Source organism: Diabrotica undecimpunctata, chromosome 7 (assembly GCF_040954645.1).
Source record: "Diabrotica undecimpunctata isolate CICGRU chromosome 7, icDiaUnde3, whole genome shotgun sequence".
NCBI classification, from domain to species: Eukaryota; Metazoa; Arthropoda; class Insecta; order Coleoptera; family Chrysomelidae; genus Diabrotica; species Diabrotica undecimpunctata.
This window is the reverse complement of record NC_092809.1, coordinates 20,055,041-20,109,369: the sequence shown is the minus strand read 5'-3', so window position 1 is coordinate 20,109,369 and position 54,329 is coordinate 20,055,041. Positions and strand designations below refer to the sequence as shown.

Here is a 54,329-nt window from a genome sequence, read left to right as displayed (position 1 = left end):
ATGCATAATAGTTTTAATATCATTTAACTTGGGCACAGAAATAGGTTTTCCAGTCAGCCATGGAAGCTCCAAGTCAGTTGTTAATGACAGCTGTGGTTTACCTTTAACTTTTGGTTTTAATCAACTTCCATAAACCGTTCATCATCATTATGTGTGAATTTAAAAAATAAACTAAATGGGCGTTCCTTCTCGATTTTAATTTTTTGAACCAACAACCAGTTTACTTTTTGTTCTATAATATCGGTTTTTCTGTTGACAATAATTTTTTCTAGAGTAGTTGAACTTAAGAAGTCACTGGTAGTCATGGTGTTCACTGTTATTGCATTTTTTTCCTGCAGCTTCTCATAACATTTGCATAACCTTCTGGGACATACAATCTTTGCTGAAATTTTATGGCTTTTTCTATATCGCTAAAATTAGCGTCATTGGACAGAAAACTGTGGCCCGATTCCAAAAAAATTATACCAACCAAACCAAACAACAATAAAAAGTACCAAACCCCCACATTTCACTTAATTTCATTATTGAAAAAGGAACCACGTAACATATTTGAGGTTATAAAATCCATATAACAATGTAATACTTACCTGGTGTTTATTATGTCATTGGATGGTCCTGGCAATACTTCAGAGGCTTTTAAAAGATTTAATATTTGTTTTCCACGCGACATTCTTATAAACTTCCAGATTATTTCGAAATCACTAAAGCGTGATCTAAAAACGGTGTACGACAACATAGACCTTCCGTCAATAGATGGCGTTAGGGGTATTATTTAAGATTTATATTCTGGAGCTGGGTGCAGGGGTATTGTGTAAATCTATTTAACCAAGGCGATAATAAGTGATGTTTGAAGATCATAACTACCAACATTCCAGTATTTCTCAAAAATTTCTCTGCAGATGTCACTATTAATTTTTGTGTAACATTTTTCTTTAGAGGAAACTAATATTTGATGACACGCTAATAGTAACAGATAACCTAGCAAATTTACAGTTTTTGATGGAAAACATAAACACCCATACCAAAAAGTATGGTCTAAAACTGAACATCAAAAAGACTAAATTCATGATTGTAACAAAGAAGCTATACACCAATATGAATTTAACCATAAATAATCAGCCAGTTGAAAGAGTTACGTCCTACAAATATTTAGGGGTTTGCTTCACTGATACTAATGACCAGACAAGAGAAATCAAGAGGCGAATAGAGATAGCGAGACAATCGTTTGTCAAAATGAAAAAGTTCCTATGCAGCCGGGACATAAATATAAACTTAAGAACGAGAATGTTAAGGTGCTATGTTTTCTCCGTTCTGCTGTACGGCATGGAAGCCTGGACACTGAAAAAGATAAACATCAAAAACATTGAGGCATTCGAGATGTGGTGTTACAGGAGAATGTGGAAAATACCATGGACAGAAAGAGTAACAAATCAAGATGTTCTGCTGAAGATGGGGAAGGAATGCGAAGTCATAAAAACCATACAAACGAAAAAACTGGAATATCTGGGCCACATAATGAGAGGAGAAAAGTACTCTCTGCTTAGACTCATAATCCAAGGAAAAATCTCGGGAAAGAGAAATGAGGGACGTAGGAGGATTTCCTGGTTGCGAAATTTAAGGGAGTGGTATGGGTGCAGTTCAATACAGTTGTTCAGAGCTGCAGCCAACAAAGTAAAGATTGCTGTGATGGTAGCCAACCTCCGATAAGAGACGGTACTGCAAGAAGAAGAATATCTCAAAATTTGGCGGTTGGTTCCTTGTTATCTATCTACATCCCATTGTATATTTATATTGGTTCTATATTATTCAATCCTGTCAAATATATAACTACATCTGGTTTAGAAGACTTAACATTAAAGTGAACTATAATTGATAGAAAATCACATTCTAAATGTAAAAAAGGAATCAAAGGTTAATATGAAATAAGTTTAATTTAATTGTATAGGATAAAGATAAATATATTGTTCTTTTAAACAATAACCTAGTTTATTCAAAGAGTGATATTTTACAAATATTAACAGTAAAATCATGAAAGCATAATCATAATAAAAATAACATTGATCGAGTCCTTTAACCTTAAATTAAAATGAAGAAGAGCAACACAAACATCAGTGCTCCTTCTTTTCTTTCCGCTTTCGTTTTCTCTTTTTATCACTTTGAAAGTCTTCGTTTTTCCTAGCTAAACACGGTTTGCAGTACCAGTTCTCATTTTCATCGGGTGGTACCTGGATACCGACGCACACCCAATGATACCACGCATCGCAACCGTCACAACCGATCATGGGTCTACCATCGTCTTGGATACCGCAAGTGGGGCATATCCACACTTCGTTTCCGTGCTCGTCAATCTTTTTAAACGTTTGTTGTTCGATTTTCTTGGGTTTCGGGGTAGGTTTGGGCTTAGTAGGGGTTAATCGAGGTCGACCAGGCGTTTTAAGGATTGGGGCAACAACTGTTTCCTCGATGGCTACCGGCTTTTCAACGGGCGGTACTGGAGACAGCGTCGATTTAGGTTTGGGAGGGCCTGTCACCAGTGCCGAAATTTTAGCAAGTCCGACCGGGGATGGCTCCCGTTTTCTTTCCGGAATAATATCTTCAGTCTTCCTTACTATTGGCTTTATATTTAACTTTCCTGGTGTGTCAGGTCGCGGAGACGGAACTTTAAGTAAAATCTTTGGTATTGCAGGATTTTCTAATACTTCGATTTTCTCTTTTTCTGCTTTTTCGGCTTTTTCCTTTTTCTTGATCTTTTTCTCTCGTTTAACCTATAGATACATAAAATTATTATGGTTTAACATTTAAAAAAATCATAACAAACATTAGTTGTATAGTAAACGCAAGAAAATTGTTTCAGGGTCATTATATATATTTTTTAACTAAAGCATGTCAACACATTTATAACTATTTAGACGTGAGCGGTGAACAGCTTTTAAACGAGGGAATTATGTTCTCAAATTAGTTATTAAAAAGTATCTTGTGTTTTTTTTTGACTAATTTTCATGGACACGACATTTAGCGTTGAGCCTGTTGTAAAAATTTTACTCAATTGTATGAATTAAAACTCAACGTTAAGAAAACTAAATATAGGATAGAAAACGAAATTACACACAGAGACAGAATGGCGGTATCTCTCGGAGATGCAGTACTGGACAAAGTGGAGACACTCGTGTATTTAGGCAGTAATATAACAGAGAGATGGGCCCAGCCGTAGAAATTAAAAGCCGAATAGAACGGACCCGAACAACGTTTATAAAAATGAGAAACGTCCTTTGCAGCCACCATCTTAGTATTGACTTATTGACATATGATATAATACATTGTTATATCTTTCTAGCACTTTTATAATATACAATATGCCAAACTTAAACGAAGGAAGCCTTTGAAATGTGGGTATACATAATCACAAATGAGGAGGTTTTTAGATTGCTAAAAAATAAAACAAAACTGGAAGCAAGCTGGACTACTTCGGTCACATTATGAGCCACCCTAAAAACTATTAACTTGCATCGCATCTTCCAGTGAAAGATCAAAGGTAAACGTGGTTCGGCAGAAGAATAACATCATGATTTAGAAGCTTAAGACAATGTTACGACATAATTTTTTTATAACTGTGCCATGATAGATAACATGGTCGCCAAAATGATATACAACCATCGATAACGATCGAATGACTTTTTGTAGAATGTAGAATTATTCTTATATGGCTCCGATGATGTCCAATGTCACAAAACTTGTGCGATCATTATCGTCTTCAAAGTAAGAGACCAATCTATTGAAAACCCCCTTCTCGACTATGAGCGACCATCCGTTTGGGCTTAACTTCGTTACAACGTCCATCTTTGTTCACACTTTGTTCTCAGACGTCTCTCGTTCACATTTTCCCGTCTCTATTGGGAGTCTACCCTCTACCCGTTCGCAACCTAATCATTCTCATCCAAAACTGACACAATCTAAACAAACCTTACCAGAAATAATCAATTTTACCAACTGCAGATATCTCGGTACCCCGGAAAGACTACGAATAGAGTTGAAAGATGTTTTTTTTCTACGCTACCACACTCTAACCAAATTTAATTTACTCTAATATAACCAAAAAACCTCTAACCATACCAAATCTAACCGAATCTAAGCAAACTTTATAAAACCTCACACCTCACCAACTCACATAATCTCGTTCGCTTCGCTCTCTTGCACCTCGATGCATATCCTTTTCTGTAAAATAATTAATTACATGATTAATACCTATAACTCATCTGTAAAACTAAATTAGAAAATCGTTCTGGAACACTTTTTTAATACATTACATTAATTGGCCAATGCACACACTGACAAATGGGGAACATTACCCCGAATCCTCTCAAGTATTATTTTAATTATCATCAATATCCTTCAGCAAAGATATTGATTATAATAATTGTTACCTAACACTAAATGAAGAAAACAAGAACTCTTGGATTGGTTAATAATCAAAAGAAATAGTAGTCCCAGCAGAAGGTTTACTCAAAAAAAGAGTTATTTCAGTTATGCAAACAATATTCACCAAAATTTAAAAAGTATAGTGTAGATGAAACAGCAGAAGAACAAATTCTGGAATCTCGTTATGTTACAGATGAAACAATAGAACCAATCATTATTTCTATGGGAAATGAAGAAACTGATGATGATGACGCCTTCTTATCAGAAGAAGACAACTTATGTATTTAGGTATGCAATTATAAGTTTATATGACGCTAGTATCCGAAATATATTTATTATTAAATTATAATGAAATGTCCTAAACCAATATTTATTATAAACATTAATGTGGGTAGATAATATTGACATTTTAGTTTTTTATAATAAAGTAATTTTATGTTCTACGTCACTGAGGCGTTCAGTTATTGCTTAATCCTTCAGGGTTTGCTCATTTGCATTTTATGGTGTATTGTATTTGAGGTGTGTCGAGGTGATCATATTAAAGTAAAGTGAAAATTCAGATGGAGATTGTTAACCACCACAATAGAAAAGACTCGCGAAAATTCTACCAGAAGATAAACAGCTGCAGAAAAGCATTCAAACCAAGAATAACAGCATGTAAAGACAGAGATGGTTCCATAATTAGTGACAAAGAACAGATATTAAACAGGTGGGCGAATCATTTTGAAGAACTGCTTAGCGACAGTCGTGAAGAAGACCAAATAGAAATTACTTTGCCTAAAGTGGATGAAAACATATCCTGGAGCTGATATAAACTCTGATCATAATCCTCTTGTAGCCCAATTACAGATTATTAATCCAGAAACAGAATAACAAAAGATTAGATATGGATCAACTTAGAAATCCCGAGATAAAAGTTAAGCTTACAAATAGCATTAATAGTAATGTTGCTTTAACAACCAATACTGATGATATTGAAAGAGACTGGATCAACTTAAGGGACGCTATATGCAACGGTGCGAAAGAAGTCATTGGTGACTACGAGCGGAAGAAGAAGAACGAATGGATGACAGATGAAATATTACACCTTATGGACAGAAGGAGGGAAAATAAGAATAATCCCGAACAATATAAAGAACTGGATAGAACTGTTAGCAGAAAGATAAAAGAATCCAAAGAGAAATGGTTACAAGAAAAATGTCAAGAGATAGAAGAGCTAGAACTAAGACATGATAGTTTTAATATGCATAAAAAATTCAAGGAGTTTACTTATACTTACAAGAAAAAACAGTTTGGTGGGTTAATAGAGGAGAACAACAAACTTATTGTAGATAAAGAAGAACAGTTACAGACTTGGGCAAATTACATAAAAGATTTGTTTACGGATTATCGTCATATTCCTACGAACACTCTTGATCTGAATGGACCAAAAATATTGAAAAGTGAGATGATAAAAGCTATAGATCAAACGAAAGATAGGAAAGTAACAGGATGCGATGAAATACCAGTCGAATTTTTAAAAATTTTTAACGAGAACAACCTGAATGTAGTATTAGAACTGTTTAATAAGATATACGATACTGGTCAAATTCCATCGGACTGGTTGAAATCTACATTTGTGCCCCTTCCCAAGAAATCGAATTCTAAGACGTGTAGTGAATATCGCCTTATAAGTTTAATGAGTCACACCTTTAAAGTATTCTTGCGTATTATCCATTCCAGAATACGAGCAAAATTAGAACACAGCATAAGTAAAACACAGGTCGGTTTTAGATGCGGTTTTGGAACTCGAGAGCCGCTCTTTGCCATACAAGTCTTGATTCAAAAATGTCTGGATCAACAGAAAGATGTTTACGCCTGTTTTATCGACTATGAGAAAGCATTCGATACTATCAAACATGACAAACTCATAGAACTATTACATCTTACAGGACTTGACACTAAAGACATCCAGATTATAAATAATCTATATTGGAATCAAACAGCCCACATGAAGAATGGACATATGGTGAGTGAAAACGTAACCATTTCCAGAGGGGTTAGACAGGGCTGTATTCTTTCGCCACTGCTTTTCAACCTGTACACGGAACAAATATTTCTAGAGGCACTGGAAGAGTACAACGAGGGCATCAAGATTAATGGCGTACCAATAAGTAATTTTCGATATGCAGATGATACTGTTATACTGGCCGATAATATCGAAGATTTACAGATGATGCTAAATAGAGTAAATACAATTGGCAACCAATTTGGACTGAAGATCAATAGAAAGAAAACTAAATTTATGGTGATCAGTAAAAAGAACATTCAACATATCGACCTGAATATTGACGCCGAACGTATTGAAAGAGTACACCGATTTAAATATCTGGGATATACAGTAAATGATAAGTGGGACCCAGATGTAGAGATTAAGATCCGAATTGAAATAGCAAGATCCAAATTCATCAAAATGAGAAAGCTCTTAAGCAACCGCCACCTAAGCGTTAACCTCCGATGGCGCGCCACGAAATGCTACGTACTCTCTACGCTACTTTACGGAGTTAAAGGGTGGACGTTAACAGCAGCAACTATAAAGAAGTTAGCGGCTCTAGAAATGTGGCTGTATCGTCGCATACTGAGAATACCTTGGACAGACAGAGTGACCAACACAGAGGTATTAAGACGAATGGGTAAAGAGATGGAATTGTAAACGACTGTTAAAAGGAGGAAAGCGTCATACCTGGGCCATCTGTTCCGTAATGATAAGTACAGTCTGCTACAGCTTATCGTGGAAGGCAAGATTGAAGGTAGAAGAGGTTTGGGTAGAAAGAAGAAATCCTGGCTGAGAAATTTGAGAGAATGGTTTCAAATACCAGAACCGCGAACATAATACATGCGGCACAAAACAGAGAAACCTATCGTTTGGTGGTCGCCAACCTTCGGTAGAAGACGGCACATAAAGAAGAAGAAAGTGGATGAAAACGCTCAAGAGCCGCCCCCACCGAAGAAGAAATTAGAAAAGCCATTTCAAAACTAAAAAATAACAAAACCCCCGGTTTGGACAATCTTCCTGCAAAACTCGTTAAAAATGGTGGTGACACTCTTTTTAAACACATGCATAAATTAGTAATCAAATCTGGCAACGGAAGGAAACGCCCGCGGACTGGAAATTAAGTGTAATGCACCCTCTTCACAAAAAGGGAGATATGATGGGTGTGATAATTATAGAGGCATCACCCTACTTAACGTAACATATAAAGTATTGTCCAACGTATTGTACAGAAGACGCTTGTCCAGCTAATCCAAGTGCGGTTTCCGACCCAATAAATCAACAACGGATCAAATCTTCAGTCAGGCAGATTCTTGAGAAAACGCTTAAGTTCGGAGTCGACACCCACCACTTGGATTTCAAATCCGCATACGACTCAGTCAACAGACAAAAACGTCTACAGGCTATGGTGGAATTTCAAATGCCGCTTCATCTTGTACAACTCACGGAACTTACACTCACAGGCGTAGAGAGAGACGAGCCAGAGGAAGACCAAAACTTAGGTATCAAGATAACATAGAGTATGATCTAAAATCCATCGGTGTTAAAGCATGGAGAAGAGTTGCCAGAGACAGGGACGAATGGAAGATTGTTCTGAAGAAGGCTTTGGCTCATAACGAACTGTAATGCCACTGATAATGATGAAAATTCAGATAAAAAGGTATCAATTATTAAGAATTTTCTTTATTGACTAACCCTGTATTGCGACCTTTGCTATAAAATTTGTGCTATCAAGCATTTTCAATTGTACTATAGCATCCGAATTCAGTATTAAAATTCCTCATACGTATGGGGAAATCATAAAAACGGTTTCGATAAAGCTAGAAAAATAGATTTACTCATAAACTATGACAGCTAAAGCAATTTTAATAACGGATTCGTCTATGTGAAATGAGTCTAACTGGAATGTAATGTTTTACTTTCGATGTTGAACATTTTTCACTTTTGAGTCAAAATTTGTGTATGCCGTTGTGTATGTTGTATTGCCGACACATATCAATTTGGTTTTTATATTTTTAACGACCAACTTGAGATAAATAATTCCTCACTACTAAATATGTTCATTGCTCACAAATACATTAAATATTGATTTTAGTATTTTACATATCGATACCTTAATTCGCAAACCGGCCAACTCCACGTTTAAAAATAGTTTTTGGAAGCAGTTGCTTTACAATTATAATTCCGCATGATTTGCAAAAACAACAACTCCAGTACAATCATTAGTTTCTGTGCAAATCGGTATTCGAAAACCAGCCACCTCCGTTTTCTTCGGAACGTTATGATTTTGACAGCTAACTCACCTAAGTCGGCTATTTTATTCGGCGTTTCAACTACGTACGGGTATCGTTCACAATTTATAGAAGAAAAATTGTTAAAACACAACATAAGGAAAGAAAATATTGACAAACAGTTGGGTAATAATACAAGGTATGAATATTTATTTATTTAGTAATTAGATATAATTGCTCATCTACCGTTTTTAAAGATTTAATATTCGCTAGGAGTTGGCTGGTTTTCACACTGGTGATAAGAGTAATCCAATGTTATGTTTTGTTTTAAGCTGTCGTAACCGATTTAAAAATAATTTTTGTCTTAAAGATTTTTGTTACATCAATAAAAAAGTAAAAAAGTGCAACGATTAGGAGGGATCAGGTAAAATACATATAGTTAATCATTTTTACCTCAAGAATGATATCCATATACCAATAATAAATCATGCATTGCATTTTTTTAATCTTTATTTTTGGTATTTATTTTCTTAATTTGCTCCTTCTTGTATTTATTATTGAATTTATGGTGTGATGGCTTTTTTTTTTTATTTTTTACATGTTGAAAGCACGCACTCAAACAATATTGCAAATGAGTACTCAAAATGAACGGGAGCGAGAGTTAACTAACACTACCACAGAGTTTTTATTGTCGCAAGACTCCTATAATTTTGATAGCATGACCAAGCATGATAACTTAGCTTCTCAATCTGCTTCCTCTATTTTGTTGTAAATAGCGACATATATTGTATTAACAACGAACAGCAACGAACAGAAAAATTGATGGTAAGACACTATGGGACAGAGCTAGAAGTACAGATATACGACGTAGATGCAAGGTGGAGAACATCAAGAACTGGGTAAGAAATAGAAGAGTAAAATGGAACGATCATATAAGCTGAATGACAACAAATAGAGTAGTAAAGACGGCAAGAGACGGTTCCCCAATAGGAAGACGATCAGTAGGAAGACCACGAAAACGATGGAACGACAACTTACTGGAGGCACATTGAAAAACAGACAAGAGTCATGTCTATAAAAAGAAGAAGAACGAAGAGCCTCGTATAGAAAAGATGTTTAAAGCTGAATACTTCAACGACAGTATTACGTCTGATAGTCAAAGTTGTGTCCATAATAATATGCAGATAGTTGATAATATTATACTTGAAGAGGTTTACTCAATAAAAATTACAGTCAACCATTATTTGACACGAACACCGAAAATACGGTTAATCCTATTGAACCAATTACATGTAGCATTAACCAAAATGATACCTTATTACTATTGAATCGTGATTTAGTCATTGATATGCAAGAAGAAGAGCTAGCGGCTCCTGCATCTATACCTAAAATCCCAACTACCTATCCTGAATTAATGAAAAAACTAGTTGATTACAGTGAATCTGATTCTGAATGTGATGAACCTGTTATCAAAAGAAAGAAACGGTGCCAAGTAAAGAAAGAATAAAAAGAATAGGGAAACGGGTAAAGAATACTGCGGAAAACAAAAAATTGATGGAAAGTAGAGAACAGATATAAAGAAACCAAAAAAAAGTTATGAAGCCTCGATGTAATTGTAAAGAAAAAAAGGAATAGTGTTATCCAGTACGATATTATGTCTGAAAATGATCGAAAAACATTATTTGATCAGTTCTAAACTTTTACTTGGAACGAAAAACGACTTTACACCGATAATTTAGTAAAAGTTATTCATACAAATAGATAAAAAAATAGGAAAGATCCAGAAAAATCTAAGAGAGTTAGTACTTCTATTTACCATCTAAAAAAAGGTGAAGATATGATCCGAGTCTGTAAAACGTTATTCCTAAACACTTTTTCCATCGGTAAATCATGTGTTTGGGGTTGGAAGGTTAAAGGCTTTCACAGGAAAGAATACCAGTGAACAATTAAAAACAAATATTACAAGAAATCTATTTGATGAAAAAATTAAAACTTCGCAGGACTTTTTAGATAGTTTGCTCAAGATGCCATCCCATTATTGTAGAAAAAGGACAACACAGACATTATATATATATATATATATATATATATATATATATATATATATATATATATATATATATATATATATATATATATATATATATGGACGCTTTCTGGACGCTTCCTTAACTATTGGTCATATCATAGACATTCAATTAAAATCAATTTGTTTAAGCAAATGAAAGCTAGAATCATAGCAATCAGTGATCCTTCTTTCCATCAGAAGAACCTGAAAATCCTTTCTAACCTTTTCATCGACAATTCATACCCAAAACACCTAGTCACCAAGATCTTATTTAGTTTGACCCCGAACATAGCACGCCAAAATGATGAGGTGCAAATTATTGTCACAAGTGGAGAACAAAATGCCAATTGCTCATATACTTCATTAAAATACATAAAAGGCATAACACCCAGACTGACAAGACTTTTTAAACAGTTCACTAATTTAAAAATAGCCTTTAAAACTTCATTAACTGCAAGATCAATATATTCCAAAAGATAAAAGTGACATCAAAGATTGTTCCAACGTAGTGTACCAGATTCCTTGCAACAATTGTAATTTGGTATATGTGGGACAAACCACTCGTAGCCTAGGTAGTCGCTTAATCAGTCATCGAAGCGACAGCAGACTATATCCGGAAAGATCTGCCCTTGCAGAACATGTAAATAAAGAACATCACATATGAATCAGTCAAAGTTTTAGCTACTGAATCCAATTACAAAAAAAGAATCTTCTTAGAAATGGCATTCATTGCTCAAAATTCAAACGCAATGAACAAACGGAGTGACATTAATCAGTTAAGCTCCATTTACTCCTACCTATTATATTTGGATACACATTCACATTTCAATGATGTTTCAACATCTGAGTCATTGTAAAGTTTCCAGGTTTCTTCATTTAGTATATTCTCATCTTAAAAATTGTTCTTTCAACCTAAATCAATCCTTGTTAAATTTTGATGTGTAATATTAGTAGTACTACATAAGACAAAGAAAACAAGAAGAAGTTCTGTCATTTGCCATGTCCAGGAATGACAGCTACTCTTAACCTAACACTCCACTGTTGGCCGGCACATGTGGCCGTTTTAAATCGTTGTAATTGTCTTTTTCTTATGTGTTAAAAGTAATAATAATTGTCAAGTTTGGTCTTTTACACCATGCAATTTATAGATTATTTAATTATTGACTCAATTAATGAGTGGTGCGTGATATTGTCACATGTGAGTAGAACAATCTCAATAACGTAAGTTTTTATAACCTTTTACACTCTTAATAGGTTTCGAGGATGCTTTACTAAGATTAGCACTTTATTTCAGTTTTTCCTGATGATGAAAATAAACATTTTCGAAAGCTTGAAACTTAGTTAAAAGAGTACACTTATTTCACCGCTGCAAATCCCAATAAACCTCAAAGCTATATATATATATATATATATATATATATATATATATATATATATATATATATATATATATATATATATATATATATATTTATATAATATAATCGGACATTTCATCCAAGCAACAAAAAAAACAAAAAGACGTTATCTATTGCTACTGTTACAAACACTCTTACAATACGAAAAATATCTCTCTTTAAACCAAAGAAAGACATGCGAAATTTGTAATGGATACACGTTGGGTCATATTGGAAAAGAAATTTATGAAGAGCACATAAGTAAAAAAAAACAAAGCAAAAATGGAGAAGGAATCTGATAAAGAAAAGAAAGAATTTGTTTTTACTGCCGATCTTCATCTAATTATTATGACCAAACTCTGCGTTCACAACTGGTGCATTTATGACATAAAGCATAGTGATGGATATTGCTTTCTGTGGAATGAGGCTGAAGGAGGATTAAATTCTAATGAATTTGCTACGATTTTTCTTAACTTTCTTATCAAAAAAGTGATTCTAAAAATGGGAGAAGATAACAGGCACATAAACGTGTATACTGATGGGTGTTGTTATCAGAACCGAAACCTCACTTTAAGCAACGTTCTCGTTAACTTAGCTTTGCTACACAATTTGACTATTGAACCAAAATATTTGGAAGTGGCCCACACACAAATGGAAGTCGACAGTATGCACGCAATGATAGAGAAAAAACTTAAAAATCAAATATTTAATGTTCCAGCTGAGTACATTACCATTTGCAGATAAGCGAAGAAATCAAAATCTTACACAGTTGAATACTTAAACTATTCCTACTTTAAGAATTTTAAACAGCTAAATTTTTACAACTCCTTAAGACCAGGAAAACTGAAGGGAGATCCTAAGGTATTGCTATTTAGTAAATCGTAATCATTATTTTTGATTATATTCGATCGGTGTTTTTTATCTTTATTTTTCAGGTTATCGAAATTCGAGCTCTCATCTATACACCCTCTGGAGAAATATTTTATAAGCTTAGATTTTCTGAGCACTATAAATTACTCAGCCAACGGAAAAATTCCAGAATAAATACAATACTGTTTTAAGATTTGTCAAATTTGTACCGTGAACGCAGAAAAATTACAGGAAAGAAATACTTGGATTTACAGCAACTAAAGAACTTGATGCCGAGAGATTAGCATAAGTATTATGTTGACTTTCCTCATGAAGACTAGAAATAAATATAAACACGTTATAAACATCGAGCAAAAAGACAGAAGGGGGAATGTAAAGGTAGTGGGGGCAAAAATGTTGTTAGACGGGAAGTGCCATTTTGAGAGGCCATATTAAACAAGGAAAGAGAGTCTCTTTCCTAGTTCAAGAAATCAAATTTAGTTGGGTTATGTTATTGTTTGTCCCAACTGTCACATGAAAGCTTATTTATATTGAAGTTTTTTAACAATTGTCACATTTTAGAGTATTATCGTTATTTAATTAAAACTTTATTATGCTCTAGTGTTAAAAAAGTATTTTAAGTGTTTGGAACGTAGCCTTAATTTGGCGCCTTTGCTTTCCGGATATGTCCGCCATATTGAGAGGTCACTTTTATGAATTTTGGTCTCCTTTTCATAACGATTAGATTCCCTCTTTTGTCTTTTTGTTAGATGGTTATAAATCATAATTATAAGTATAATTCAGTTTGTTTTGTTTTAAATTGAACTTATTTTATAATCACCAATGGATTTTTATTTGATTTTTTTCCTGTAAAAGAAAATTGGATAACTGCTTAAAATACCCTAGTGTTGTAAATATCATTGTATAAACGATTATGTATTGGCAAAAATAATATGTAATAACATTATTTACCAGCTGGATTGTAATTTTTGTCGTCAGTAGCTTATAAAAAATATTATATTGTTTTATGTATCTCTTGAAAAATTTGTTCAAATGGAGTTGGCCGGTTTGCGAATTAAGGTATAGATATCTAATAAATAAATAAATAAAAGCCATTTTTGGAGATAGCCAAATAAGCTTTTGATAATTAAATAAAGCAAATCAAACAATTTTGTGCTAATTTAATTAAGACCCGTGTATTAATAGTTATTTAACCAACAAGTGTATTCATAAGGGCGATAAACTATGGAGATATTTTAACGCGTGTACGAAGCGAGCGCGTTAATTTTCGAGATTGTTAATCGCCATTTTAATTCACGAGTTCGTTACAAAACTTTTCCGTCGACCGTACTTTTGAGAAATAAAAATATCTTAGTTTAAATTTTTATTTACTTAACGATAAATAATGACATACAATGACAGATAGTACTAACAGAGGCTACTTCATTTTAAATTTTTTAGTGGGAATATAAATAGGTATATGTTTGGTTGCCTACACCACAGGTCACTGCCAATCACAGAGCGTTTAATTAATTTATGCAAGCAATGTATGTTGTGTTGCCTATAATGAAATCGTTCATTAATAGAAAATCATTCATTAATAGGGGTCATTAATCAATGATTTTGAGGGTGTTAAAATTGACCATAAATGGACGGTCGACGGAAAACTATGTAAAATATTTTAATTAATATATTGTTGTAAACCATAAAACACCAATAAATATATAAAAAAATTACCTTTTCCTTAACTTCCTTCTTCAGCTCTTTAATCTTTTTCTTCTCGCCCTTCTCCTTTATTTTATCTTTCTTGTTTTTCTTCTTTATCTTGTCTTTCTTTTCTTTCTTATGTTCCTTACTCTTTTTCGGTATGATATCAGAAGATGTCGGTACTAGTGGCGGAATTGCTGAAGTACTAGAACTGGTTTCAGGTACCTGAATTGGTTGTTGTTGCACTGGTGGAGGAGGAGGAGGAGCAGGAAGCTGGGGTATAATTTCGACAGGGGGTGGTCTTACTTCTGGCGGAGGTGGTCGAATTTCTAAGGGAGGTGGTTCTCTGACGGGCGGTTCTTTAACTTCCTTTACTTGTTTTGCTTCTTTAACTTTTGGCGGTGGAGAAGGAGTTATGTCCATCTGTGAAGGAAGATTAGGTATAGAAGGAGGGAAATATGGATTTTTACCAAAGTTAGGAAGGCCTCCGAGGTGCGAGAATGGAAACATGGGCGTTGTTAACTGTGGCGGTATCAGTCCAGGTCCCCCAAAGCTTGTTAGGAACGGGAATGGCATAGGAGGGAGACCCATATGTGATCTTATATGCGGTTCTGGCGTTTTAGGTCTATTTACAATTATATCCATTAATTCGGATTCAGTAAACACAGGGCGATGTTGAGTCTTTCTGGGTTTCTTAATTTTGGGTTTAGGATCTTTTCGTCTTCTTTTTTCTTTCGGCATAGGAGGACTAGGATGATATATGATTTCCGGTGTTCTGGGGGTTGTCGGCGGGGAACTGTCATCGAAATAAGTACTGGGACTATGCCTATTCATTGGAATAGGTTCGATTGTGATGTCGCTAGAGAGACTGATTTTATTAACTATGTCCGTGCCCTCATCTATAATCATATTAGGTGTATTAGCCCTAGATTCTTTCTTAGATTTATTTTCTTTGACATTCGATATCTTTCTTAAAATATTAATTTTCTTTTTATCCGGTTCATTAAATAGTTTTTCCACCTGCTGAAGCATTTGAGGTGTCATCGGTGGCACAGGAGAATGTGTTTTCAGTGGAATCGGCGTTATTGTTGTATTAAACTTCTCAGTCTTGGCTTTAGCCGCGGCTAATGCCTTGTCGGGAGTATCTCTCATCAATTTCTGAGGAGGAACATGACTTACTTTAATTTCATTAAGCCTAGGAGGTTGGAAGAATGGTAAAGGTAAAGAATGGGGTGGTAAGTGAGGATTATTTAAATTGTGCGAGTGAGACGCAGCAGCGGCGGCAGCTGCCGCCGCTGCTGCAGCTTTCTGTTTCATTTTAACTACGTCTTTCATAGAGGCATTCTTCTTTACCATCTTCTCCTCAAATATAGGTTTAAATAATTCCTGAAAAGTAGTTTTCCATTAATTTTATTAACAAAAACAGTACACAAATTAAAAAAGTTAGTAAATAAATGAGAATAGTCCAGAATATAAATACACAGATAGAAAAATAATGGTGTATTCGTTACTCTGCGAGATTATTTTCTTATTATAAAAAAAATTCTGGTACTAGTGGGCATTGTTTATATTAATATATTTATTGTTAATCTGACAGATATTACTGTCTTCTCAACTTATTAAATGTCTAAAATTGTCCCATATCTAATTAACCCTTAAACGGCTAGCGTTACCATATCGTAACGGTAGACAACCTCATTTTAGAAGTGGCAACACAGCTTTTGGTTCCATCGGAATGCGTTGGTTATTTGTCAACACGCTTTTAGTATGTGAATGAACACATTGTTGGGTACAACGTCAACGTAAAATCTTTTTGGCAGTTTTATTCAAATTTTAAAAATTGTGGTAACAGTTACGAGCTTCCAAAGATGGACATCCGTCTAGAGTAAGTATTACTAAAAATTCTTTTTTGAATTGTTATGAAAAATACTTACAAAAGAGTATTTATAGATAGTTATTCTTCAGTTCTAGACCAAATTTTGTTATGAAAGTATTTCAAGTTCTATAATGTAACCTCAGAAATATTGGCGTTACCGTATGGTAACGCTAGCTGGTTTAGGGAGACAAAAAATATTGTACGTGTATAAATGTCTTGCGTGTTGAGTATGTGGTATATATGCGATCAGAAAAGCTAGGACTCTTGTTTATGTATTAATAATTGTCTAGTATATTCATTTGTTACTTTTAGGCGTGGGTTTACGCTGGAAGAAGCATTGCAAATGGTTTATGAAGAAGACCTGGACGTTCATGAAATATTCATCGAGCCTCCTGATGCGAATGTCCTTACCGATGAGGATTCTGGTGATGAAGATGGTGGCGGATTTCTAGATAATTTAAGCGGTCGACAGTTGACACCAGGAGCTGAAATCGTCCCTCCTCGTGCTGTGAGAGCTTTTATCGATGTACCTGAATCGGAGCCAGTGTCAAATATCGTCCGCCCTGGGTCAGAAAAAATATCCTGGATTGAAGGTGACTTTGAACGTGTGAGCAGGTATTTTCCTAAACCAGATTATAGTAAATATAGTGATATGGACTATTTAGATATATTCGAGATGTTTGTTGATAGCGAAATAATTGAACTACTTGTGACCGAATCAAGAAAATACGCACTTTTCTGCAATAAACCGGATCCAAACATTTCTAACGAAGAAATGAAATGTGTAATTGGGATTATGATTGTTACAGGATATAATGAGTTACCTGGAAGGGACTTTTACTGGGATTCCAAACAAGATATGAAAAATATTTTAGTCACTGAATCTATGAGAAGAGATCGGTTTCGCCAAATTTTAAAATATTTGCACTGCGCCGACAACACACAGCCTGTACATGGTGACAAAATGTGGAAGCTACGCCCACTGATGGGCCTTTTGAAACGCCGCTTTATTGACAACTGGATACCTGAACAGAACTTGAATTACGATGAGGCTATGATCAAATACTTTGGGAAGCATTCATGTAAACAGTTCATTCGGGGTAAGCCCATCAGATTTGGGTATAAAATGTGGTGCCTAAACTCTGCTTCTAGTTATTTGGTGAACTTTGATATATATCAAGGAAAAAACCCAAAGTCAAACACTAGTTACGAAAGCAATTTTGGAAAATGTGCTGCTCCTCTACTTTGCATGATAGATGAATTTTCGGATGATATAAAAAAGCTCCCGTTCACATTTTACTTCGACAATCTCTTCACAAGCTTTAATTTGTTATATTCCTTGAAACAAAGAGGGTATGATGGTACGGGAACTATGAGGGAAAATAGAATTCCTACAAGTTGTGAGTTACCTAAAAAAAGTATTATTTCGAAATCGAAAAAAAGAGGAGACACGATATCTGTCATCGACAAAGAAGATGCAATAATATTAGTCAAGTGGATGGATAATAATGTAGTGACAGTAGCATCTACATGTCATGGCGTCAATCCAGTCACTCAAGTAAAACGCTACTCTCGAGCCGAAAAAAAAATTATTCAAGTACCACAACCTTATCTGATTTCTGAATATAATCGATTTATGGGAGGCACTGACTTCATGGACCAGCAGATATCCAGATACAGGATTTCAATTCGTAGAAAGAAGTGGTGGTGGTCAATTTTTACTTGGCTACTAGAAGCTGCTATAGTCAATGCTTGGTGTATATCCAAGAAGTGTAAACATCAAACACAGCTTACCCAACTAGAATTCAGACGAGAGATTGCTCAAGCCTATCTGATAAAATATGGCATGGCTTCAAAAGGTGCTGGAAGACCTGCGGCTGCTAAATCAAGTTTATCTTTTAATAGGGTTTCGGATAACTTGAGATATGACAGAACAGACCATTTTTTGATAAACATCCCCAATAATAAGAGGCGTCGATGTGCTGGAGAAGGTTGTAGCTCAAGTATTCGTACTATGTGTGTCAAATGTGATGTAGGATTATGTCTAGAGTGCAATATAATGTTTCACAGCCCAAAGTGATAATTTTCTTGTCCAAAAATTTTTTGTATACCCTAACCGGCTAGCGTTACCAAAACGTAACGACTATTTTTTTTTTAAATTACATATATTTTGAGAAAAATACTTGTACCAATATGTTTAATAAAGTGTTTTGACCAATATTTATGATTTTTCCTTTCCTTTTTTGCAAAAAATAAATTTCGCCGTTGAAGGGTTAATATTAACATTAATCTAAATAAATATTGGGGACTTCATACAAAGAGGTACCATACAAATAAGAGTTGAAGTGAGGAAATGATAAAAAGAATCTTTATCTTAATTTATAGGAAAAAGACATAAAAAAGTTTTCAAACCTGGAGTGAACGATTTAATAAATAAAAAATCAATATTACTATTTTAGGTTTTATAGCGTTTTAATGCATTCCGTAAGGTATTGTAACGGTGTGCATCGCAAGCTATCGCTACCGTCCCGCCAACGCTCCACACACGCACTCCCACCGCTGAGTTCCACGTCTATCGATCCACGCTAGAGGAAATGGAAGGCCAACAACGGTATAAAACAAGAACCACCGCACGAGAGAATCGACTGGGCATTTGTAACTGTATTACTTCCATTATTATTTTGTTTGACTGAAATTACGGCAATACGTGTAATGACTAGGCTTTTAACGGAATGACGTGTTACACCGATTACCTACGACATACATATATTATGTTAATGGAAACAATATTTGAAAATACAAGTTAAGCAGAGTTGAAATACTGATAAACAAAAATAAATATATTTTTTAAACTACTGGTAATAAATGAAGATTTATCGAAATCAAAGTCAAATGAACACAAACTATTAATTAAAAAGATAGATGATAAACTTACCTTATTGATCTTTTTCTCGCGTTTTTCTATTTTCTTCTTCATAGCACTTTCGTTAAACATGGGTCCATGCATCGTTGAGGCAGTTGCTGGGGCAGGCGCTGGAGCTGGAGGAGGTGGAGGCGGAGGCTCAACCGGCGGCGGTGGGAGAGGAGCTTTAGCTTCAGGAAGTTTTCCTTCTCTAGCCGGCGACAGAAAACCAGACGTCGTCATCATCACGCTGCTGATTTCTCGCGTAGGGCGACCTCCTTCATCTTCGCGCTTCGGACGCTTGAATTCTGGAGAAATGACGTCGGCCGGCTTCTTAAACTGAGCGCTATTTGAGCTTGTACCATCGTCGAGGATCTCTTCTTTAACCGAAGCCGCTTCTTCCGCTTTCGGTTCGCTTTCTTTATTAATATAAAAAAATATAGCTCCATTACAAATTTACATAATTAGAGAGTGACAGATCAGATTATCACTAAAATGACGGATGTATAGACAACTCCTAGAATGGCTGAAGGGATCATATTGATACATGATCAGTTGGTATCATATTTCTGTAATGAGACCCCTAAAGAATTTTTTGCACGTCATTGAACATTTCTATAATACACTTCTCCAAGAAATTAACGCATCATTTTGAAATATTAAAATATTTTATTAGCGTTAATAAAAATTTCCATTGTAATGCTATATTTTGCAAGCTTCTTGTATATGCTATTCGTACACTCTATATTTATTGACTGTGTTTTATCGCTATAGTTTTTATTGCAACAAAACAAAAAGAAACAAAAAATGTACTAATTCTATAAATATACTAATTTCCAAGTGTTCACGAATTTCATTCGGCTATTGTTTAATTGTTGATTATTGTTAATTGTATTTATTATGGAGCGTCAATCACGTAATTTAACCCGAGATGAATGTGCCCAAGCAGTGATACCGTCGGAAGAAGGTTAGAGTTACCGAAGAATTGGTCGTCGGTTTAATGTGTCCCACACATTCGTCTTACGGGTGTTAGAAAGATTTCTCGAAACAGGGGATCATACTCGCAGACCAGGGCAAGGACGAAACCGGGTAACTACCCCTATTCAAGATCGAATTTGAAGAATTTCTGCTCTTCGACAACGTTTTGTAACACATCGAAGTCTACAAATTCAGCTTCAAGACGTGCATGCTATACAAATTAATACTGAAACTGTTCGCCAGCGACTTGGGAATACAACTTAACACCTAGGATTGCCGCCCGAGGTCCTCTATTAACTGCAGACCATCGAAGGGGGAGACTACACTTTGCCAGAGAACACGTTAATTGGTTAGAGGCTGACTGGGAACGAGTGCTATTTACTGATGAATCCCGATTTTGTTTGTATAATAACGACAGACATGTTCGGGTGTTGCGACGACCCAACGAACGATATGGTCAGTGTAACTTCTCACACACCACATGTTTTGGTGGAGGATCCGTTATGGTGTGGGGTGGTATTTCTTTGACCGCACGTACGGACCTAGTAGTCATACAAAATGGAACTGTTACAGCTGAAAGGTACATATTGGAGATCCTGGAGCAACATGTAGTACCATTCGCTCCTTATATCGGTGAAAATTTCTTACTAATGCAAGATAATGCCAGATATCACGCTGCACAGATCGTCAGAAATTATCTAAAAGAGGTAGAAATTAACACTATGGAATGGATAGCACATAGTCCGGATTTAAATCCGATTGAAAATCTCTGGGATATCATTGGTAGGCGATTAAGAGCGACACCGATCCAACCAAACTACTTACAGGAAGTAGGAGAGAGACTGATCCAGATTTGGAGACAACTAGACCAAAATGAAATACGGCAATTAATTTTAAGTATGGGCCAACGATGTGAGGCTGTTATACGTAGTAGAGGTGAAAACACTCGTTATTAAAACTTTTTTCATATTTTGTTTTACTTTTCTTATCATTATTTTTTTAGAATTTTCTGTTTTATTTTTTATTTCTCCTGTACTTCAACATTTTCTGATGATTAGACAAATTGTTATAATTACTAATAAAATGTAGAATAAATCTGGTGAAGTTTTATTTTTTATTATTTGCCTGTTCACAAATAAACTTGATTTATTGAAGTGGTGCGTTAATTTCTTGGAGAAGTGTATATCTATCAATAGTTCTAATAGTGTTTTTTTAAAATTTTCTTAATAAAGAAGATATATAACCCTGGTGCTTTCGACATTTTTCAATAATCGTCCTTTATCTCGCTAATGTGGGGAGCTATTGATGATTTGATTATTTTTCTATACCCTGCAAAATATACCAATTTGGAACACCCTGTGTACAGACTTTTTATTATTTTGTAAAATGGCAACCGTGACAACACTATGCTTGTCGAGATTTGCGCACTGACAGGGATGGTATAAATGAAGTATAATATATTATAGACTCAGCGGAAGCTGTAAAATGTGTCACAAACAGGATTCTAAGTGACTATGACAAATATATACCTACAATATGGTACATATTTTATATTTAAACTCGCATTGATGGAGGCGTATGTAGGAACCGAAAACTAACGGATTTATTGACTTTCCTCTATTGGTCAGATTAAATTGACCACGCTCCAATGAAAGAAATATGGAATCGACAATTACATTCCTAGTTTTGGCGCGCTTCAAGCGGAGACACAGAATATGACAGTGAAGCACGCGGATCTAATAGGGATGATTACTATTCATTGAAATACATCCGAGTTTTGGCGCGTTCCAGCGGATACACAGAGAACGTGACAGTGATGCACGCGAATCTCATAGGGATGAGTTCTATTCATTGAATTTTGAGAATGGCTATGACGTGATCCTTTGTTATCAGTTTTATGTAGGAGTTTCAACTTGTTTGTGCAGTAATTTAGTGTTACCGTGGTTATCGCATAGATAAGAGGTTATCGTTGGATTAACAATGGCTCGCACATATTTGACGGAACAAGAACTGTATGATTTATTAAATCAGAGTGACGATGAAGATTTTACGCGTCTGGAAGATCAGTTTGACGGTTGGGACAATGACGATGGTGAAAGTGATTGTGAAATTGCAGAAAATAATTCGGTACTAGCCGAAGCTGAGGTATTTTGTGATGAAAATGGTTCAGATGCTAAGAATAATCAACCTAATCAGGAAGATAATCCACCACTTAGTAAAAAAAACTGATAAGCCGAAAAACAAGTTTATTTGGAGCAAAATTGACCTCAAACCTTCTCTAGAGAATTTTGATGTGACATATTCCGGTTGCCTACTTGAAAACCTGTCGGAAATTCCAACGATTTTTGAGGTTTTTAAAAATTTTGTTTCTAAAGAATTCGTCGAAGAAATAGCGGTACAGACAAGCATGTATTACCATTATATTGTAAGTGAAGATCCATCACAAAAAATTCACAAATATACATCACGAAATACGGATGAAATCTACCTGTTTTTGGGTCTTTGTCTACTCATGCCTCAAGTGAAAAACAAAGAATAAAGGATTATTGGTCCCAAAATTTCATAATTCAGACTTCTGCATTTGGTCAAATAAAGTCCCGTGCGAGACTTTGAGAAATTTTATGATTTCTGCATTTTTCGGAAAACTCAAACGTTATCAGAGAAGATAGGCTGTTTAAGATGAGGTTCCTTGCCGATCATTACCGACAAGTATTTAAAAAATATATGTATCCTTTTCAAAACCTCGTGATTGACGAAACCATTATGCTTTTTAAAGGAAGAATATCGTTTGGTCAGTATATTCCTTCCAAGAGGCATCGATTTGGGATCAAATTTTATATTATTGTAGATTGTGAAACGGGCTATATACTTGATCTACTGATATACACAGGTGCTACAACAGAAATAAAGAAGTTCGAGGAAAATCTAAGAACTTCAGGCAACATAGTAATGACTTTGATGGAGCCTTATTTCGACAAAGCACATCATCTATACACAGATAATTGGTACACTAGTCCCATTCTTTATCAGTCTTTTAGAAAGAAAAGTTTATTGCTGTGGAACAGTGAGACCAAATAGAATGTTCATGCCGAAGTTTGAAAAAGTTGAAAAAGGTTCGATTGATTATTTTTCAACCCAAACTTTACTGGCTTTGAAATATAAAGATAAAAGAGTAGTCCATATATTATCTACAATCCACAGCAATAAAATAAAAACTGTGACAAATAAAAGAGGCGAACAAGTTCAGAAACCAGAGACGATTTTTGAGTATAATTAAAATATGATAGGAGTAGACAAAACAGGTATGCTTCTGAGTACCACACAAAAGGGTAAGAAAAACAGTGAAGTGGTATAAGAAAGTGTTTTTTCATCTACTACATTTAGCGGTGCGGAATTCCCCATGTGATATATAAAATGAAAACCGGAAATAATATTCCATTATTGGACTTCCAGAGGACTTTAGTCAAATTGATAATAGAAAAATATAAAAAGGTGGCAGTTAGAAGTTGTACAAGCAGCAGACCGGAAATTGCTCACAATCCCTTACGTCTTATTGAAAGACATTTTCCTACAACTTATCCCAAAAGGCCTGAAAATAATAAATCTGTTGTCAATCGGTGTGTTGTTTGTGTAAAGCAGAATAAAAGAAGAGAAAGATCCTATAATTGTGAATCATGTAACGTAGCACTATGTGTTATGGGATGCTTCGAGTGGTACCATATGGTACTAAAATTTTTTTTGTGTAATTTTTTTTCTTATTAATAAAATGTATTTTGATTTTGATTTGCTTCTCAAAAATTATTTATTTCCATAAATATATATATAATATAACCTATCAGTACAAATTATTAATATTAATTGCCCATCCGGCCAAGAGAAAAATATTTTATTAAATTACTGAGTCAATGAAGTCTCTGAAGATGATAAAAATGAACGTCCGGTTCCATGAATGTGATCTAAGTAAAATCTTACCTAAGTTTTGCTTAGTCAAAAAAATTTCTAGACAGAAATATGTTCTGAATGATATTCTTGCAAAAGCTACTTTAACGACGTTATTTAAACGGTAAAAGGCGGCATTTTACAATCGACGGGATTACAATTGAATGAGATGAATTGAGCAGAAGATACAGCAACAATGCAGCACATGTCGGATAGCAGTAGGCCCCAACAAACCAAATCCAAACATAAATGACCATAGGTCTATTATAATAACAGATAATTTAGACTAGCGGGAGACTTACAAATCAGATAGGTAGACAAACTTGCCGGCTTCTCTTAACTTTCTCAATCGAGATATCGCACAAAAGTGAAAAACCATTTCTGAAATGTTTAAAATTTTAACAAAATATTCAATTTATATTTACCTTCTAGGAGAGGAAACATAGGCGGCATGTGTTCATGAATATGAACTGGTCTTGTAACAACTTCTTGACTTCCTGGTTTTAAAAAATTCAAATTGTCTTCTTTGTCTATTGGAAATTTTGGAACGGGATTAGCTGGAGGACAAAAGTTAACATACGTCACATATTCTTCTAGTTCCCCCAGATTTATGCCAAGTTCCTAAAAATAAAGTTATTAAATCATTTGAAGATTAAATTATTGGTGAGTAATGGGCATAAGCAAAATATATCTTATAACTGTTGTGGAAGTAGTAATTCTACTGTTGAAAGGGGCGATGACAATATTCATTCATTCATTTTGGCTTTACAACCCTGTGTGGGTCCTAGCCTCCCCAAGAATTTTTCTCCAGTCGTCCCTATCCATCGCCTTCCTCCGCCAAGCACGTATTTCCATATTTCTCATGTCTTCATCGATGTTATCTAGGAATCTTGTTCTGGGCCTTCCTCTTCTTCTTTGACCAATAGGTCTATCAAGGAGCGTTTTTCTAGCTGGGTCGGTTTGCTCCATCCGCATTACATGGCCTACCCACCTCAGACGTCCTATCTTTATGTGTTTTACGATATCTGGTTCCTGGTATATCCTATAGAGTTCGAAGTTGTATCGTCTTCTCCAGACACCATTTTCATTTACCGCTCCATAGATGCGCCTTAGTATTTTTCTTTCGAAACATCCTAACATGTTTTCATTGCTTTTTGTTAAAGTCCAGGTTTCTGAACCATATGTTAGGACTGGGCGTATTATTGTTTTGTAGAGTTTTACTTTTGTATTTCTTGATATAACTGTAGATTTAAAAAGGGGATTAAGCCCAAAATAGCATCTATTAGCCGTGCAAATTCTGCGGTTTATCTCTGCGGTAGTGTCATTTTCAGTATTGACGAGCGTTCCCAGGTATACAAATTCGTTAACTGCTTCGATGACGTCATTTTCTATAACAAGTGGCCGTAGTGTTTGTGGTTGCGTACCTATTTTCATGTATTTTGTTTTGTTGGTGTTTATTATTAAACCCATTTTTGTAGCCGCTTCCTTTAATACTACGTACGCCTCTCGTGCTGCGTTTTCCGTTCTCCCAACAATATTGATATCATCAGCATATGCTAAGATTTGCACAGATTTGTTATATATTGAACCGTTAGTTGTGATTTGTGACGTACGTATTACTTTTTCCAGAGCTAGATTGAATAGTATACAGGAGAGTGGGTCTCCCTGACGTAGCCCGTTATTTGTTTTAAAAGGTTCAGAGAGTTCCCCCTGGATTCGTACTTTGCATTCAACTTTTTCAAGGGTTAGTTTGGTTAAACTTACCAACTGATTTGGTACTCCTAGGTCTATCATTGCTCTAAACAATTCTCTTCTATTTACAGAGTCGTAGGCTGCCTTGTAGTCTATAAATATGTGGTGCGTGTCTACACCGTATTCCAATGACAATAACTATATGTAAAATAAACACATAATTGATGGACGAAAGAGTTGACAGCAACAGGATTACTACTTTGGTGAGTGTTACAGTGTTAGGTGACAGACGAGTGAGTTCCAATGTTGTATAAAATTATATCCACACAAAATATGTATTTTATGACAAAATTTAACAAAAAGTCAGAAAACTTGTTTCAAAAAAGTTGGAAATTATGTCCTCACACCAATCTCTAATTTTAGGCGATATCCAAAAACCTGGTATCACTATATCATCATCATAATTGGCTCATTTTATTTATTATTTTACAAAGATACTTACAATACCTTATACCCACAAATCAATCAACATGCACAAACAAAAACAATATGTTTTGCTAAAGACCAGCTGGAAATTCAAAATTTTAAAAGAGAGCTACAAAGAGCCTATTACAAACTATATTTAGTATGTAGGAATTTCAATATGACCATATTGACATGAAAAATGAAAAATTGTGCTGTTTAAACAAGAACAAAAATGGTAATTGTTGAACATCTACTATAGAGCGTTTCACGTTAAGAAAATAACATTGGGCTTATGGAGATCAGTGTTGCCAAAACTCTCAGGCATGCGGTTTACTAGATTATCGATATATTTTTCGAATTTCCATTTTCAATTAACATTTAACTGTAAAGTCAGAATAACAACTGAAGAACCACAAAGCCTTATTATCATTATGTAGTCTCAGAGAACGACATAAAATCGCTGACATACGTACACTGTATTATTTTAAGTTGTAATTAGTAATTAGATATATGCATTCCAAGCGGTCAGTTTATTTGCTTTTAAATCTTTAATAGCAGGCAAAGTGCATGATTTAACTAAGCAATATTTTCTACTGATTTCTATGAGTCATGGTATATGATATTCTTACCGAAAAACAAATAAACTGTCGTTACTACAATTAAAATAAGATAAAATAAAATTATCTTTTGTAAATACTATTTAATTAAAATTATTTTCCCTACTTTTCATCTCTTGTTTCGAATGGACACTTTTGGTCAATTACGTTAAAAAACAATTATTTAATTCATGTCTGTGAAAACGAAAATACAAATTATACAACCCTGAATCATGCTTGTGTTCATCGTGGCATCGCTGTGCTTCTATCGTCCATAAGAAATACATGGCCCTATATCCGCAATGTTATTTTCTTAACGTGGAACGCTGTATAGAACAAGTTATCATTCCAATTACTTTAGTCCACCTAAATAATAAAACATTGATAAAAAAAGAAGCCATAAACCAAATTATTATTTACAAATTAGAACTGACCGAGAGCTTCGTTTTAAAGAAATTGAGCACAGAAGTGAATCAATTACGGAAAATATCAGAAATGCACAAAAGGTATAGCAAGGAATTTGATGGCAGTTATACAAAGGCTGACTATACTAAAGAAGACAAATCCCTTAATTACTGCAAAATTTTATTGCAAAGTGGGGTATGGGCAAAAATGCCAGTGTAGTTCAGACAGAACTGACTGGTATCTCCATAGCCGCAAAAGAGATAACCCAAAAAGGTATAGCAGGGAAAACTATAATGATCTGCACAGATAGCAGACAAGCGCTACTAACATTGAATAGACCATGTGTCACATCAGGTTTAGTAATGGAGTGTCACGAGTCACTAACTCAAGCTTCGGATGGTAATAGAATCATCCTGAGGTGGGTTAAAGGACACAATAGGAATAAAGGCAACCGCATTGCTGACCAATTATCTAGGAAGGCGGCAGGCCTAAGACTCTTAGGACCTGGGGATCTTTTTGGTTGGTCAACTGCAACCATCGCGGAAATTGTCAAATGTCATTCCCATACGCAAACCATAAAAAGATGGGAAGAAGGAAAAGGATGTAAACTTGCCAGGGTAACACTAAGTAACCTTGAAGAGTCAAAATCAAAGAAGTACTTGGGAATGGACAGGAAAAATCTACGCTTGGCAGTTGGTTTTTTAACTGGTCATTGTCAACTAAGCAAACACCTCCACACACTGGGGCTAGCAGACACACCTCTATGTAGGAAGTGTGAACGAGAAGACGAAACTGTAGAGCATGTCCTATGTGAATGCCCAGAGTTATCGTTAATACAAGAGTATGTGTTCGGCGAGTCCTGGCCCACACCTGCCCACATAAGAGAGATGTCTCCTGGTGACTTGTTAACCTTCCTAGAAATGGCAGGATGGACAATGAGCTAAGGGTGACAGCTCCCTGGGAGGATGCACAATGGGTCAATTGTGGCCTAAGTGCTGTGAAACTTAACTCGCCCTCCCTACTCTACAGATACTGCAAAATTTATGAAATGTAAAACTTGACTAGTGAACATAAAATATATCAATCCTTCAGGTAAATTTTTGTAAAATCATTCCCATTCCTTACCTGAAAAGCGAGCCCCAAGTGATCCAAATTAGCTTCAGTATTACCAAATTCATTTGCATAGTCATTAGTAACTTTCGTAATTTGTTTAAGGTATTGTACCAAAAGATCAGTAAGAACTTCCAGAGGTGTGGAGTTTATGCTGTGCCAACCTATGGTTTGTAAAAGTTTGACCACTGCAATTTTGCAGTGGTCTCTACCATATTGGGCACTCATGATTAGTGTATATTTTAAATAGTAAATCTGTAAAAGTCCACTTGGATATCCACAGATTTCTTTTTGTGAAATTTATAAGTTGAAGGTAAGTCGTAGGATAATTCTGCTAAAACTTCTGCTTTGACTCCTAAAGATTCAGCTTGTTTTAAAATAAAGGACCTAAAAAATAGAATTACTTAATAATACATCAATTAAAGTACAAATATTTTTACCTAGTTGAAGTTTTATGCAATGAGTAAACTGCTTTTCTGGACAAATTTATGGCTATTTCTAAAAATCTCATATCAATCCCTGTATTATGTTTTGTTCCAAAAGGAGGATTCATTAACACAGTATCAAAAGATTTGTAGAATCTAAATAAAAAAATATGTACTTAAATCAAAAAACCAAATTATTTTTTTCATTAAATACTATACAACTAAATATTGGAGAATATAATGATTAATGTATATGCAAATGCAAAGTTGATTGGAATCACAGCAGTAACATCAAAACTGTATTGATACACTTATTATTAGACAATAAATAAGTTTTTTATGTGATCTTTCATAATATTGGAGGTAATCCATGGTCTTCTTCTTCATTCCAAGGTTTAGTCTTACTTTGCAATCAAACTTGCTCCATTACTTCATAGGATTCGTACACTCGCGATCATAAAATCCGGGTCATCTTGAAAATCACCGATATTTCATTTTTAACGAGCTTTATTGTAAATAATAATAACACAAATACAAACTAATGCATGTTTCTGAGAATTTTTATCGGCTTAGCGGTTTCCTTTGTAACAAAGAATTCCAATAGTGCCGATTTCGCGGAAAAGTGCACACTTCCCAAAATGGACGGTACCTGTAACTGCCGCTTGTTTTAAATGTCTCATTTTGTGCTTCGACTTTGTGTTCAAACGCAACGAACAAACGTTTATTATTGCCACCATTAGTGTTTATTTTTTGCCAAAAATGCCCTTGACTGTTGTTGAAACGGCACAAATTGTTGCGCTTGTGAAAGACGGTCACAATCAACGGCAAGTCGCAAAAACTGTTGGCGTAAGTCTTCCTACGGTTCAACGAGTGCTTCAACACTTTCAGGTGACGGGTTTGCTATCCAGACGACCTGCCTCTGGACAAAGAAGAACGACCACGGCACGAGATGACCGTGTTTCAGGTTTTGCGAAACCGGACCTCAACTGCGATTATGCATCGAAATCATCTACAGAAATTACGAAATCGCAATGTTAGCGTTGCAACAGTCAGGAGAAGACTTTGTTCTTCTGGACTACCTTCTCCGGTAATGGCTACAGGACCGCCACTTCGCCGGGCGCATCGAGTTGCACGACTAGCTTTTGCTCGATAATACGCGCATTGGGGAATTAACGATTGGAGCAAAGAGTTATGCTGAGATGAATCCCGTTTCTGCCTAACTGCCTAGCTACCCTTCATCGAAAATGGTTCCTTAACTACACGAGGGGACATTACGGAGATTCTGGAAGAACATGTTATGCACACCATGGCAGGGCTTGGAAAGACGTCATTTTTATGCAGGTTGCAATTACGAGGTTACCCTGGCCAGCTAGGTCTCCGGACCTGAATACCGTCGAACATCTCTGGGACGATTTGAAAAAATGTATTCAACCCCTAAAATCTCCTCCTAATAACCCACACGAGCTTAAGGATCTGTTAATGAGAGAGTGGAATAACATACCACAACATGTAATCCAGAGAAAAATTGAGAGTATGCCCCGTCGTCTGCAAGAGGTTATTAGAGCAAGTCGAGGTAGTACACGATATTAGTCATTGAAATTTCACTGATATTTTACCACTTTCTGTATTTTCCATTTTTTTCGCGAGTATGTCTGTTTTATCAACAATTTGGTTTGTTTTCTGCTTTTTCAACAAAAACAATAAAAAACCGTTTTTTTTTCTTTCAAAACAAACATTGATGACAAATAAAAAATATGTTAGCCTAAAAAAAGGCTATTACTACACGAGAGGCAAAAATATTCAAGAAACTTGAAATTTTCAAGGTGACCCGGATTTTATGATCACGAGTGTATTTTTAGCAAATGGAATTTCATCCATTATTTTTCTTTTATCTTGTTTCCATTTAATTTTGTATTTTTTTATTTGCTCATTCATCAGGCAGATATTTAGTTTTTGTCAGCTTTTCTCTGTCTCTCAAGGTTTGGAATGTCCTTCACTCTTACAAATCACTTTTCACAAACTTGGATTTTAGAGTTATCTTTTTGCATCATTACCTAGTTTTTAAATCCATATGACTGAGTAGATGTGGCCAAGGGCTCAATAAGTTTTATTGTTTTTCAATATTCTGGTGATTGTGGTGTTTTGATATTTCTACTTCGGAAATCAAAATTTAATAATAAATTTATTTTAAAATGAAATTGTGGTTAATTCCTAATAAAAATAGTAAATAATATTAAAATGCAACAAGACAATATCTTCAAAACAATATTTATTTATTTAGGCACTTCAGACTGGACCAAATCACACAAAAATTATTTATTTGTACAGCATTTCCAAAAGAAGAATTGTTCTTGAATTAAGTCTCTTCGTAACAGTGAGTGTATGTACTTTTATCATTTTGTTTTTAACACTAATACTTTAAGATTTGCAATATTATATCCAAAAATTTTATGAAATGTCTATTTCATGAGTCTAAAATGAATACTAACCAGATGTCACCTACTAAATAAACAAACTGATGTGATATTAACCTCCTTAGTATTGCTTTGGCTGTAGACTTCTAATATTGTAGGCAACTTTATGCTGTCAGTGTTTGAAAGAAGTCACTGTCACTGCCATATTAATTTCTGTTGTTTTTGTTAACATTATATGTACAATTTATGTTGATTAAAACCTTATATCCTAGGTTTTGCTTTATCATTTCAATTTAATCAACATAAATGGAGAAGTATCTAAGACCCGAGAGGTTCGACGGGGATCCATCTGTGAAATCAACAGCAAAGGAATGGGACCATTGGAAAAGAACTTTTATGAACTTTTTAGCTGCCCATATTGTCACTCCCGCTGTTTCTGCTGATAGTGCTGCTGTACCACCCCTAGATATTAATGATACTAAGCTACAACTGTTAATAAATCATATTTCGCCACGAGTATATACATATATAAGTGATTGTAACACTTACAACGAATCCATTCAAACTCTTGACAAAATATACATCAAACCAAACAATACTATTCATGCTCGTCACATACTAACCACTAGACGACAACAGGCAGATGAGTCTATCGATTCTTACATGCAATCTTTAAAACAGTTAGCAAAAGACTGCAATTTTACTGCTGTAGATGCTGATACTAATAAAAATGATACAATCCGTGGAGCTTTTATCGCTGGAATGACATCCACAAAGATACGATCGAGACTGTTAGAGAGTTTAACACTAACTTTAGAAGAAACTTACAATATAGCTATTTCAATGGAAATGGCAGAACTCAACTCTCAGGTTTATTCAAATCAACATTCGACACTTAGTGCGCTACCTGGTAACTATCAATTTGAGTCACAGACCTCTCCAACAAATTCTGAATGTGTCACTGTGACAGCTGCTACCAACTCTACTAACTCTTCTAGGTCAGGACACAAATGTTTTTTCTGTGGTGGGCCAATACATTCAAGGAAGAACTGTCCCGCTCGAGAATCCATTTGCAAATCCTGTAATAAAAAGGGACACTTTGCAAAGGTTTGCCGCTCCAAGAGCACTAGTGCATCTGCCAACGTATTTGAAGGCTATGAAAACTGCACAGCCTGCATTATTGCTGCTAATCCTGCTTCATTGAAAAAAGCTATAGTGCCTGCATCTATAAAAGGTCTTCGTGCTGATGCCCTTATAGATACTGGTAGCTCTGTCAGTTTTATTAATGAAGACTTTGCTAACCTGTGCAAACTCCCTAGGAAGCCTTGTATTCAGACTGTTTCTATGGCCTCATTATCACACACCTCTGAAGTTAAAGGTGTGACTACTCAAAATATTAAAATTGGTCACCACTCCTACGACAACATTAATTTACTTATAGTTAAAAATCTCTGTGCTGATATTATAATTGGTCATGATGTTCTATCTAACCACTCAAGTCTAGAGTTTGAATTTGGAGGACCTAAAGAAGTATTCAAGATATGTAGTGTAATTGAAGCCTCAGTACCTGCAGTTCCTTTATTTTGTAACCTGACTTCAAATTGTAAACCTATCGCAGTAAAATCGCGCAGGCATAGTGCTGAAGATCAGATTTTTATTAAAAATGAGGTAAAGAAGCTTTTAAATGATGGCATTATTGAAGAAAGTCAGTCCCCTTGGAGAGCGCAAGTGCTTATCACCAAAAACGAAACTCACAAGAAGCGGCTTGTCATTGATTATTCTCAAACAATTAATCGATTCACTCAACTTGATGCCTATCCACTGCCAAATATCGAGGAAATGGTTTCCAATGTATCACAATTCACTGTCTTTAGTGCAATAGATTTCCAAAGTGCATACCATCAGGTTCCAATACTTCCACATGAAAAGATGTACACAGCTTTTGAAGCCGCTGGGAAACTGTACCAATTTTGTCGCATTCCGTTTGGTGTTACCAATGGTGTAGCCAGTTTCCAAAGAACAATCGACTGGCTCATACGCACAGAAAACCTTGAAGGGACATATGCCTATCTTGATGATATAACTGTTTGTGGTAAGACGAAGGTAGAACATGACAAAAATCTTGAGAACTTTCTGAAGGCCACAGACAAATATGGCTTGACACTAAACAAAACCAAGAGCAAATTCAATCAAACAGTAATAAACTTACTTGGTTATACTATAGGACCAAACCATGTCATAAAGCCCGATGCTAGCAGACTACAACCCTTATTAAAGATGCCTCCACCGAATGACACTGCATCTCTCAGAAGGGTATTAGGTATGTTTGCCCATTATTCAAAATGGATTCCCAAATTTTCCGAAAGGGTCCACACATTAGCTCATGTCAACAATTTTCCATTGAACGAAGATGCTTTATCTTGTTTTGAAAATCTGAAATCTATAGTTGCAAAGTCATCTGTTCACGCTATCAACGAAAATATGCCATTTGTTGTTGAAACTGATGCTTCAGAACACTCAATTGCTGCTACCTTGAGTCAGGATTCCAGACCCGTTGCTTTCTTTTCAAGATCACTTAACTCTAGTGAGCTGAACCATTCTGCTGTGGAGAAAGAAGCATATGCTATTGTTGAATCTCTAAAGAAGTGGCGCCATTTTCTTATAGGAAAGCCTTTCACAATCATTACTGATCAAAAGTCTGTAACATTTATGTTCAACACGAAGCATTCCAGCAAGATTAAAAATGAGAAAATACAAAGATGGCGACTTGAATTGGCACCTTATAAATATGACATTGTGTATCGACCAGGAAAAGACAACCAAGCAGCGGATGCTTTATCGCGCATCTGCTCTTGTGCTACTACCACGGCGGCAGGTGCATCAAAACTCAAGTCACTTCACACTGCACTTTGTCATCCAGGGGTAACACGTATGTTTCATTGGATAAAATCAAAGAATTTGCCTTTCTCTCTCAATGAAGTCAAGACTATGACTCGTGACTGTGGGGTATGTGCTAAAATTAAGCCGAGATACTTTAAAAATGAGGGGCTTTTTCCAAAGCTTATAAAAGCCACATCTCCCTTCGAACGCCTTAGTATTGACTTTAAAGGACCAGTGCCTTCGAATACCAATAATCATTATATTCTTACGGTAATAGATGAGTATTCCAGATTCCCATTTGCTTTCCCATGCAGTGACATTAGTGCCAAAACAGTAATCAAGAATTTAAATAACTTATTCATGATGTTTGGAATGCCTGCATACATTCATTCGGATAGGGGGGCTCAATTTCTGTCAGCTGAAATCAAAGAGTTTCTCAACGCCAGAGGAATCGCAACAAGTAGAACTACTGCTTATAATCCTCAAGGAAATGGTCAAGTGGAGAAGTTGAATTCTACTGTCTGGAAAGCTATTCAACTGGCCTGTGAATCACATGAAGCACCTATTGAGAATTGGGAACAATATCTACCTGTCGTGCTGCATTCCATTCGTTCACTGTTGTGTACCGCAACTAACTGTACGCCGCATGAAAGGATGTTCGTGCACACACGTCGATCTCCAAATGGGAATACAATACCGTCATGGCTAGCAGAATCTGGGCATGTCTTGATGAAAAGGTTCGATCGGAAGAACAAGTACCAGCCTATCGTAGAGGAAGTGGAGGTAATAGAGGCAAATCCTGAATACTCTTTTGTTAAACTGAAAGACGGACGGGAGACCACAGTGTCTAATCGTCATCTGGCTCCGTGTGGACGAGGTGAAGGGGAAATACTAGATATACCAGGTCAAGAATCAGTGTTCGTAGAAGACCCATATGAGTTACATTCGAGTCTTAATGATTCCTCATCCAATACAACCACGCAAAACATGCAGCCTCTGGCAGATACATCTCCCCCTCCACCGGATTCATTACTTCTTGAAGAACCCCCAATGAGTTCTGAACAGAGCTTATCGCCTCCTTCAGCACTACCTAGAAGATCTGAAAGAATTCGTCATTTACCACGGTATTTGGAAGATTATAGTGTGGGAGAATGATGTGATATTAACCTCCTTAGTATTGCTTTGGCTGTAGACTTCTAATATTGTAGGCAACTTTATGCTGTCAGTGTTTGAAAGAAGTCACTGTCACTGCCATATTAATTTCTGTTGTTTTTGTTAACATTATATGTACAATTTATGTTGATTAAAACCTTATATCCTAGGTTTTGCTTTATCATTTCACAAACGTTTTCCAATTAGATCACAATGTACTGATATAATCACTTATATTCTGAAACTAGTTACCTTGAAGAAATTCCTTTTAGAACATCGCACTTTACAATGTCAATATTACTTAATTCGTGATCTTCAATATTTTCTTGACATATATTAATGGCATCCTCATCAATTTCAAAGCCTATAACTAAAGAAGCATTTAGCACTGCTGCACCAATGGTTAGGGCTCCACAACCACTTCCTAAGTCTGCCACTAATTTTCCATCAATATCTCCGTATTGTGACTAAAATAAGGTGCTTACATAAACAATTTATATATGTATGTGACTTCAAGATTTAAAAGATCAAATTAATATGACTACTGAAAATGTAGCTATAACTAACTGCACATTAAATTAATTTAATCAAACTTGTATACTATATTTAAATTTATTTATTTTTCAACTAGCATGAAGATAATATTACTTATAATTGAAGAACATGTAAATACCTGTACAGTATATAACATATGCGATCCCAAGTGCCAAGGTGTAATGTATTGTTCCAATAATATTTTAGGTTTATCAAACTCTGAAATACACTGCAACCTTTCTTCCAGTCGCTTTAATTTTAGACAGGGAAACATTAGGGCTTCGCTTCAAAGCGGGGCAACACTGGTAGTATTAAATTGCCAAATGAAGAATCTTGAGTAATAAAATATCCAGTTGACTGAGCATTCGCAGTTTGCAAAGCTGATCTTTGAAGTGAATTGATAGAATGTCCGTCTGATGATTGAGTTGTAGATCCTAAAACTGGCAGTGCTGTAGAGCTTAAAGTAGACGCTACACCTTGTTTGAGGAGTAACTGTTTTTTTATCTGTAATTCTTCCAAAATTTTTCGATTTGCAAGTTCTAAAATAAAAATATAAAATTATAATGTGAATAAATACAGTGTAATAATCTTACCTCTTTGAGCGTTAGGCTGAGGAAAAGCCATCAAAACTCAATAATGTGATCTTAAAATGTAAACATGCGCCTTCCTCGGTCATAAAAGTAGTAATTTTATTTTAATAGTGATTTTAATACAATAGGCAAATAAAATGACACACTTCTACATTTTGACGTTGACAGCAAGAAACCGTCAGGAGTCAAGGTTAAACGGACGTTTTTATTTGTGCACCCTTCCCTTTAGTGGCACTGCTAGTCCCGTTTCTGCGCATGGAGGTAAGAAACCATCTTACCTCCATGTTCCTGCGTGTTGTTCGTTCTTCTTCGTTCTTTATTTGTCTTTATTCTTTATACCAAATTACCAAAGATCAAACAATAAGAATAATATTTATGTGTATATCTGTATTTGTATTTTATGTAGAATGTAGACACTAGACACATCACGCTCACGCATCATATTTATAATAAATGTCTATGTATATTCTTTGTTTATAATTTTACGCTTTTATCAAAATTATTATTGGAATACATAAAATAAAAAGAAAAAGTGTAATCAAATGGAAGTAAAACAAGAATTTAGCGAGGAAACGTGTAAAGTAGAAATAGAGTATAATGAGTTGGATAATGCTCTTGTGGATGGCTTTAAATGTGAAATTCAGGAGGAATCCAATAGGCAAAGTACACGTAACACATATGATTATTTGGACCTAAATAAATCCCACACAAATACTGAAAGACACCAAGATAAAAATAAACTTACCCCATTTGAAGAAAACCAAAAAACTAAAAAAGGTTAGTAGAACAGCTGATATAATTTTGATCTTAAATACAATTTAAAGGCATAAGATACAATTTTAAAGAAATAAGTGCTAGGTTAAATATTTTTTTAACAAAAGAAAAAGACAAATATGATTTACAGTATTTTTGCCAAATGTTGATAACTTTAGTTGAAGCATTATCCAACTTTCAAAATTTCTTTTAAATGCAATATATACATAATATGATTTTTCTGAATTGTAGCACCAAGCCTACATGGTCTGTTAAAGATAAAAAGAAAGAATAATTCTAAGGGTGCACATACATAATATAATTTCTATGAATATACTTACTCAAATTGTATCATTTATTGAAAAACGCCAACACAGTACTGCTAGAATTTTCATTTTTTCATGAAATATTTTAAAGAAAGAACATCAATTAGGATAATCGTTTTTGTTAAAATTATGTATATGTTTATATAATATGTATTTACTTATGTTATGATGTGTGGCAAATTTTAAAAAAATTATATCACAGCATTGAATATATTTTATCTTTTATGATGCTTTTAGATGACTGTTTAAAATTTTTGGCCATTGTTTAACAAGTACATTATTTCCCATTTCAAGGAGAATCTTCCTACAATCCACAAATCTGGGAATGGGTTATTATTCTAATTCTTGTTAAAAAAAAGGTGACTCATAGAAATTTGACTGTTATTATGGTACTTCTGTGTGCATTTCTTAATATTGATATGAAGCTATTTTCTTGTGGCATGTCAAAGTAATTACTATTTAAATGGGAATATGCCACAATTAAAGGTTTACATATGTTTATTGACGTTTCAATGTCCACTTCGGAAATCGTTCTCAAATACAAACAATAGTGATAATTATTATTATTATATATATCATTAGTGCATACACATTAAAAGATAATAGGGCTTACTATTACACATATGAAATACAGAAACACAAGTTTCTAAAACATATTTATATCAGTTACTACAGGTGTCTTAAATTTTATTTTGTTTTAATTTGATTATTGCATTCATCTTCCTTTATACTCAAATAGTTGTTATATTATAGTTGGTTTGTATTTTAGGTAATATCCAAGATGAACAAAAATTGGAAATTATGGAAAAAACATTAAATAAAAATATGGAAGTTGTGACTGGACAAAGACCTTACAAGTGTGAAACTTGTTTAAAGCAGTTTACTACAACAAGTCATTTGAAACGACATTTAACAACACACACTGGAGAAAAATCTTATGAGTGTGAAATTTGTTTAAAACAGTTTAGTCAAGCAGGTAATTTGAAAACACATTTGAGAGTGCACACTGGGGAAAAACCTTACAAGTGCGAAATTTGTTTAAAACAGTCTATTACTAGCAGTGGTTGGAAAAAACATATGACAACACATACTGGAGAAAAACCTTACGAGTGTGAAATTTGTTTAAAACAGTTTAGAGATGCAGGTACTTTAAAAAGACATTTGAGAGTGCACACTGGAGAAAAACCTTATAAGTGTGAAACTTGTTTAAAGCAGTTTAATACAACAAGCCATTTGAAACAGCATTTAACAACACACACTGGAGAAAAACGTTATGAGTGCGGAATTTGTTTTAAGCAATTTAGTCAAGCAGGTAATTTGAAAACGCATATGAGAGTGCACACTGGAGAAAAACCTTACAAGTGTGAAATTTGTTTTCAACTGTTTACTCAAGCAGGTGATTTAAAAACACATTTGAGAGTGCACACTGGCGAAAAACCTTACAAGTGTGAAATTTGTTTTCAACTGTTTACTCAAGCAGGCGATTTGAAAACACATTTGAAAGTGCACACTGGCGAAAAACCTTACGAGTGTGAAATTTGTTTAAAACAGTTTAGAGATGCAGGTACTTTAAAAAGACATTTGAGAGTGCACACTGGAGAAAAACCTTATAAGTGTGAAACTTGTTTAAAGCAGTTTACTACAACAAGCCATTTGAAACAGCATTTAACAACACACACTGGAGAAAAACGTTATGAGTGCGGAATTTGTTTTAAGCAATTTAGCCAAGCAGGTAATTTGAAAACGCATATGAGAGTGCACACTGGAGAAAACTGTTACGAGTGTGAGATTTGTTTTAAGCTTTTTTCTGAACAATATCTTATGATAATTCATTTAAGAAAGCACACTGGAGAAACACCTTAAAAGTGTGAAATTTGTTTTAGGCCATTTTCTCATACAGATTCTTTGAAAACTCATTTGAGAGTGCACATTGGGGAAAATCCTTACAAGTGTAAAATTTGTTTAAATCAGTTTAATACAACAACTGTTTTGAAATGACATTTAACAGCACACATTGAAGAAAAACCTTACACATGTGAAATTTGTTTTAAGCAATTTAGTGAAGCTGGTAATTTGAAAATACATTTGAGAATGCACATGGGAAAAATCTTACAAGTGTAAATTTGTTTAAACCAGTTTAGTGAAGGACTGTGAAAACACATTTGAGAGTGTAGACTGGAGAAAAATCTTTCAAGTGTGAAATTTGTTTTAAGCAGTTTTCTCATACAGATTTTTTGAGAACGCATTTGATGGTGCATGCTACAGAAAAATCTTACAATTGTGAAATTTGTTTTGAAATAAAGAAGTGAAGAAACTCAAATGTGATATTTGTTTTAAACAGTTTTTCCTCAAGTATTTAATATGAAACTGCATTGAGATCGCACAGAGAGAGTTCTTTTAAATAATTTGACAGCCTATGATTTGAAACAACAGCACAAACCCTAAGTTCCTTTTGATAATTTCTTAATTCTTGCAGTTATTGGTATTGAGTCCTTCAGTCATATCTTTTGCATATTCTGCCATTGCTGGTAGCCTATTTAACTGATTCTTACTTCTATGGAAAAATAATACTCAAAACATAAGCATATTAGTAAATGACAAACTAATTGATCAAGATGAAAACATTAAATATCTAGGATGTTGCATATAGAATAGAAAGCATTTCTAAAAATGAGACAGTTTTTCACCAGATTCGATATAGTTGTCATACCCAACCTCCATTAGAGATGGCACCTAGAGAAGAAGAAACTTGGATGTTGGTGTATTATTATATAAATCAAAATTTACTTTTCTGAGTATTTGTGACAGAAAATTCAGAATTTTCAATCTCAGAAGCAGAGTCAGGTGGAAGGCTATTTTGTAATATGTAATATCATTATATAATGTCAAATAATGAGAGGTACATGTTGTGTAGTGTGTTTGTAATGTAGAATGAAATATATATTACTTTGAAACTACTTTTATTTATATAATGTAACTACAATCTAATACAGTTCTCAACTACTAACCTTAACCTGATTTTTGTTGTAACCAATGATATAATATAATATAGTATAATATGTCGTTGGTTGTAACCAGTAATATATACTATACAGTTGAGTCTAAAAAAAATATCTAAAAGCAATAAACTATTTATACAAAATTTAATTGTTACGCTATTCAATTATTGTTAATACTTTTTCTTTTTTCGCTAATAGCCTTTCAGGCTGATGCGAGTTTGTAAATAAAAAAAAAATTGCCTTATTTTATTTTATAAAAAAAGTCAATGCACTCTTAATTTTAATAATATTTCATTATTTTATATTTTCATGGCCCTTCTACTTCTGAGCAATTGTTACATGCTAATTTGTGGTGATCCTGAAGAGCAATACTGCAGAAATGCTAGAGTTTACACTTTATTATCTACAGATGGTCCCTTAAGGAAGAGTATTTTAGAAGGTATGGAACTTATAACAAACCAGCACTAATGAATATAGAGGCATCTGTATTTGTTTATCCAAAGAAAGATCTCCAACATGATGGGAAGATTAAATGAAGATTGGTGGAAAAATCCCTACATGTAGTTGTCCATCTGGTACAGGATTGCAGCCAATGGAGACAGCAAGCTAACAATATTTAGAGTGGCCCCACCCACACCCTGACAAGGGCTTAAGTAATATTTGTTGTCAATACTTTACCAAGGAAAATTATACAAATAAACAAGTGCCAGGATATCTGTGTTTTATTTTGTTGTTTTCCTTACTTTGGTTTGTTAATGTAATGGAAAACAGATATAGTCATAAAATAATAAAAAAAAACTTTCCTGTACCATAATAAATATACTCACTGTATGATAGATATTATGTTATACATTTATATATAAAAAGTGTATACTATATTTTTGGACAGAGAGAATATATTTTTTGGTATAGAATAAGTTTTTATTTTATGACTATATTTATTTTCCATTAAAAGCATACTTTTTGAGTTTTGGCGCCTAAAATTCAGATTATATTTTTTGAATTTGCCGCCAAATGAAATTAGTTTCGGTCCATCCGCATTTGGCGCTAGAAACTCTCTCCCAAAACTTTCTATGGGAGTTGCCTTACTAGGGGCACAGAATAATAAACAGAGATATGTAAGAGTAAACAATCAGAATGCTCACTCTGTTTGAAAAAATAAGTACGCGCAGACCACGGTTCGTAGACTTATAAGTCTATGAACCGTAACCACAAATAATATAACCACGTAACCGATAGGTTAAATAATATTTTTTTAACAAAAGAAAAAGACAAATATGATTCTTATAGTATTTTTGCCAAATGTTGACAAGTTTAGTTGAAGCATTATCCCACTTTCAAAATTTGTTTTAAATACAGTATATACATATATAATTTTTTTATATTCCAGCACTAAGCCTACATGGTCTGTTAAAGATAAAAAGAAAGAATAATTCTAAGGGTTCACATAAATAATATAATTTCTATGAATATACTTACTCAAATTTTATCATTTATTGAAAAACGCCAACACAGTATTGGTAGAATTTTCAATTTGTCATGAAATATTTTAAAGAAAGAAATCAATTAGGATAATAATTGTTATACCTTCTAATGTAATATTTAAACTATTTATGAAAATAAGCAATAATAAAAAATTAAAACTAAAAACTTAATCCATTTCTTTTTACAATTCTAGGCAGTTTCTTCAGCTAAACATAAATAATCAATATATTGTTTAGGAATTTTTTTAATATTTTGTATATGTTTATATATTTACTTATGATTTATGGAAAAATTTAAAAGAATTGTATCACAACATTGAATATATTTTATCTTTTATGATACTTTTAAATGACTGTTTATAATTTTTGGCCATTGTTTAACAAGCACATTATTTCACATTTCAAGGAGAATCCTGCTACAATCCACAAATCTGGAAATGGGTTATTCTTCTAATTCTTGTTAAAAAAAAGATGATACAGAAGTTTGACTGTCATTATTATACTTCTGTGTGAATACACATTAAAAGATAATAGGGCTCACTATTACACATAATGTGGAATACAGAAACACAAGTTTCTAAAACATATTTATATCAGTTACTACTGCTGTCTTAAATTTAATTTTGTTTTAATTTGATTATTGCTTTCATCTTCCTTTGTACTCAAATAGTGGATATAATATAGTTGGTTTTTATTTTAGGTAATATCCAAGATGAACAAAATTTGGAGATTATGGAGACACTAATCAAAGATTTTTCTTACACAGGAAATTGTATGAGTCAACACACTAAAGAAAAAACATTAAATAAAAATATGGAAGTTGTGACTGGACAAAGACCTTACAAGTGTGAAACTTGTTTAAAGCAGTTTACTATAACAAGTCATTTGAAACAACATTTAACAACACACACTGGAGAAAAATCTTATGAGTGTAAAATTTGTTTAAAACACTTTAGAGATGCAAGTGATTTAAAAAGACATTTGAGAGTGCATACTCGAAAAAAACCTTACAAGTGTAAAATTTGTGTTAAGCAGTTTACTCAAGCAGGCGATTTGAAAACACATTTGAGAGTGCACACTGGAGAAAAACCTTACAAGTGTAAAATTTGTGTTAAGCAGTTTACTCAAGCAGGTGATTTGAAAACACATTTGAGAATGCACACTGGGGAAAAACCTTACAAGTGTGACATTTGTTTAAAACAGTTTAGTCAAGCAGGTAATTTGAAAACACATTTGAGAGTGCACACTGGGGAAAAATCTTACAGGTGTAAAATTTGTTTTAAGCAGTTTACTGAAGCAGGCGATTTGAAAACACATTTCAGAGTGCACACTGGAGAAAAATCTTTCAAGTGTGAAATTTGTTTAAAGCAGTTTACTACAACAGGTAATTTGAAGAAACATTTAACAACACACACTGGAGAAAAACCTTATGAGTGTGAAATTTGTTTAAAACACTTCAGAGATCCAAGTAATTTAAAAAGACATTTGAGAGTGCACACTGGAGAAAAACCTTACAAGTGTAAAATTTGTGTTAAGCAGTTTACTCAAGCAGGCGATTTGAAAACACATTTCAGAGTGCACACTGGAGAAAAATCGTTCAAGTGTGAAATTTGTTTAAAGCAATTTACTACTACAGGTAATTTGAAAAAACATTTAAAAACACACACTGGAGAAAAACCTTATGAGTGTGAAATTTGTTTAAAACAGTTTAGTCAAGCAGGTCATTTGAAAACACATTTGAGAGTGCACACTGGGGAACAACCTTACAAGTGTGAAATTTGTTTAAAACAGTTTACTGAAGCAAGATATTTGAAAACACATTTCAAAGTGCACAGTGGAGAAAAATCTTGCAAGTGTGAAATTTGTTTAAAACAGTTTAGAGATGCAGGTACTTTAAAAAGACATTTGAGAGTGCACACTGGAGAAAAACCTTACAAGTGTGAACTTTGTTTTAAGCAGTTTACTGAAGCAAGCTATTTGAAAACACATTTCAGAGTGCACACTGGAGAAAAATCTTTCAAGTGTGAAATTTGTTTAAAGTGGTTTACTACAACAAGTAATTTGAAAAAACATTTAACAACACACACTGGAGAAAAACCTTATGAGTGTGAAATTTGTTTAAAACAGTTTAGTCAAGCAGGTCATTTGAAAACACATTTGAGAGTGCACACTGGGGAAAAACCTTACAAGTGTGAAATTTGTTTAAAACAGTTTACTGAAGCAAGCTATTTGAAAACACATTTCAAAGTGCACAGTGGAGAAAAATCTTGCAAGTGTGAAATTTGTTTAAAACAGTTTAGAGATGCAGGTACTTTAAAAAGACATTTGAGAGTGCACACTGGAGAAAAACCTTACAAGTGTGAACTTTGTTTTAAGCAGTTTACTGAAGCAAGCTATTTGAAAACACATTTCAGAGTGCACACTGGAGAAAAATCTTTCAAGTGTGAAATTTGTTTAAAGTGGTTTACTACAACAAGTAATTTGAAAAAACATTTAACAACACACACTGGAGAAAAACCTTATAAGTGCGAAATTTGTTTTAAGCAATTTAGTCAAGCATGTAATTTGAAATCTCATTTGAGAGTGCACACTGAAGAAAAATCTTATAAGTGTGAGATTTGTTTTAAGCTGTTTTCTGAACAATATCTTATGATAATTCATTTAAGAAAGCACACTGAAGAAACACCTTATAAGTGTGAAACTTGTTTAAAGCAGTTTACTACAACAAGCCATTTGAAACAGCATTTAACAACACACACTAGAGAAAAACGTTATGAGTGCGGAATTTGTTTTAAACAATTTAGTCAAGCAGGTAATTTGAAAACGCATATGAGAGTGCACACTGGAGAAAAACCTTAAAAGTGTGAAATTTGTTTTAGGCCGTTTTCTCATACAGATTCTTTGAAAACTCATTTGAGAGTGCACACTGGGGAAAAACCTTACATGTGTGAAATTTGTTTAAAGCAGTTTAATACAACAATAATATTGAAGGAAAACCTTATAAATGTGAAATTTGTTTTAAGCAATTTAGTCAAGCTGGTAATTTGAGAATGCACATGAGAAAAATCTTACAAGTGTAAATTTGTTTAAAACAGTTTAGTGGTGCGGGTACTTTGAAAAGACATTTCAGACTGCACACTGAAGAAAATTCTTACAAGTGTAAAATTTGTTCTAAGCATTTTTCTCATACAGATTCTTTGAGAACCCATTTGATAGTGCATGCTACAGAAAAATCTTACAATTGTGAAATTTGTTTTGAAAGAAAGAATTGAAGAAACTCAAATGTGATATTTGCTTTAAACAGTTTTTCCTCAAGTATTTAATATGAAACTTCATTGAGATCACACAGAGAAAGTTCTTTTAAATAATTTGACAGCCTATGATTTCTAACAACAGCACAAACCCTAAGTTCCTTTTGATAATTTCTTAATTCTTGCAGTTATTGATATTGAGTCCTTCAGTCACATCTTTTGCATATTCGGCCATTGCTGGTAGCCTATTTAACTGATTCTTACTTCTATGGAAAAATAATACTCAAAACATAAGCATATTAGTAAATGAAAAACTAATTGATCAAGATGAAAACATTAAATATCTAGGATTCTGCATATAGAATAGAAAGCATTTCTAAAAATGAGACAGTTTTTCACCAGATTTGATATAGTTGTCATACCCAACCTCCATTAAACCCTATTCATTCTACAAATTCCCAATCGTCAATAGAACCACGTATAAGCCAGACAGGGTCCTACTGATGTACGACCTATGTATCATATGATTTTTAAAAATATTTACTTTTGAAACTGTTAGTGTAAGAATTTCTTGAAATTTAATCATTATATCACAATTAAACTAAACTCTAAAAAATAACACGACCAGTAAATAACTTACCAATAACTATAACATAAATATAACACAATATATTAACTTAAAAATCAACACGATACAATCTGAATTTAAAATGATGGCAAGTTGGGATCTGTAACATGAGAATCTGTCTAATAAATTATATTTAATAGCCTCTTGACGAATCAGACAGCGAATATCAACACGTGCTCATGTTTACTGATGGGAATTTGGTAAACGAATAAACTATAGAGATGGCACCTAGAGAAGAAGAAACTTGGATGTTGGTGTATTATTATATAAATCAAAATTTACAGAGTGTTTGTGACAGAAAATTCAGAATTTTCAATCTCAGAAGCAGAGTCAGGTGGGAGGCTATTTTGTAATATGTAATATCATTATATAATGTCAAATAATGAGAGGTACATGTTGTGTAGTGTGTTTGTAATGTGGAATGAAATATATATTACTTTGAAACTACTTTTATTTATATAATGTAACTACAATCTAATACAATTCTCAACTACTAACCTTAACCTGATTTTTGTTGTAACCAATGATATAATATAATATAGTATAATATGTCGTTGGTTGTAACCAGTAATATATACTATACAGTTGAGTCTAAAAAAAATATCTAACAGCAATAAACTATTTATACAAAATTTAATTGTTACACTATTCAATTATTGTTAATACTTTTTCTTTTTTCGCTAATAGCCTTTCAGGCTGATGCGAGTTTGTAAATAAAAAAAAAATTGTCTTATTTTATTTATTAAAAAAAAAGTCAATGCACTCTTAATTTTAATAATATATCATTATTTTATATTTTCATGGCCCTTCTACTTCTGAGCAATTGTTACATGCTAATTTGTGGTGATCCTGAAGAGCAATATTGCAGAAATGCTAGAGTTTACACTTTATTATCTACAGATGGTCCCTTAAGGAAGAGTATTTTAGAAGGTATGGAACTTATAACAAACCAGCACTAATGAATATAGAGGCATCTGTATTTGTTTATCAAAAGAAAGATCTCCAACACGATGGGAAGATTAAATAAAGATTGGTGGAAAAATCCCTACATGAAGTTGTCCATCTGGTACAGGATTGCAGCCAATGGAGACAGCAAGCTAACAATATTTAGAGTGGCCCCACCCACACCCTGACAAGGGCTTAAGTAATATTTGTTGTCAATACTTTACCAAGGAAAATTATATAAATAAACAAGTGCCAGGATATCTGTGTTTTATTTTGTTGTTTTCCTTAATTTGGTTTGTTAATGTAATGGAAAACAGATATAGTCATAAAATAATAAAAAAAAACTTTCCTGTACCATAATAAATATACTCACTGTATGATAGATATTATGTTATACATTTATATATAAAAAGTGTATACTATATTTTTGGACAGAGAGAATATATTGTTTGGCATAGAATAAGTTTTTATTTTTTATTTTATGACTATTTATTTTCCATCAAAAGCATACTTTTTGAGTTTTCGCGCCTAAATTTCAGATTATATTTTTTGAATTTGCCGCCAAATGAAATTAGTTTCGGTCCATCCGCATTTGGCGCTAGAAACTCTCTCCCAAAACTTTCTATTGGAGTTGCCTTACTAGGGGCACAGAATAATAAACAGAGATATGTAAGAGTAAACAATCAGAATGCCCACTCTGTTTGAAAAAATAAATACGCGCAGACCACGGTTCGTAGACTTATAAGTCTACGAACCGTGACCACAAATAGGTCAACTACAATAGGTTACAATCATGTAACAAATATAGCCATAGTTAAACGCACGTTTTTATTTGTGCACCCTTCCGTTTAGTGGCACTGCTAGTCTCGGTTCTGGGCATGAATGTAAGAAACCATCTACAGTCTGTCCCAAACCCTTCTTTCAGTGCGTCACTAATTTTGACGTCATATAGGATTTTAAGAATGTCGAGAATTATTGCATGACATTTTAGTAGTTAAATTTGACAGTTGCGGGATTGTAACCTCTCTTTTTCTAATTGAAAATAAGTTAATAATTTTAATTTTAGTCCTTGTTCTTTCTCGATATATCTCGGCATATTTAAAATATTTTTATGACAATAAATACAAAATTAAATTTTCACTGTAAAATGTCAGATAATACTAACCTGGAATGACAATTATCATTTTTTCAGTTGACATTGTGAAAGTACTGTTACATGCGCATCATTGATTGGATATCTATTTAACGTATTCTAAACTCCAACCAATTATACATCCGTAAGTAGAATTAGCTTTATGATAAATAATTTTCCAAGTTCTATGTATAATAATCACAGACTCACGTTTTTTTCTGTCAATTCTAGCTTAATGTGTTAGAGAGAATTCGATCAACTATGACGCACTGAAAGAAGGGTTTGGGACGAACTATACCATCTCTCGTTCCTCTGCGTTTGCATTGTTCATTTCATTGTTTGTTTTTATTTGTGCACCCTTCCGTTTAGTGGCACTGCTAGTCTCGGTTCTGGGCATGACGTCTATATTCTGTGTTTATACTTTTACTTGCTTTTACTTTTACGCTTGTACCAAAATTATTATTGAAATACATAAAATCAAGCGTGTGTAATCAAATGGAAGTAAAACAAGAAATTAGCGAGGAAACGTGTAAAGTAGAAATAGAGTATAATGAGTTGGATGATGTTCTTTTGGATGGCTTTAAATGTGAAATTCAGGAGGAATCCAATAGGCAAAGTACACATAACACATATGATTATTTAGACCTAAATAAATCTTACACAAATACTGAAATACACCAAGATAAAAATAAACTTATCCCATTTGAAGAAAACCAAAAAACTGAAAAAGGTTAGTAGAACAGCTAATATAATTTTGATCTTAAATACAATTTAAAGGCATAAGAAACAATTAAAAAAAAATTAAGTTATAGGTTAAATAATATTTTTTTAACAAAAGAAAAAGACAAATATGATTTATAGTATTTTTGCCAAATGTTGACAAGTTTAGTTGAAGCATTATCCCACTTTCAAAATTTGTTTTAAATACAGTATATACATATAATTTTTTTTATATTCCAGCACTAAGCCTACATGGTCTGTTAAAGATAAAAAGAAAGAATAATTCTAAGGGTTCACATAAATAATATAATTTCTATGAATATACTTACTCAAATTTTATCATTTATTGAAAAACGCCAACACAGTATTGGTAGAATTTTCAATTTGTCATGAAATATTTTAAAGAAAGAAATCAATTAGGATAATAATTGTTATACCTTCTAATGTAATACTTAAACTATTTATGAAAATAAGCAATAATAAAAAATTAAAACTAAAAACTTAATCCATTTCTTTTTACAATTCTAGGCAGTTTCTTCAGCTAAACATAAATAATCAATATATTGTTTAGGAATTTTTTTAATATTTTGTATATGTTTATATATTTACTTATGATTTATGGAAAAATTTAAAAGAATTGTATCACAACATTGAATATATTTTATCTTTTATGATACTTTTAAATGACTGTTTATAATTTTTGGCCATTGTTTAACAAGCACATTATTTCACATTTCAAGGAGAATCCTGCTACAATCCACAAATCTGGAAATGGGTTATTCTTCTAATTCTTGTTAAAAAAAAGATGATACAGAAGTTTGACTGTCATTATGATACTTCTGTGTGAATACACATTAAAAGATAATAGGGCTCACTATTACACATAATGTGGAATACAGAAACACAAGTTTCTAAAACATATTTATATCAGTTACTACTGCTGTCTTAAATTTAATTTTGTTTTAATTTGATTATTGCTTTCATCTTCCTTTGTACTCAAATAGTGGATATAATATAGTTGGTTTTTATTTTAGGTAATATCCAAGATGAACAAAATTTGGAGATTATGGAGACACTAATTAAAGATTTTTCTTACACAGGAAATTGTATGAGTCAACACACTAAAGAAAAAACATTAAATAAAAATATGGAAGTTGTGACTGGACAAAGACCTTACAAGTGTGAAACTTGTTTAAAGCAGTTTACTATAACAAGTCATTTGAAACAACATTTAACAACACACACTGGAGAAAAATCTTATGAGTGTAAAATTTGTTTAAAACACTTTAGAGATGCAAGTGATTTAAAAAGACATTTGAGAGTGCATACTCGAGAAAAACCTTACAAGTGTAAAATTTGTGTTAAGCAGTTTACTCAAGCAGGCGATTTGAAAACACATTTGAGAGTGCACACTGGAGAAAAACCTTACAAGTGTAAAATTTGTGTTAAGCAGTTTACTCAAGCAGGTGATTTGAAAACACATTTGAGAATGCACACTGGGGAAAAACCTTACAAGTGTGACATTTGTTTAAAACAGTTTAGTCAAGCAGGTAATTTGAAAACACATTTGAGAGTGCACACTGGGGAAAAACCTTACAAGTGTAAAATTTGTGCTAAGCAGTTTACTCAAGCAGGCGATTTGAAAACACATTTGAGAGTGCACACTGGAGAAAAACCTTACAAGTGTAAAATTTGTGTTAAGCAGTTTACTCAAGCAGGCGATTTGAAAACACATTTGAGAGTGCACACTGGAGAAAAACCTTACAAGTGTAAAATTTGTGTTAAGCAGTTTACTCAAGCAGGTGATTTGAAAACACATTTGAGAATGCACACTGGGGAAAAACCTTACAAGTGTGACATTTGTTTAAAACAGTTTAGTCAAGCAGGTAATTTGAAAACACATTTGAGAGTGCACACTGGGGAAAAATCTTACAGGTGTAAAATTTGTTTTAAGCAGTTTACTGAAGCAGGCGATTTGAAAACACATTTCAGGGTGCACACTGGAGAAAAATCTTTCAAGTGTGAAATTTGTTTAAAGCAGTTTACTACAACAGGTAATTTGAAGAAACATTTAACAACACACACTGGAGAAAAACCTTATGAGTGTGAAATTTGTTTAAAACACTTCAGAGATGCAAGTAATTTAAAAAGACATTTGAGAGTGCACACTGGAGAAAAACCTTACAAGTGTAAAATTTGTGTTAAGCAGTTTACTCAAGCAGGCGATTTGAAAACACATTTCAGAGTGCACACTGGAGAAAAATCTTTCAAGTGTGAAATTTGTTTAAAGCAATTTACTACTACAGGTAATTTGAAAAAACATTTAACAACACACACTGGAGAAAAACCTTATGAGTGTGAAATTTGTTTAAAACAGTTTAGTCAAGCTGGTAATTTGAAAACACATTTGAGAGTGCACACTGGGGAAAAACCTTACAAGTGTGAAATTTGTTTAAAACAGTTTACTGAAGCAAGCTATTTGAAAACACATTTCAAAGTGCACAGTGGAGAAAAATCTTGCAAGTGTGAAATTTGTTTAAAACAGTTTAGAGATGCAGCTACTTTAAAAAGACATTTGAGAGTGCACACTGGAGAAAAACCTTACAAGTGTGAACTTTGTTTTAAGCAGTTTACTGAAGCAAGCTATTTGAAAACACATTTCAAAGTGCACACTGGAGAAAAATCTTTCAAGTGTGAAATTTGTTTAAAGTGGTTTACTACAACAAGTAATTTGAAAAAACATTTAACAACACACACTGGAGAAAAACCTCATAAGTGCGAAATTTGTTTTAAGCAATTTAGTCAAGCATGTAATTTGAAATCTCATTTGAGAGTGCACACTGAAGAAAAATCTTATGAGTGTGAGATTTGTTTTAAGCTGTTTTCTGAACAATATCTTATGATAATTCATTTAAGAAAGCACACTGAAGAAACACCTTATAAGTGTGAAACTTGTTTAAAGCAGTTTACTACAACAAGCCATTTGAAACAGCATTTAACAACACACACTAGAGAAAAACGTTATGAGTGCGGAATTTGTTTTAAGCAATTTAGTCAAGCAGGTAATTTGAAAACGCATATGAGAGTGCACACTGGAGAAAAACCTTAAAAGTGTGAAATTTGTTTTAGGCCGTTTTCTCATACAGATTCTTTGAAAACTCATTTGAGAGTGCACACTGGGGAAAAACCTTACATGTGTGAGGTTTTAAGCAATTTAGTCAAGCTGGTAATTTGAGAATGCACATGAGAAAAATCTTACAACTGTAAGTTTGTTTAAAACAGTTTAGTGGTGCGGGTACTTTGAAAAGACATTTCAGACTGCACACTGAAGAAAATTCTTACAAGTGTGAAATTTGTTCTAAGCATTTTTCTCATACAGATTCTTTGAGAACGCATTTGATAGTGCATGCTACAGAAAAATCTTACAATTGTGAAATTTGTTTTGAAAGAAAGACTTGAATAAACTCAAATGTGATATTTGCTTTAAACAGTTTTTCCTCAAGTATTTAATATGAAACTTCATTGAGATCACGCAGAGAAAGTTCTTTTAAATAATTTGACAGCCTATGATTTGAAACAACAGCACAAACCCTAAGTTCCTTTTGATAATTTCTTAATTCTTGCAATTATTGATATTGAGTACTTCAGTCATATCTTTTGCATATTCGGTAAGAAGAAACTTGGATGTTGGTGTATTATTAAATAAATCAAGATTTACTGTGTTTGTGACAGATGGACTTCATAAATTTCAATCTCAGAAGCAGAGTCAGGCAGGAGGCTATTTTGTAATATGTAATATCATTATATAGTGTCAAATAATGAGAGATACATGTTGTGTACTGTGTTTTTAATGTGGAATGAAATATATATTACTTTGAAACTACTTTTATTTATATAATGTAACTACAATCTAATACAATTCTCAACTACTAACCTTAACCTGATTTATGTTGTAACCAATGATATAATATAATATAGTATATTATGTCATTGGTTGTAACCAGTGATATATACTATACAGTTGAGTCCATGGTTCATTACCCATGGGTTATCATTTAAAGTATAAGAAATAAGTTAGAAATTTATTCCATGCAACACCAAGTGATAGAAAGTGGCTACGGCTTGGATCACTGATTATATTATAAAAAACTTTATCAAATAAAGATAATGTAAAATGTTAGTTTTTGCTTTAAAATTTTGATGCAGAATTAGAGCTACATTTAAAGTAGCTTAATAAATTTTTTTTAATATCAGCCTCTCTCAATTCACTGCTGGACATAGGCATCTTAGACTTGATGTATCCAGTTTTTTGTTGTCTTTCGTAAGTCGTCTTGCCATCGTGTTGGTGGTCTTCCTCTGCTATGTTTATCGGCTCTTGGTCTCCATTCAACTAGTTTGCGAGTCCATCTTCCGTCCTTCATTCTGGCAACGTGTCCAGCCCACTTCCATTTTATGTTACAGCTTCTCTCAATGATGTCTATGACTTTATTGTTAGCAGCTCGTAGATTTTCGTTTCTAATCCTGTCTCACAGAGTGACCCCTATCATTGATCGCTCCATTCTTCTCTGCGCTACTCTTAGTTTTTGTGGGTTCTTTGTGAGCGATAATGTTTCTGCACCATAGATCATCACCGGTAGCACGCATTGGTCGAAAACTTTTTTCTTCAATATCATTAGTGATTAATAAATGAATAAACAATTTATAAAACAATATATAATTAAACATACAATAATATTTACAGTGTGTTGATGTAATAGGTAACAGTAAAATTATTTAAAAAAATCAGACATTATTTAGCTTAAATAATATTGTTTTATGATTTTGAACATGTTTTTCATTTTCTTCTCCTTCAGAAACTGTTATTTCCAATGTTAGTTATTATAGGTTCGATATTAATATTACACATATTTAATAATAATAATAGTCTCCCGTTTTATACCGCTGTCGAGGCTTTGGGAGTATAGCAGGGTAGTCTGCTATATCTAGGGCCTACGGTATACAAGGAAGGTAACATGGCCAGTGCTACGCTTCAACCGTCTATTATTACCCCTGGTTTTACCCAAGGTACTCATTTTTATTCAGGCTGAGTCGACCTGGGGCCTATAGACATTTTTAAAATGTCTAGATGTTCTTGCCAGCGGTAGGATTCGAACTCCGGACCATACATAAATTACACATATTTTCTTCTCTAATAAACCACTGTTCAATTAATTTATTAGTATGTTCTACACACTTTGCCCAGGCGACATCGTTACACTTTTGAATTGCTTCTTTCCACATACTTAAAACATGTTCATCTCTATATCCATCTTTGCCAATATATATGTATTATATTAAGTCTTATACCAACATTGTATATCTTCAGCCAATCTATAATGTCTGAGTTTAACCATTTAGCGGAAGGTTCTTTATTCATGATTTCACTATGGTAGG

General features: G+C 33.7%; 5 protein-coding genes across 5 annotated transcripts; 2 read left to right on the top strand and 3 right to left on the bottom strand.

The window, feature by feature from the left end:
• Window positions 1-1,949: 1,949 nt before the first annotated feature.
• On the bottom strand, window positions 1,950-28,891 carry Taf3 (TBP-associated factor 3). The gene is made up of 5 exons (XM_072536815.1): window positions 28,679-28,891; window positions 24,821-25,016; window positions 19,512-19,897; window positions 14,731-16,086; window positions 1,950-2,765 (listed from the first exon to the last, which is right to left on the bottom strand). Exons 1-5 carry the CDS (start codon window positions 28,889-28,891, stop codon window positions 2,109-2,111), a joined length of 2,808 nt encoding a protein of 935 aa, XP_072392916.1. The 3' UTR covers window positions 1,950-2,108.
• A 14-nt stretch (window positions 28,892-28,905) lies between these two features.
• Window positions 28,906-36,487, bottom strand: Mettl5 (Methyltransferase like 5). Its single transcript, XM_072536816.1, has 4 exons — window positions 36,208-36,487; window positions 35,787-36,001; window positions 29,104-29,244; window positions 28,906-29,050 (listed from the first exon to the last, which is right to left on the bottom strand). The coding sequence occupies exons 1-4, from the start codon at window positions 36,340-36,342 to the stop codon at window positions 28,906-28,908; spliced, it is 636 nt and encodes a 211-aa protein (XP_072392917.1). The 5' UTR covers window positions 36,343-36,487.
• On the bottom strand, window positions 36,342-36,692 carry LOC140446301 (SOSS complex subunit C homolog B). Its single transcript, XM_072538838.1, has 2 exons — window positions 36,662-36,692; window positions 36,342-36,607 (listed from the first exon to the last, which is right to left on the bottom strand). The coding sequence occupies exons 1-2, from the start codon at window positions 36,690-36,692 to the stop codon at window positions 36,342-36,344; spliced, it is 297 nt and encodes a 98-aa protein (XP_072394939.1).
• Window positions 36,693-36,971: 279 nt separating this feature from the next.
• On the top strand, window positions 36,972-46,817 carry LOC140445032 (uncharacterized). The gene is made up of 2 exons (XM_072536814.1): window positions 36,972-37,435; window positions 42,921-46,817. Exons 1-2 carry the CDS (start codon window positions 37,201-37,203, stop codon window positions 45,077-45,079), a joined length of 2,394 nt encoding a protein of 797 aa, XP_072392915.1. The 5' UTR covers window positions 36,972-37,200; the 3' UTR covers window positions 45,080-46,817.
• Window positions 46,818-48,581: 1,764 nt separating this feature from the next.
• On the top strand, window positions 48,582-52,667 carry LOC140445031 (uncharacterized). The gene is made up of 2 exons (XM_072536813.1): window positions 48,582-48,906; window positions 49,931-52,667. The coding sequence occupies exons 1-2, from the start codon at window positions 48,672-48,674 to the stop codon at window positions 52,003-52,005; spliced, it is 2,310 nt and encodes a 769-aa protein (XP_072392914.1). The 5' UTR covers window positions 48,582-48,671; the 3' UTR covers window positions 52,006-52,667.
• The last annotated feature ends 1,662 nt before the right edge of the window (window positions 52,668-54,329 follow it).

Excerpts from the sequence above, each read along its gene's own strand:
- LOC140445032 (XM_072536814.1), top strand. The coding sequence starts at position 37,201 with ATGGAAGTAAAACAAGAATTTAGCGAGGAAACGTGTAAAGTAGAAATA. Across the intron at positions 37,436-42,920 it reads AAACCAAAAAACTAAAAAAG|GTAATATCCAAGATGAACAA; the intron begins GTTAGTAGAACA and ends TTTTTATTTTAG.
- LOC140446301 (XM_072538838.1), bottom strand. The coding sequence starts at position 36,692 with ATGGCTTTTCCTCAGCCTAACGCTCAAAGAG. Across the intron at positions 36,608-36,661 it reads TCAGCCTAACGCTCAAAGAG|AACTTGCAAATCGAAAAATT; the intron begins GTAAGATTATTA and ends TTTTTATTTTAG.
- Taf3 (XM_072536815.1), bottom strand. The coding sequence starts at position 28,891 with ATGAGTGCCCAATATGGTAGAGACCACTGCAAAATTGCAGTGGTCAAA. Across the intron at positions 19,898-24,820 it reads TATGTTTCCTCTCCTAGAAG|AAAGCGAACCGAAAGCGGAA; the intron begins GTAAATATAAAT and ends ATATTAATAAAG. Across the intron at positions 16,087-19,511 it reads GCGAGAAAAAGATCAATAAG|GAATTATTTAAACCTATATT; the intron begins GTAAGTTTATCA and ends ACTACTTTTCAG.
- Mettl5 (XM_072536816.1), bottom strand. The coding sequence starts at position 36,342 with ATGTTTCCCTGTCTAAAATTAAAGCGACTGGAAGAAAGGTTGCAGTGT. Across the intron at positions 36,002-36,207 it reads ATATGTTATATACTGTACAG|TCACAATACGGAGATATTGA; the intron begins GTATTTACATGT and ends ACCTTATTTTAG. Across the intron at positions 29,245-35,786 it reads CTAAAAGGAATTTCTTCAAG|ATTCTACAAATCTTTTGATA; the intron begins GTAACTAGTTTC and ends TTTTTTATTTAG.
- LOC140445031 (XM_072536813.1), top strand. The coding sequence starts at position 48,672 with ATGGAAGTAAAACAAGAAATTAGCGAGGAAACGTGTAAAGTAGAAATA. Across the intron at positions 48,907-49,930 it reads AAACCAAAAAACTGAAAAAG|GTAATATCCAAGATGAACAA; the intron begins GTTAGTAGAACA and ends TTTTTATTTTAG.